Source organism: Dipteris shenzhenensis, chromosome 2 (assembly GCF_047967505.1).
Source record: "Dipteris shenzhenensis isolate YYH24624 ecotype China chromosome 2, Dip_SZ_1.0, whole genome shotgun sequence".
Taxonomy (NCBI): domain Eukaryota; kingdom Viridiplantae; phylum Streptophyta; class Polypodiopsida; order Gleicheniales; family Dipteridaceae; genus Dipteris; species Dipteris shenzhenensis.
In genome coordinates this window covers 20,890,859-20,962,947 of record NC_141597.1, presented here as the reverse complement: position 1 = coordinate 20,962,947, position 72,089 = coordinate 20,890,859, and the positions used below count along the sequence as shown (strand labels likewise).

Below are 72,089 nucleotides of genomic sequence, written 5' to 3'. Positions count from 1 at the left end.
CTCTCTCTCTCTCTCTCTCTCTCTCTCTCTCTCACACACACACACACACACATGCGTGCCTATGTCCATACGTGCGCACATGCGTTCATTCGTGTGTGTGTGTGTGTGTGTGTGTGTGTATGTGTGTGTGCATGCGTGTGTGCATGCGTGTGTGTGTGTGCGCGTGCGAGTGTGTGTGTGTGTGCGCACTTGTGTGTTTATATTTTATATTTATATATATACATCTAAATATAGTTATAGACATAAAAAATCATTGTGTGGACTTACTCACTCATGGTGCCATGGCTATATCAATAGCCAACAAACTCCCATGTGCATTACAAAAGACAAATAAGACAATGAGAAGATGTGGAATGCGCATCAAGTACATATAGTAAATCTATGCCACAATACCTACTCTTGATGGTATGCCATAAAAAAACTCAGTTTAAGTTTAGTCCCCTAAACCATGGACATACATCCACCAAAGAATATCCCATGAAGTAAGAACTACCAAAACTAGCGAATTGAGTTGATATAATTGATTTTGAATCTCCAATGATAGTTTTGACCTGACCAAACTACATAACAAAAGTACATTGCTATACCATCTTTCTGGGGGAAATAAAACATTAGAACCAAGGGGTGAACAAGGGCATAGAACACCTTAGAACAACTAAGGTAACTTTATTGTTTCCTTCTCTATGTACAATCCAAGAGAATCTAAATCTCATTCATGACTTGTAAGGTTATTTCACATGAAAAGAGGTGCCAAGAAATTGCAAAGTTTGCACATTTGAACAATGCATGTTTAAATGGTTTCTTGATTCAAAAGCAATGCTATGTTTTTAGCATTTACACCCCTTTTTATGTTATGACATGTGTCTCAACAATGAGTGACCAATGTCAAATTGGTGATCTTAACTTTTTGCTTCACAATTCTAAATTCTTTTCAAATTTATGTTAGATTACATGACCAAAACCATGATTTTTTCAAATATAAACCTTAGGAGGTAAAATGCATGTGCAACAACAATGTAAAAAACACAAAGCCAAATCCCAAAGCATATCGATCACCTAGTTCTTGGTAGCCTCTTGTAAACAAATATAAATCTCACAAAGATCTAGAATGGGAGCTTTGGAACACCAGATTACATTTGTTTCATCATCTTGTGGATACAAGTTGATGACACGGTGAATCACCCAAAGAAGGTGATGTGGCTACGATTTTTAGCCCAAATTTCTCCCTATACGTTTTATTTGCCCCAAATTTTTTGAATCACAAATTCGACTTTTTCTACTTAGCCCTGAGATGGTGTCCTCATAAGACTACATACATCATTGCATATGAGCTGCAATTTTTGAACAACCCTAGTTGATTCATCTTTTGGGAATAATGCCCAATGCATTCTCCCCAAGATACACTGCTCGCAAATATTATAGATAGGAGCATGTATTTGTGGCATCTTGGACACCATATCATGCCCATGCAAATGAAGCAAGCTGTGAAAATTTAGATGGCCAAATTTTGCATGCCAAAGATCTACATATGCCATCTTTGAAGTAGCATCAATTGTCGAAGCATCATGTACAGCTCTCTCAGGGCTCTCTCATACTAATCCATCCTACATAGTCCATGGCATAAAGTACTTCAGGTAACATTATTGTCTGAATCATAGTTACCAAGGAACGAGAGCATTCCAAAAACTCTGGTGTTGGAATGGGACCGTTTTGAGAAGGGGGATGGGGATCAAAACACCATGTCATAGGATACATCATTAAATCATATGGAAATGTACCAAATTATGAAAATTTTAGGAGCTCTAAACTTTCCATTAGACTTTTAAAGACACTCTTAGAAAACTCAAAACTGAAATGTACATATTTGTAATGTGCATAAAGCCATAGAAGTGTAGCCTACACTATAGATCCAATAGCATATAATCTGCAAAATACAAGAAAAGGGGGCCATGAGTTCTTGGATGATCGAATTACATTGTTTATCTCTACACCTTCATGGAGTTTGGACTAAAGTCTTTGGGTTGATTGCCTTTCTCCGAAGTCCGAATCATTGACTTTTTTTAAAAAAGCTTCTTTTTCAAGACATCTTCTTAGCTACTCCTTGATCTCTAGAAGATGAGGCATGTTGACGGTCTTTTCCCCTCACCCCTCAGTTGACCTATGAGTACTCGATGCTTAGCGAGATCACGGTTACACAGGTGAAGATCATGAAGATGTCGTCTCTTGCACTCCTTGGTTTTCTGGGCACTTTGTATGCTAACGGTGCTTGGATGCAGGGAACTATTTGCAGCAAGTGTGGACAAAATCACATGGAGATGTCAAGAAAATGAACATATCAAGAAAATGTGTAAGGAAAAATCAACTCATATTACTATAAGAAAAGGGCTCGCCACTTTTTACAAATAACTTAGCTGCAAAGTGCGGGCTCATGCAATAAGGTGTTGGTGCAACAATCCTCACATACTTGCCTCAGTTCAAGGCAGAAACCTATCTCAACCTTGAGCAACACTCAGTCAAGAGTATGATTAGGACTCTAACTCTTAGACACAACTAATCAAAACTCATTCTACACAAGATTCATACACAAATAATATAAAGAAACCTCTAGACTCAAGTGCTCCTATTAAACGCCTTCCAAAATCTATTTGCCATTGCTGATTGTCCTTGCCTATGTGGTTTCCACCTACTCGTTCGTGCCAATTAGTGACTTTCCACTTGGATGCTTGGTTGGCAATGCCATTGGTACCTAGTTGCTTTGCTATCGGGTTGGGCAATCAAGGAACTATGGTTTAACACTTTGCCTTGGTGAAATATTGGTTGTGTCCTCATGATTGCAGAATACAATTAAGGATGGATGGGAATGATCCATGCTTCAAAACTAGGTGGCTAGACTAAACTTAGGCGATGGGGACTGGCAAGGTGCCGTAGTAGTAGGGGACCTCTTACGCTTGGGAGCTAGTCATCGACGGATGAAGGGAGATGGGAGATGGGAGATGCTTGGTAGGGCACGTCATTTTGGGTCACACAAAACGTAAGGACCAATGGGGTTCTCGTCCTTAGTGCCACTCGTGGAGACCAAGGATAAAGGGCATTGATGCCCATAGGGACTTCGTCTAGGTGCAAATGCCAATCCTCCTTCCATTACTCGTATACCACCTTAATGTCTAATGACAAGTGCGTGAATTTGTACTAACAAGCCAAATTTTAAAAAACATGGTGACTTCTATGTGAGAGGGCAAAGCTAAAGCTCTATACCTAATTCTTACTTGATGCCAACTTTAATGGCCTTCAGGTTATGGCCTTTTAGATATGGTCATTTTGTCAAGGTTGCGCATGATACCCAAGTCACAAGGTGACCCTTGGACATTTAATAAATTTTCTTGGGTTGCCTAGGAAACGATATGACATTTGATATATTCCATAAGTCATCTAGCCCATGTTGACATATTGTGAAGAGCCAAGTGGTAAGGGTGCCCAATCACTCACCTTGCCACCTTGCTAGAGGATCCAACCATAAAAGATGGATCTTGGATATCATGCTTCCTCCATGTTCTAGTTATTCTCTGGCTAGCCCTCTTCAACACACTTGTAAATGGGATATGTTGAGAGAACATGTTATGCCCCATGAGCTTGAATTCCCCTTGAACCTTATCTTAAGTTCCAATTATATTCCCATCAACCATTACATACTTGACTCTTGATTGGATAGATAGCCCATTTAGTTCTTGATCTAATGTTGATTCAAAAATGTATTAAGGGGAGGTGTAAAGGGAAGACTGATTAACCAGAACATGTCCTTTATTTATGAGGTGGAGAACCCTATCTCCTCTTATTTATGAGGATAAAAATTTAAAACTCGTATACTCTACTTCTTTCTCACAATAGGAATATTTTTATGTAGTTTAGTGGTAAGACCTCTTGAGAGGATAGTGAATGTTATGAGTTAAAGTTCCTCTCTTTGCATGAAATTTTGAAGCTATCCCTTTGACCTAAGAAATACAATGAACTTTTCAATTAAAAAATAAAGGCTTGTCAATTACATTTCTCCTTACATGTAAGGAATAAATTGAAGCTATCCCTTTGACCTTATTGTAATTAGGTACTCACTTAAGAAATAAATGCACTTTTCAACTAAAAAATAAATGCCTTGTCAATTAAGTTTCTCCTTACATATATGGAATAATTTGAAGGGCTTTGCATGAAATTTTGAAGCTATCCCTTTTACCTTAGCTTAATTGGGTACTCCGTTTTTTCACCGACAAATAAGGCAAAACTTTCAATTAGAAATTAAAGGCCTTTCCAATTGCCTTTCTCTTTTAGGCTAACTTATATATATGGAATAATTTTAAGGGCCTTTAGAATAGGTAGATGGGAAGTGTAGATGATCAAACTAATCGAGGCATTAGGTGAGCCCTTAGGGAGGTACACAATCCTTTCTAGCTAATATGCTACATGATATATCATTGTAGTAGCCCCCAAAATGATACTCCCCTGGTTAAAAATTAGAAATTGAAGGCCTTCCCAATTGCCTTTCTCTTTTAGGTTAAAAAAGATGTATGGAATAATTTGAAGGGCCTTTAGAATAGGTGGATGGGAAGTGTAGATGATCAAACTAATGGAGGCATTACGTGAGCCATTAGGGAGGTACACAATCCTCTCTAGCTAATATGCTACATGATATATCATTATAGGTGCCCCCAGTCTTTCACATAAGGAATTCTAACTAATGTGCTACATGATAGATCATTATAGTAGCCCCCAGTCTTTCACATAAGGAAGTCTAAAGGTATGCTTCATGATATATCATTATAGTAGCCCCCAATCTTTCACATAAGGAATTCTAACTAATATGCTACATCATAGATCATTATAGTTAGCCCCCAGTCTTTCACATAAGGAATTCTAATTAATGTGCTACATGATAGATCATCATAGTAGGCCCGAGTCTTTCACATAAGGAACTCTAAAGGTATGCTACGTGATATATCATTATAGTAGGTAGCCCCCAATCTTTCACATAAGGAATTGCAACTTATATGCTACATGAGGGATCATTGTAGTAGCCCCCACTCTTTCACACAAGGAATTCTAAAAAGGATTTTAATTTTAATGGGTCGCACGATTTCAAAAATTGGAAGCTACCAAACGGCCAAAATCCATTTAAACTCCAATCAATTGGAATTGCTCCTAATTTCTTTTAGTTCTTTGCATGCTTGATTAAGCTTAAACGCAAGCATTTGTCAATTGTAATTATTCTGTTTAATTCGTCATTTGAGCAGAGAGCGAGAGCCTGGACCAAGCAGATGAAGGAGAGAGAGAGAGAGAGTGTGTGTGTGTGTGTGTGTGTGTGAGAGAGAGAGAGAGAGAGAGCGCGGGTGAGAGCAAGACAACCTGGAGCACCTTGAGGCAGCGATCAAGGGAATTAGCTGCTTGTGCGCAGTTTCCCTCTCCCTCCTCCCCTCTCACCTCACGCCTTCAGTCTCACGTTCGAGCAGAGCTTCTGGGACCAGTCCTCGCCCTCAATTCCTCTTTTCCTACTTGCAATCTACACTCACTGTTCCTATATGACAGCACAATACTTGGTACCTGTGCCCTGGTCGTGGAAAGCATCGTGCGTGAAGCCTGCATGCAACGATGGGAGAAGAGCAAGGAGGGGCAAACCCTCCTTGCGAGACGGGCTTGCATTGCATTGGATGCCTATTTGGGAAAGCTCTCTTCAGGTACAGGTTGGTCGCTCCTCAATCCATTGCCTAAATGAGTCTTGAACCTCAATGTGCGTCAAGATGCCATTGATTGCTGTGACTGTGAGGGGATAGGAAGGCAGGGTGGAGAGGGCTTAGGTTAGCCTAAACTTGGTTAGATGAGGTTAGATGAGGTTGGGTTAGTACTTTAGGGTTAGATTATGTTAGGCTTACATTTATGAAGTATTGGCCTTATTTTAAGGAAGGTGTACATAATTAATGTAATGTCATATGAATTCATGAAATGAGACTTGAAAGGGTTTTTGGGCATGTGAATTTTATACTCAAAGAATAAAAAATATTGGTGTTGGAATCATGGTTATATCATTTGTATCTTGAAAGTTATGAATTTTTTAGCAAGCCGTACATGATATATCGTTATAGTAGCCCCCATTATGCGCTGTCACCAAAATTCAAGATTGATCAAAGGTCGGTGACTTCAAGCTGTCCAAAAATTGAAAGGCCGCAAGCAAAAAGCTAATATTGTAACCAATTTGAAGAGAGAGAGAGAGTGGGGTATGCAATCCTTTCTAGCTGTATAAGAGGGCTTTCCCACAGTTCTCCGAACTGGCAAATATGCCAGCACCTTGGCATAGCCTAGCATGCATTTCCGCGAGAGCCATGGAACAAAAAACTGCCTTTGGCTTAAGTAGAACCTTGCTATTGTTGTTACTTTGGAGTTGGAAGTGATGTATCGACTTGCCAATATGAGCTGCAGTGCATCATGTTTTGAGCTAACCTCGTAATGCTCGGGTGGAGAGGGTTTTTTCCCATCTCCACCGCGGCATTGCAGGTGCTCCTATATTCTTGGTGGCATTCGTGGGAACGGATCAAAGCTCAGGCATTTCCAGCATTTTTGCTGGGTTTGCCAAGCGTGGGAACATACTCTAACATAGCATTATAGTAGTCCCCATTATGTGCTATCAACAATATTCATTGCTGATAGCACATAATGTAACTATTATGCGCTGTCACCAAAATTCATTGCATAAACTTCAATAGATTGATTAAAGGTCGGTGACTTCAAGCTGTCCAAAAATTGAAAGGCAAGCAAAAAGCTAATATTAGTAACCAATTTGAAGAGAGAGAGAGTGGGGTATGCAATCCTTTCTGGCTATATAACATAGCATTATAGTAGTTCCCATAATGTGCTATCAGCATTGCTGATAGCACATTATGGTACTATAATATAGCATTATAGTACATATCTCCATTATGTACTATAATACAGCATTACAGTAGTCCCCATTCTGTGCTATCAGCAATATTCATGACAGAAACTTCGATAAATTGATCAAGGGTCTGTGACTTCAAACTATCCAAAAACTGGAATGCAAGCAGAAAGCTAGAACATATTAAGTAACCATTTTGTAGAGCAGAAAAAGGGGAATGACTACTGTTTTTCTAGTCAACTTCGACTTTGGCACATCCCTTGTATTTCTGGGTAGGCTGGCTAAGGAATTTCTTGTAAATTTGAGACCAAAAACGAAAACTTGCAAAACAGACTGGTGGGTTTCCACCCTGAATTTTGGTGCTCCTCATCTGAACTGTTACTTCTGAACTCTGTCTCCAAGCCAGGAACAAAGGTCGTTGAATACAATATCCAAATTTTCTTTAGGCTCTCCAACGAGCTGGTGCCACATTCCTTCATACATCTTCAGTGTCTTGTCTGTGCTGCTGGCCTTCTCATACAATGAAATGACGCCTTGAGGGTCACAAACCAAATCAAGCTCCCCATGCAAGATCAATATTGGCAACTTCACCTCATGCGCACGAGACTCTATCTCTGCCACCACTCTCAGCAGCTCACGAGCTGTAGATGGCCTGGGCTTGAGGTTGATTCTGTAAGGGTTCTTCCTTACCAGCTCCAGCTTCCATGGCTCCTTGAAAGATGCAATGCCTATGTTCTTCGTGGGCACAATCGGCCAAGTGGGGATCAATGCAGCTGCAATTCCCAGCAGGTGTTCCATCGGCCATGGTGGCTTGAATTTCTGTGATATCCCACACATAGCTCCGTTCAGGATCAGGCCTTGCCATGCTTCTGGCTGGCGAAAATATGTAAGCAAAGCAATGGCACCGCCCAAGGACTCTCCAAAGAGAAACGCAGGAACATTGGCATTCTTCGTCTGCCTCACTAGATCAATAAACTGTATGCAGTCATCCACCACTGAATTGATATCAGGTATGTGTGCCCGCATACCGTCTGATTTGCCGTGGCCTTGATGATCTAGCGCGTGCACCGAGAAGCCCAGCTCTGAAATTCCTATGGAGGTCAGCTGGATGCTCCAGCTGCTTTCGCCTGTGAAACCGTGCAAGACGAAAACCATGCCCTTGACCAGCTCGACATGCCGAGGTTCCCAAGACTGCGTGAAAATCCGCATCCCTCTCGAGTTGACGATGAATTCTTCCTCGTGTTTAACCCCATGTTTCTCATAGAACTGCTCCGCCGATAGGTCTCCAAAGATGCTGCTGGTATTTGATTCTTCGATAGGATGATGAGGCGGCATCTTTCCGATGGACAATGTGCAAGATCTTTCCCTCCCTCCCTCTCTCTCTCTCTCTCTCTCTCAGCCGGCGTCGCCCCCTCTTCGTCTTTCCTTTACCGCCTTCTCCGCCTGTCTCTCTCTCACCTCTCGCTATTCTCTGAAGTATTCTAGTCTCTCTCTGTCTCAGACACACACACAGTCTCAGGAAACTCCGATATCATCGCTGAGTGGTTCTCAAGGCAAACAGTCCCTCATTTTCTTTCCCACTCTCTCATTTTATGTGGCCAACCGTTCACTGTCTGAAACACTTAGTACATGACTCATAATACCACCTAGACTCTACACGAGGAAAACATGGAAGGAGCGGCATTGATTATGTGAGTCCAACGTTGAACGCGCATCTCGGCTTACTGTCTACAGCAAATCTTTTTATTGTTTTGAGCAGCAGCTCGACTCCTGCTGGATCTCAGCGAGGGCTCCTCGGGGTACTCAAGACCGTCATCATTTGCATTCATTCCAGCTTTAGTAAAGCGCACAGATGAATTCAAAGAGTGACGTTTGAATCCACCAGTAGTTGAAGTAGGCAAATCAACTCACCTGCAAACAGTACTGTGTATCCTATCTTGAATGGAGGCGTCGAACAACATTGTCAACTCTTGGTTGTTGGAGCTTGGAACTTGGAAAAGCCAAGGTGGCAACATATGCCAACTTTTAAATGCTCTATCTCTTAGGGGAGAGAATTTAAAACTTATTCAATAGAGCATGGGCGGTAGAGGAGAGTGATTAATGAGAACTTCCCTCTGTGTATCATATTCGGGGGCGAGGACACTCCATCAATAGCACTAGAGTAGTTGAAATCGGCAAATCAACTAAGTACCCTATCATGAATGCACTTGCTGAACAACTTTGCCAACTCTTAACCTTTATGAGATCGGGAATTTAAGAATGTTGCACGGTCGTTACCTTTGAAAGAAAATGAGAAGAGCAGCATTTAAGCTTGAATATGCAAAAGAAGTGCCAAGGAAGGTTTTTATGTTTTCATTATACCAAATCGGTCTAATTATGAATTGGATATACTGTTCTTTATCGGAATTAGACTTGGGTTGTTACCTGCATAAACTCCAAAAAAGCTAGAGTCTGCAAGGTTGAAGAAAAGATCACAATTGTGACATGCCCAACTTGTAGGTGCAATCAAAGATGGGAGCCAATTGGTTCACAAATTTCTTGGATTGGGTGGTACCATGGACGAATTTGGGAACATTGGAGGCTTCACTCCTTGCACTAGTGAACTTCCAGTGGAAGCACTATTAATAAAAGAAGCACCCTATTTAGTCAGTAACAATGGAGGGTGTCTACATGTACTCTACACTAGAGCACTACGAGGTTGGACGAGGGAGAGTCCGTGTGGGTAGAGAGGGTGGTTGCCCATGAGGACATATCAAAGCTTGAATAAAAGGTTGCCACATGGGTAGCATGCAGGCTACCATTTGGGCGAGATATGTGACTATATGAATGAAGCTTTTGAAAATGCAATAGTGACAACCCAAAGCTCTATCATCCTATCATTTTTTAAAGCTAAAAGATACTCCCTACTCAACCATGATACACTTGAGTAGAGAGGTTGTGTTTATTAATTCTTTATCTAACACAAAAATTACGTTACTATATTTTAAAGTCGAAGGTAATCTTCTTTGTGGAAAGTGAGACTTGGAAGCTTATGATGAACAAGCTTAAGCCATCTGGTTGGCTAATGAAATGGCTTGTTATCCTACAAGAGTTTGATCATGAGGTGAGGATTGAAGCCCTCGACTACATTCTATCTTGAATTGTTGGACAATAGGAGATTATCTATTAGACATTCAAGACAATCAAGAGGAATTTGGTAAGTTTGGTGAGGATGAACCCAAATGGCCTAGTGAAGATCTCTTCTAAATCGATATGATCCCTAAGTGTTATGTGGTTATCGATAAATATCTTAGAACTAAGGAAGTCCTTTAAGACTTTGATCAAAAGCAAAGATGTAAATTGGTGATCCAATATCTAAGAACACTCTATTTAGAATTTTTGGACTTTTTCTCTTGTTTTGAAATTTTTGTGGACGTGCATGAAGAGGTGCTCCCTGTGTTTGCACTCGGTTTCTTGCGTGTGTCTGAAGAACTTATTCTCATCGCACTCAATTGAGTAGAAATTTCTTCAGCATCGTAAAATGTGGAGTCCAGCTTCATGCATTCTGGACCACAGTGTCTCCCGCCTCAACTAGGTTTTGAAAACCACACTTCCATTTGCAGAAAAGCACCCAAAATAAGTGTTCATCAATCGAGCAATGACAACATAATTCAAAAGCAAATCAGCCTATTCATCGTGGGTTTAGGGTGTGTTGAAGCTTATGCTCAAGAACGCCCATCATGACATGCATCCCCTTGTCGTTGCTTGCCAAAGCTTCCACAAACCTTACTTTATTGTCCTCGGTCAACCCTGACGTTGCAAGGCTATACAGCCTCTCCTCATTGATCGCCCCCGGGGGCTTCATCCCCCAGTCCAAAGTGGTAACAATCTTGCAAACCAAAAGTGGTTTCAATAAACAATCACTTTGTGTGCAAGCTTGTCATCTAATCATTGTTGTCGTTCCATGTGTAATCCCCACAATTCACTTACTTGTACCATCTTTCCCCTAGTGCAGGGTCAAACAACTTCAGGAGTTAATGCGTACGCTTCAAGAGATTGTCATTCACATTGTAGTATGCTTTGCTCCATTTCTTTCAAAAGTTGGCATCTGACAACTCGCTACGGTTGTGCATGATTGGATGCAGGTGTTTGTTATACATGTCATGCACATGCATTCATTAAACATATTATGAAAACTAGAGAAGGAAAGGAAAAAGTGTCCCATTATTGAATCTTACCTTCCACATCACTTGTGCGATGACTAGAAGAGGGTTTTTGCACCAATGCTCTTTCATAGCTGCCTTCTTCCTGTGGGCATCCAGCCAATCTTTCTTCTTGGTTGACAATATTCAGTGCATTGCACCCTCTAATGCAACACCCAACACTCTAGCCTAAAAAATGAGGGCCAAAAAAGTGGTGGTGACAACCCCCTTTTGCGCTAGCCTGGCATCGAAAGCAACATATTAAACGATCTTTCAGCGAGAGCGAGGCAACAAAGGACACAGTGTGCTCATAAGGAATCATCAAACTCACCTTTTCATCCTTGATAATGCAGACAACAGCTCTCCTTCATCTTCCAAGGGCACCTCGACTAAATGGAATTGGACGCATATATGCCGGCACTCGTCATTAGGAAAGGTTGCCACTCAAAAGAAAAAACAGAATTCATGAGTTGAAAACAAATGAAATGTGGCTACTAATGTTGAATCACCCAAATCAATGGACTACAATACTTACATGTCCTTATCTCGGTCATCCACCCTGTGTGGCGATGGTTCCCATTCCAAATATAAAACAAGGAATTGGACAAGAACGCCCACTCTGTGTTCCTAATTTCTTCTTTGAATTCTTTGTGCTTCCAAAGCCAGTGTGCATTCCACTCCCTTTTCACATCCTCGTTCACATCTCTCTTTTGCATCTTTGGTGTGGCGGTGGACATGATAAAGGCACCCAAACCCGACAAGTACCCACTTGAGAAGAATGTTTCTTGCATCTCTTGGGTGCGGGATGTGATCTGGTGGGATAGTGGGCATTGGGAGCAATCAACACAAGAGGATCGGGGGTAGAGGGATATTTTTTTCCACCAAAGGAAAAATTATTATTTAGCCCAAGCATTCATTCTCACTCCATGCCTTGAGATTATAGATCTTCAAAAGACCGAACTACTCACAGCGAATGATTGTAGCTAGTCCTTGATGCACTCTTGCACAATTGTCTTATCGTCGTAGGAGGAGCTCATTGCCATCTCCCCAAGCACACCCTCCTTATCATTGTCCTTGGACTCCTCTTTGGCCGGTCACTTTGGTGCACACCAACCTCTGCCTTTGCATCACAAGTTTCCTCTTTCCTTTGGAATCCCACTTAGAAGCGCTAGCACTAGCCCCAATAGATATCGCAAAGGCTCCATAGGGTTCCGAGTATAGGCCTCCCATTAATGATGCACCGATAAGAGCCTACACATCTGAGGGATCAAGCCGAATTGTCCTTCTTTGTCTACCTCCCCCTTGCATTGCAATAGCACCCCTCGGACCATGCAGTCTTCATCTCACAAAAGTTGCACCTCCCGTTAAAGGCATGCCCTCATCATCGGGCTGGGCTATATCATCAAGTCTCTGTTCACATAAATTGGTAAAATGGGTTTAGGAAAATCCACAAAGCCATTCTAAGCTGATGCAAAGGAAGAAGGATATGATAGAAGAGCTCAACCCTTGTTCAACAGGGCACACGAGTAACGTATTCTCTTTGAGGTCCACTTTAGCCCCATCCTTGTTGATTCCTTTCAATGATACATGCTAGAAATGATGACACCAACATCGCCGGATTGAATGCCTTCCGACTCATGTGTCTGACGAATGCATGCTTGAGCCATGCGATTGTGTTTGACATCATATAAGATGACTCTCGCTTGAATACAGGTAATGCCATTCTTGCTAAGGTGCACATTGAGGATACGGTACAAAGTTAGAGTTTGCAAGACCTACATTCATGGCACAAAAACCCTCATTACAAGACAAAAAAGGGAAAGATAGAGGCCTTTTTCAGGCATGCACATGTGCACACACACACACACATATGGGGAGGGGGAGAGAGAGAGAGAGAGAGAGAGAGAGAGCCTGAGAGAGAGAGAGAGAGAGAGAGAGAGAGAGAGAGAGAGAGAGGGGAGAGAAAGGGGGTACCTTGATAGCTCACTCACAAAGTGAGCTATCATGGGGGGGGGGGGAGGTAGCTTTTCCCAAAAGCTTATTTTTTAATTTAAAAAATCCTTTATTTTTTTTGAAAATAAAAATAAAAATAAGGGCCATGTTTGGTGCCTAGAGGCATGTGCTCTTTTTTTATTTTTATTTTTAAAAAAGAAATAGGATTTTTTTATTTTTAATACCCCCTTAAAAGTGCAAAGTTGGCGCCGAGTAGAGGGCATCGGTGACCTCCTCTAGGCACCAACTTCACCCTTCTTTTGGGGATTCTTTTGCTCCAAAAAAAAAAACACTTTTTTAATTTAAAAAATTTAACAAAAATTAAAAAAATGGGCAAATACCCATAGGAATTCTATATAATTTTAACTAGTTCTCATGTTTTTCTCAAGGCTTGCTTGCCTTTCACATGAATCACCTACACTTTCTAATTATTGCATAATTGCAATTGCTATGTGAAGAGCCAGGGGGGGGTTTTTTTAAGCTTTTTTTTTTTTTTTGGTGGAGGTGGGGGATATAGCTATTTTTTTCAATATTTGACAACAAACAAATTACAAAAAATGGCATCTTCACCCTTACACCTATGCTTGCATTAAATACTCATTAAATGCTATTTGTGAGACATCAACAATATAAAGACCACCTAACCCCCCCCCCCGCATCTCTCTCAAGCTCTCGTTCTCTCTCAACTCCTCCTCTATACCATTGCTCTTTGTCCGTCTACCCCCCCCCCCCCCCTCTCTCTCTCTCTCTCTCTCTCTCTCTCTCTCTCTCTCAGATCCCTCTTGAAATGGTCGGCCCAACTAGTGGAGGGTCTAGCAACCTCAATGAAGTGCGGATCTATTTGAACTCCCTCTCGTCGGAGCCAATGATATGATATGCAAATGGCGGAACTGTTGTGCTAAGTGAGGATGACCCTGTGATAGGCAAGGGCATTCGTGTGATGGCCATCACACATATAAATGGCTACCTATAGACTATGCAAGTGGAAGCCATTCAGGCGAGTGGATTGGGGCAGTTGTACATGCTGGACATGGAGTTGTTGCATGACTATGTGCTAGAGAGAGGAAAGAGAGCACCTGCCCAAGCTTCACCCACAATAGATCTCATGCGAAACCTGAGCTCGAGGCCGAGTTCAAGCCATGTTGAACAACCATTAGGAGGCCATGACACGGTACTGGTCGATGATGATAATGATACAATAGCCGCGATGGAGTGTCCTCAAGCAGTCATTAGCATGCCTTCGTACATCATGTCTTCTAGGGGACGTCATCGATTGGTTCATCAGTATTGCACAATTCAACCACAATGGAGACATTGATGGAAGTTTTGACAATGTACAATAGGAACATTACATTCGACCTATTGCCCATTCCACATGGAGCGAGTGCAATGAACGGCATGGAGCAAAAGTATGACAGCCATTGCTAGACGAAACCAATGTCGACAACAATGACATTTCCTAGCAAAGTTCGTCCACAATAGGTGTGTGGGGGAACTAGAGTGTACAAACCCCCCTTGCTTGAGCAGGTCGATTAATGGATTGCAGAACCGCACTGCATGGATAGCTTGGTCCATAGCACACCCATTGCCGAGAATTGAGTTAAAGAATGTATGTCTCTTTGATTGCACGTTATAATCTTCTCTCATGTGGTGTAGGAAAAATGAACAACATTCCGGCTGTTGGAATGTCTGCTGCTACTTCTGGCTTGGGAACCTTGGCCTCTTTCTTTTGCAAAAGGTCCACCATTCTTATGAAGCAATGCAAATGTATGGCGTACTACATGATAGTGGGGCTCGAAATGTTGAGACTCTTTTTCCACATGGGCACGCACAATCACAAGGTGCAAAGAGGTACCTGTAGAGCCCACATAAAAGACCTTAAGTGCACGATCAAAGAGATGGTGAAGAACTTTAGTGCAGTAGGTCCAAGACACCTATAAATGGTAGTCACAAAAAAATAGTCTCAAGCTCCCTCACCCATGACCCAAGCATCTCCCTTACAGATAATGAGTCGACGGCAATGCTTTAGGAGTTGGATCCTCTTGTCCAAAGGCATAGGTAAACCATACAGGGCCAATCCAATGGCAAGTACACACAAATGTGTTTTCTTTTCATCCCAGAACCCCAAATATGTAGCAAAACTATTTATTTTCTTTTTTCCTTGAAACATGATTCAAGGCACAATTATGTATCATACATCAATATCGTGGTGGAGAAATTTGGAGTATTGTGTCCCTTGTAATGTTGGGTTTGATTCACCCAAAAAATGTGTGATTAGCATGGACTTGAATGTGGTGTTTGTTCTTCTTTCATAAAAGTATTATTATTCTGAATGCTTTCTTCTTCTTACACAGAACTGGAGCACAAACCCTAAACCATCATTATTAATTGGCCAATGATTGCAGAATCCATCATGCAAAAATATAATGCAAGGCTTTTGAGTTTAGAAACCACATGCAATGTACAATTGCTAACAACCAATGAGAGAGAGAGAGAGAGAGAGAGAGAGAGAGAGAGAGAAGGGGGGGAGAGCTACACACACACACACACACACACACACACACACACACACGCACGCACGCACGCACGCACGCACGCACACATGCATGCATGCACATAAGCACACAACAAGATAACCTCATTTGCAAAAATCATACATTCCTTTGATCTACATGAAGTAGCATATAATAAATGTCAATCAATTAGCTCAATTTTTATCATGCCTTAGACTTTCAGTTATCTAATTTTTGTGTTCTAATTTGGATCCTATCCAAGGGTCAAGGGTATGGTGCACATGTCCTAGGCCAATGCAAAAACTGATGGAACATTCATAGATCATACATAATATGTTGCTTTATATTTACTTCTTTAATCATGGTGGTTCTCCTCGAAGCGGAGTCCTAATGTTGAGGCCATTTCGAGTGGTGACCTTCAAGATGTTGTTTTTGTTGTTATCTATGTGTGTATGTGCCCTCTCTTCTTGTCCCTACTCTTACCTATTGATTTTTTGGACTTATTTTTTACCTATTAATGTTTTTAAATTATTTTTTTTCTCTTAGGTATTCAGTCATAGTTATGGGAGTCCCTAACTCCTTGGCTTCACCAAACCTAGGGTTACTCACAAGGTGTGAGATATTTGATGGATTAGAGAGAGAGAGAGAGAGAGAGAGAGAGAGAGAGCTACACACACACTCACTTATTTACTTAGCACTTTTTTTCAACATACATACACACACACAATGGAACCCCCCTTTTTTAAACTAATATATTTTGTTGGTGGGATGCATCTTACCTAGAGGACATGGTTTCAATAAGCATCTTTGTGCTATCGTCGATGGAGCACACACTTGCACAATGACTTTTTGAAATTGCTTTAATAGCACTTTGTAATCTTTGGAAGTTGAAATAATTTTTACGTGACCTTTTAAGCTATTGCTATTTGGCCTCATCGTGTGGATAAGCTTCTAATCAATACGTTGTTTATAATAGAATCATACCCACCTTTGGCGTGCATTTAATAATGATGCTATCCTCTCCCTATTTAACTATCCTCACTGTATATCCCTACACGACCTCCTCTACTCTAGCCTTAACTCTCTATACTCCAATCTATTCCACCCGCAACCCCTTGCTATCCTGCTCTCCTCCATGGTGACTCCTCAGGTCAGATTACTTGCCTATGCTCGCCACTACACTACTGCTCCCTCCCTACTCTCTTACGCCCTTGCTCTTTCACTACTCTCATGCTCATATTTCCGTCAACTCCTATGTTATTCTCCCATGTAGCTGCCCGTAACAGTCACTCTACGTGATCATTTTATGATCTTCTCCAAATGGTCCACACTCTCTACCCAGCTTGCGAAATACTTGACCCGCATCTATGAACTGTTCGGCTTCTATAGGCTCCCTCACCTTTGTCTCGCAGCTTCGCTTGGTTTCGCTTCCTCTTAATATAATCCATCGTGAAAGCAGTCCATTCCTCCACTTACACAATGCCTCTCCACTATACGTTGTTACACTCTCCTTACCTTGCATATCCTACCTGCGAGCTACGTGACCAACCTTTATGACAATGCATGATCTCTCGTCTCTATTGTCTGCGCTTTTGTTCTTACCAAGTAGTTGTATTTAGTTGCTCGTAGTTCAGATGTGGCGGTATACGTCTCGTTGCTTTGTTTGGTAAGTTATACATTTGTGATAGGTTTACTATGGAATGGCGACTATGTGGTTGTATGTTGTTGTATGTTTGTTTGATATAATGATTGATTGTTTGTGAGGTGTCCGTATGGTGTTTGTGTGGTATGCCATTGTTTGTGTGCTAGTTGTTCGGTGCTGTCTAAGCATATTATTAGTGTAGGATGATGTCCTTGGTTCCTGGCTCCATGTGCTTGCACGCTTGCATACTATCCCTACACTCATTATACTCAATTATTTTCTTACTACACCCACTAACCTGATGCTAACCTTTTTTATGTAATGCTAACCTTACATTAGTTACTAATTATATGCTTTATGTACCCCATTTATTTCTATCTATGTTAAGCCCCTTATGTCTTTTGGATCTTTATGTATATAAAGGCTCGTATGCTTCTTAGTCCTTCAATACTTTAATGTAGGAGATCTTATTTATTCCAATCAAAAAAGTGGCCTTATAACCTTTTTTCCTATAGTTGATATAGATTATTTTCTTATTCTTGTAACCCTGGATGTATATGATGATTGACAGACAAAGTTGGAACCGAACAACCCTACATATAAAAGGACCACTAGAATGTCAGCTATCTTGGACCCTATCAAAATATCCCTCATCAACCAAAAGATGGAGAATGGTCGAAAAGAATATGAGAAAATTGGAGAAATTATTAGGACTAGACCTTACCTCCCTAAAAATGCCAAAACATTTGAAATAATGGTAGATGTGCAGTTATAAGCTCTTCTCCAAAAAAAATTTGGACAATTGTAAATTTGTTTTTTAGGGACTGCAATAACACGCATGGGGCAATGCTTGGTCACTAACTTTGATTATTATCTTGTTTAATACACACACACATACACAATTATCTTGTTTGATTATTATTAACATCTTATGTTACTTCATTTTAGTGTTAACTATTTTTGCCCCTAGACTAGTTATCTATTACTTTTAAAGAATTTATTGTGCCTCCTTAACAGAAGGCTAGTAAATTAATTTCTCCAACTTTTTTCTAACTTGCCTCCTTTATGGAAGGCCTAGTAATTATTTCCCTTAATCAGTAATGCCTCCTTTATGGTAGGCTAGGCAATTATTTCACTAACCTATATTTTATTGTGCCTCCTATATGGTAGGCTTTTAAAAAATTTTACGTTTATCATGCCTCCTTTATGGAAGGCTAGGAAATTAATGTATTTCGATAAATAAATTGACCTCTATCTTTTTGCACCTTATATGTTCTAACCCATTCCTTTAAACCTTTTTTTAACTTGTTCCTTATGTATGACATTTATTAGCCTAGGTATTTGTAGTTTTGATGAATATTATTCATGACAACAATAACAAGCGAGGGAAGAATGCTTTGATACCTAGCACCCATTCAATAATCACTCAAGCTCTAACTTTGGTTATTGTCTGGTTGGTTGGTAGGTATATTTCTTTCCTCCTCAAATAATTGGCATCAAGGATAGAACTACCCCGGCTACACTATTGTTATCCCTTTGTTATCACCTTGATTATTCTATGTATCTTTTCTTTTTTTGTAAGCAAATGTTGATTTCCTTTTTTAATCAAATATTGATTTGAATGTACCACTTTTTTTGTCTTTAATTATACTACTTTGAATTAAATGTATGGTTCATATGTGTGATGGGATATTGAATTGTCTACACACATACACACACACACACACATACACACACAGAGTTTCACACACACAGGGTTGGGGGGACTATGAGAGAGAGAGAGAGAGAGAGAGAGAGAGAGAGAGGATGGAGAGGATGGAGAGAGAGAGAGAGAGAGCAGTTTTAATGTAGTAGGAACAATCCCAAGATAGGCCTCTTATATAGAGAGTGCCCTTAGAATAGTCAACACTTGTGTGATCCTCTCATCCACATCTCTACTTGTGGATATCCTCAATCCACATCTCTACATCTTGTAGTCCACATCCTAGGGTGGCTACTTTAATTCTTTCCTTAGCACATAACTTAGCGTTTAATCTATGTGCTCATGGCACCATATCTCAACACCTCCCCTTGGTGCCATGATCCTTTGGCTATTGTAAGGTGGTCAGATGTGAGTTACAAATCCATCACCTCCCCTTAGTACATGCATTGCTACTTAAGGTGGTCAATACCTCCTCTGGGTGCTTTCATCGCTACTTTCAGGTGGTCAGGTTTGATTACAAACATATGGGCTGAAGGTGGCAAGGTTTTTGCTTCTTAACACATGTTGTTGATGGCATTGTCTTCTTCACTTGATGTAGCTTGATGCATGATGCTTTGTTCTTCCATGTGTCTTGATGCTTTATGTGTGGATGCCATGTTCTGTGCTATGGTCATCTCATGCACTTGTGCTTTTGGCATGCCTTGTGCATTCATGCATTGCTTTTCAATTTGCAAAGGTCTTACCAATTGATTTCTTCCAATATTGGTAGTGTCTAATTGCGTACAATGATTTTGATTTGACAGGTGAGTAGAGCTCGAAAAGATGATGACTTTTCCTTCTTGGAGCGTGTGCAAATTCCTCCTGGATTGCAAGTTACGTTTTGTCGAAGCTTTTGTTAAAGAAGAGGGGGCCTTGATGATGTGGCATAGGGATTCACATGCTGAATTCCAAACTATGCTTGGTAGGGGCTATGTGCTTAGGTGGCACTTGGTGATGAGGCACAACTTTGACCAAACTGAAACTCAACCATTGTGTTAACCAAGGGTAGAATCTATCTTCCACATGGCAAGAAACTGAACAAGCCTATGAACCATGGGTTAACATCACCTAACCTTGGTTAGAGCCTATCTGGCCACGTCGCCTAATGCTGGAACCTTAGGAGAAAGAAATGGAAGTTTTGCTTCTCTTCATATGACAGCGAAAGGAGAGAGCTCAGAACCTGCATTCGTTGTGGAGCGGATTCGTTGGTGCTGGCTCGGTGGCTAAGCAGGTTGAATGAGATATAGGGTGTTGCTTGCCTTGGCTAGAGCGTGGCCCGCCGGTGAAGAAGCTATGGCATAGTGCTGGAGTCGATCGTTGTGATTAAGTAGTTGGAGGCACTAGGAGCGTGGAGCTTGGGTGCTGTAGTTCTGGCCCATTGGAGAGCTTTTCGCATTACAAGGATCTGTAGGACTTTGCTGAAGAGAGCCGATCGTCGGGCTATCGTTTGTGATCCGAATGATCATTGATGACAGATTTGCATAGAGTTATTCTCGCTGAATTCATTGTAGGGCGCTGCAGTGGAAGCTATTGGCCGATTGACGAGGTTGCTCTACCATTTGGTTGGAGGTTGGGTCGCTAGAGGCTGCTGGCACTACGGGTGAGCTCGCTTCGTTGACTATATTCCCAGAGGAAGCTTGCGATGAGTTGGAGGGCGAGTTTTGCGAGCCTGAATATCAATTAGAGGTATTTCTAGAGAAGACCATCGCAAAGTAGGCTGTCGATGAAGGCAGCCCGTTTGCTCGTCGAGGAAATTTGGGAGTCTTCTATGCTTCTAGAGGTCCTTGCCACCCAAAGTTCGTTTTGCTAGAGCGGGTTGGCTGTTGTGGAGGCCACTCACTAGTCGTGAGGGGCTTTGAGGAAGCTAGCTGAGAGCCAGTGGTGAAGAGAGCCCGCTGAAGGAGTCGCCTTGCAAGTTGGACAGTAAGGAGCCGGTTGCTCGTTGGGTGGAGCAGCTTCTGTTGAAGGCGTAGAAGCTTGGAGCTTGTGAGGAGAGAGCTACTGGCTTCTGCTATGTCAATGCAGTAGGAGGGAAGCTCGTATGGCTGGGAAGAGTCGCTGATTAGGCTATGGCAGCTCTATGTTGCCTTTGCTGCAGTCAGCTGCCTTAGATTTGAGGTAGAAGAAACGTTGCCTCGGCTGGCTGTAGATAGAGTTGTAGAAACTCTTTCTCTCTCACACACAAGAAGACTTGTAGGTATTCTTTGTGAATCAGACTCTCACCAAATCTCTGAGGCATGAACGAAAATCTATTCTTCCTCTCAGCAAAAAAATCTCTCAAAGAATGCTCTCAAATATGAATGGACACTCAACTCATGAATCTCTCATGAAATGGATGGACAGAAAATTTCTCTTTCAAGGGACTAAAATTTGCTCTGAATCTAAAACTAAAACTAACCTAGGAGAAAACATGTGCTCCTAAGACAAGACTACAACTAATCTAGGAGACTATACCTATGCTTTGATACCATGAGAAAACATGTGTGCCTCAGGATCTATGGAGCATTCTAAGGTGGATGGAACCTATGTGGAGACATGATGAAGAGAATGCTCATGACATGTACCTCAAGTCAATTAGGTTCCAAGATAAATTAGCTTGGACTCACAAACAGAATCTTGAGTGAATGTGCATTTCTCTCTTATATTCAACAATACATGATAAACCTCTTATATAGAGAGTGCCCTTAGAATAGTCAACACTTGTGTGATCCTCTCATCCACATCTCTCCTTGTGGAGATCCTCAATCCACATCTCTACATCTTATAGTCCACATCCTAGGGTGGCTACTTTAATTCTTTCCTTAGCACATACCTTAGCCTTTAATCTATGTGCTCATGGCACCATATCTCAACAAGAGAGAGAGGACTAACTGGAATAGGTGGAACAAGAAATAATGAGTTGCCAAAAAAACTCACTCCTCGCACACACTCAAATTAAGGCATCTACAAAGTCTCATAGCCATCAAACATGCATACGTATTGTAAGATCCAATTGATGCAAATTTCTTTACGCATGCATAATGCACCATTGGGATGACATTTTCATACTAAAAAAAGATCATTTTTGGGATCCGCTTGGATAGATCTAGTATCCTCAATAACCATCTTGGCTATACAACCTTACATGCACATTAGCTAAGAGATTTCATCATAAATATGTATCTTGAAACATAGGTTCACTTCCTCAGTCACAACATCAAAAAACCCAACAAGCTATGGGACTATGTACCATCTATGTCTTGGGTATCTTTGAGAGATGATAGGTAAGTATTTGCTTTTTATTGAGATGTTTAAACTTTGTTTCACCCCATTCCAATGGTGAACACATAATGTCACCATAAATTGTCTCACATAACCTACTACTACATAGCAAATATATGACGATGTCAAAGTCATTATCTAGATCAATCACAATGGCTAGTTACATTCTTTGTTAATGACTTTGTATTTATGTCCTTGTACAATAAATCTATATTTTTTATAAGAATGGACTACAACAAAAATAATGGTATTTTTTCCGACATGGATAACTATATAATGTGAGCTATCCTATCGGAGATACTCTGAGGTATAAAGATCCAAATTCTTTTGACATAATAATTTAATAAAGCCTTTTACTTAAATTATTGTTAACTAATACTCCTATCAACTTGCCAACATTGTCTAGGTTCTGAGAATGGAGGACTCTCCTATGTAGTAGAACTTGTGAGCTAGTTTATGGCAAAGACATTGTCCATGATTGGAATGGTGTGAAGCAAATTTTTAAATATCCAGTGGAGAAACAGACCATAAGTTATATCTAAAAGAGAGCCAATTATAGAAACACACCTCATAGGGTTGTTATCTAGATTGAGGATTGGCCCCACACATGATTTTATTTTGGGATACACATTTATGTTGAATTCTCAGTGTGTATCATGGTCCAGTAAGAAGCAAGCAATATCCATAACAACAGCTAATCATATCTCATGTGTTCGGTGTTGTGCATGCAAGACCATTTAGCTTTGATGGCTCTTAAAGGATCTTAGTATAATCCAAGATAGTGCTACTATGATCTTCTATGTACAGTCAGAGTGCAATTGCATTGGCTTAGAATCCCAAGGATCACGAAAGGTCAAGCACATTGATATCCACCACATTTTATCTATCATCAAACGGAAGAAGGATTTCTCCCATGAGTTCATTGTTTCTCCAAGGATCATGCTATAAACTTGTTTATAATGGTTTTCTATGGTGCAAGGTTCCTATGTGGACCAACCATCCTATGGACCAAATTTGTTAGAACATGTATTATTGCATTTCTATGGCTCAAGGGTCCTACATGGACCAACCTATGGACTGGCATAGGTGGCCTAAGAGGATCAACTCTATCCACATATTATATAAAGAGCCCCATCTCTCATTTTTTACGTAGTGTATAACAATGAGCATGTGGTATGCACAAGAATCTCTCTCTCTCTCTCTCTCTCTCTCTCTCTCTCCCTCGTATCTTCTAACATGGCATCAAAATTCCAAGTCCTTGCAAAATTAAGATAGTACCCCCTTCTGCGTTGAGGCAGTCATCATGGTCATGTCATTTTTGTTACAAGAGTTATTTTCTTAGTTTTGCCTCAAAAAGCTCTTCATTTTAAGCTATTTAGCTTGAGTAATGGTTGTCTAAGTATTGGTTTAGTCTTCATTTTGAGCCATTCAGGTCAACTTATGGTTGTTTGAGCTTTGTAATGTACTTCTTAAAGGGTTTGTAAGGTTTGAGTGATGATTGAGAGATCTAACAATAATGTCACAATTTTGAAATTCAAGAAGACATGACGATTGTCAGTTTGTCTGTGCATGCCCATAGTGGAGTGTGTAGGCTATAGGTTATGCCTTGTCTATTGGGTTAACTTTATTGTAGTTGGCATTAAGCTAGAAGTATGTGCATTGTGTGGTAGCTCCTACAGCTATAGAGCTTCGTGTGGGAGCTCTCTACTCCAAGTACCACGGCAATGAGCCTTGAGGATGACTTGGGGGGGGGGGGGGGCATGCTAGTCATACCCATAGGCTATGATGAGTACCAAAGCTCCATGAGAGTGCATGGGTTAATGGCGGCTTCTGTTGACCTATTGTGAGCTCTCTCAATTACCATGGAGACTTGGAAAACCTACTACAGTGAGGCATGGGAGGTCGTGGAATCTCCAAATGTGTATAGAAGCCTCCGCACAACAACCAAGGGATGCATTCATTCTCCTCCAACCTCTAGCTTTCCCATCAACACAAAGCCCAAAGTGTTCATCACAACCCTATGTAGCTACCTAACAGCTTCCAATAGCTCTTCTCACAAAATTAAGGTCAAATTGATTCCATTAGCCTAGCCAAACCTGCTATGCTTAGTTAGAGCTAGGAGCCTAGAGCCTAGAGTATATCCATGCTAGACACATGTCCTAGACTCCATTATTGGACCCAGCCTATACCTAGTGCGCACACTTCAAGTGTCAAAGAACAACACTTTGGGCATATTTGCCTTGATAAATAAGATCTCACGAACCAAAATAAAAGAACAAAGAATAGGAGCTATACATGCTCCAAATGTTTAAGATGAAACTAAGAGAGCTTTAAATCACCTTCAGACTACTCTAATTCAGAGACAAAAGAACTCCATTTTTATTAGAGCTAATGGCATCTTAGGTATACAATAGAGAGTGAGGGGTTCTTTGTGGTTCTGCCCACCCTCGATGAGGTTACGTTTAGGCCTGGCCACAAGGCCTAGGGATTGTCTAGGTTGGGGTCAAGTTAGGGCACCCAAACCTGGTCAATCAACCAACCTGTTTGGTTAGGTCAACCTGACCAGACCCGAACCTGGCTGGGCCAGGTCAGCCAACCAGGCTAGTCGTCCAACGTGGTTAGCCAGTGCCTATATAAGGCCCCACTCTCACACTTATGGTCATCTTCTCAAGCAACCATCTCTTGACATTTCCCCTCAAGGCTGAGCAAGATTCCTTGCAATAATAGAGCTATCATTGCCTCTCGCATCAATTCTCTCTCCTTTCTACTTGCTTCCACTCTGCTCCACTCTCACATGAACGTTAAGGTCACCCACAAGGCATTGTGACATCTTTACTTACGAAGATTAGCGAAGCTCAGGAGCAATTGCAGCAACCTAGTAGGGGTGATCTGCAGTTCAAGTGATAGGTCTCTCTTCAGACGGCTTTGTCCTGTGGCGTGGATATCTCCCCTACGGGCAAGCATTCAATAGGACAGTTTTGTTTGAGGCGTGGATATCTCCCCTTGGAGCAAGCATTCACTCGGACAGCTTTGTTCGAGGCATCACCAACACCTAAGGGAGCTATTTGCCAATGATTCACTTGGGTGCAGATAGTTCTGAATAGAAACAATCTAAGGCTGAGGTGCTCGGCGATTCTGAGCAGCAGGCCCACGCAATTGGAGGGAGCACTTCGACAATGCTTCTTGGCCGAAGTACAGAGCAACCAACTCGCAGTTCCTTAGTACAATGCTTTTTGGCCGAAGTACGGAGCAACCAACTCGCAGTTCCTAAGTAGTTCGATGGCTTGCCCATGCACAAGCAAAGAGGACAAGCTCGATGCCGCCAATGGAGGGTACAACTCAAGGTCTGGCTCATTCGCAAGAGACTCTGGGAGCTAGTTCAAGGGTCCAAAAGGAAACCTGGGTGCCCTACGAACTCAAAGCAGTGGACATAAGATCGAGAGGATGCTTTTCTCAAGGAGTTAGCGCATTGGGAAGATCGCGACTCAAAGGCACACTCAGTGTTGGTACGCACAATCACACGAGCTCTCTCTGGTTGTCCAAACAGTGACCAGTGTATATGAGGTCTAGTCCAAATTGGAGGATCTCTATGCGAGGGACTTTGTGAAGCTAGCTGTTAACTCTTCAGGGACAACTTTACAATCTCAAGTTCCCGAAAGGGAGTTTGATGCAGCCCTTCCGGATGAAGGCTAAGGTCATACTTTTGTCCACGAGTACTGCTCTAACATCACTTGAGTTAGCAACCCTCATCCTCTCCAAGCTCCCCCCCAAGTATGATATGGTCTCCTAAGCATTCGGGTCACAACAAATCACTTGGATTTTGATGACCTATGCTCCCTTTTGCTTGAGGAGGAGATGGTTCTTTTGTCCCAGGGTAAGTTGCAAGTCACTCTAGGTGACGGTAAGGCCCTTTCATTAATGCACAAGACAACAAGGAGCTACAAAGTGGAAGAAGAGAGGGCACAAGACAAGGAGCACGTGCTACAAGTGCAAGAGGATTGTAGGTCCAAGGCTAAATCTAAGGACCAAGACACGTCATCCAGATCCTCTTCTGAACAATCAAGAATTTCTCCAGCAGCAATAGTTAAGATTGCCCAAGAACACCAGATAGCACCAACCAGTAAGGTAGAGTTTCCCAGTGTGTCACAACTAGAGAGGGCATCCGAGCAAGAAAGAGGGCATCTGAGCAAGAGAGAGGGCTATTGTAGCTTCGATTAGTGGAAAGTCTGGCAGGCAAGGTATCATTGTCCAATTATGGACCATGTGTTCAATTCATTGCTCGAGGTACAGAGACTACGGATTTGGTGTGTACCGGAGTTTGCTAATCAAGGTTCCTATATGTGATGTGATGATATTTGCCGTGGTCTGTTTCCACATTCCATATTACTCCATTGGGAACTCACAACAGACTACTTTGGGAAATCAAAGCCGGAGGGGGTCTCTTCTTTGCCATTCAAGGTGGCATTTTGCTACCAAGTGGTTTCACCAAGGTTAATCCAATATTCACGGTGCTTTATCGACTTGCTTCTTCAGATCCTTCTGTACACCATGAGCTGCAAACAGGGTGTTAAATTAATGTCCTCTCAAGTGAGGGCCTCTTTGTGGATGAGCCCACCCCCGGTGGAGCTAGGTTTACGTCTAGCCATGAGGCCCACGGATTGGCCAAGTTGAGGCAAAGCTAGGGCACTCAAACCTGATCGGCTCAGCCCGAACAGACCTGACCCTGCTTGGGTCAAGACAAGTGACCCTGTAGTCAGGTCAACCAACCAGGCTGGTCGGACAGTTCTCCAGGGACGTGAGGCCTATATAAGGGCCCCTCTTGCACTTGTTGGTCATCTTTTGGAACAGCCATTTTTACTCTTTCCTCCTCTCATGGATTCCCAGCAGTAATACAGTTATCAATGCCTCTAATTGTGTCACTTTTCTGATTGCTTCCGCACTGCACAACTGTCACACACTTAATGGTGGGCACACAGCAAACCTTTCATCGAAAAGGTTCCAACAACTAGCCCAATCAGACACACCTTGAATCCTTCAGCACACTTTTCATGCAAGGACTGTTCATGGAGCACTATATCAATTGTCACTTGCCGTTAGGGTGTTCAAAGCTTCTCAGTTTTCTAATTATGGTTAACATCCATCATTCATGCAGCCCAACTCTCTGTAATAAAAAATCTCCATGCACCAACTCTTCTACAAAGGCTTGCCATTATATCCATGTGATCCCAAGTGTCACTTGCCATAAGGGCAACAACTTGAGTTCAAACCTTCTCGGTTTTCTAGATAATGATTAACATCCATCATTCATGCAGCCCAACTCTCTGTAATAAAAAATCTCCATCCACCAACTCTTCTACAAGGCTTGCCATGTGATCCCAAAGCGTCCCAAGGATACGCCATATACTAGTCAAGTTAAAAGCTGCTAAAGCATCATGAATGAAAATTGTTAGCACTCCAACTCTCCCAAATCGTCACAATGATACGCTGTAACCTAGTTCGTAGTTCAAGACTTCTGCATCACACATGTTATAAATTCTACAAAAAAAAATATGCATTATTCATCCTTGTAAGGGAGAAAATAAAAATGTATGTGCAAATCAGATCCTTTTACTCTGCTGTTCTATTCATTTTTCATGCCAGCCACATAAAAGTTCTACTAGCCATCCCTAAAAGACATCATCCTCACTAAATGTTCTTTTTAGACCCTAGAAGCCTACGAGCGAGACATTTGAAAGACACTAGGCATGAATGGATAGCCTCCAAGCCAAAAAGAAAAGAAGAAGAAAATTTCACATCTACAGACTCCAAAACAATGACATACGAAGGCAACCCATGAGCATAGAAACTATAATCAAGTTGTGAATCAATTTGTTTGTATGAACATTCTAATATACAGCAGATGCCGTAGCCTTTTGGGGCCAACATGGCAACCATCAGGACACAACCAAGTATTTCAGGCATTCCTTCAGCCACCACCCTGGATGAGAGACTTGTTGAATAAACCGCTTATCACATTACCATGTGCCTTGTACATCTCCACTAATAAATAGGTACTCACTCCTGCTACCTTTCCTTCGATTGTCAAAATACTAAACTGAGTTTTATCTTACTTCAACACAACTTGAGCATTGCGCATTGCAAGGTAGCCCTGAACATATTCGTTGGGAAGGGATCTAATCTGCTGGAAGATCTCAGTATTTGCAAAGTGTAACTTTGTTCTTGGATCCGTGTATGGTGCCTGCAATTCACCAAGAATTAAATAGGCGTTTAAAAATTGAATTGCCAAGGTTGACATTACAAGTATACTATTTGATGCCTATTTAATTCTTGATGCCTGGAATTCATCAGAATTAAATAGGCGTTTGAAAATACAATGCCATAGTTGACATTACAAGTATACTATATTCCCCGAAGGACTGAAGGGAAAACTTTAATGATTGCATTGCACTAGCGAGTAGCGCCGCAGTCATTCCAAGGTAGTTCCACCAGACAAAAAGTTACAAAAGAAGCGTCATTATATTATTCAGCTGGGATGCCAACCCTCCAATGCTGCAAGGCTCATAATCCCAAGTTGGGCGAATAAATAATAACTGGAAGCTGTTTCGGTATGACGTAGTGGGGTAAATAATAGAAACAATATAAATCACTTCGCAATGATCATAAGAAGCACGTGCCTGATGTCCTGAATGAAAGCCGCAATCCTGGACGAGAATATATTACTCACCTCAAGACCTGTAATGTCACAATATTTCTTGGCTGGATACATGGACGGGGGAGCTTCAATATTCATATCTTGAGCAAGAAAAACGTCAAAGTAAGTGTCATGATATAGAAAAGAGGCTTTACGCCTTTCAATCAAGAGAAGACTCCAATTTATAAAAGGGTAATCTGTACTCACAGTTAGGTTCTCCAGCAGGATAAAGATGATAGTTCTCCGTTTGAAGCATTTGCTTCAGATGTTTCCAATGCCTTCCTCGAGCTTGTCCTTTGGGATACCTTTCCGACAATTGTATTCGCTTAAAGGCAAAAGTTGAAGGCAGAACAATGTCTGACTCTTCCAGGTCTAGAGTCGTTGCCATGTAGCTTGAAGAGGGAGTTCCATCCTTTGCCGAAAGTGGACTACCTTTCTGCAGCAAGCGGTAATTGCATAGCATATAAGCAGATTTCCTAACAAACTCTTTCCACAAAAGATAAGGTAACTCAGAAAACACAATTTCACAAAGAAGAAGAGCGCGCACCAAATAGTTATCAGAGGCAGAAGCTGAAAACTCTGTCGAGATGTTCTTACGCTTCATACCGGACTTCATCAAGAAAAGGCGAGAGGTTGTGAAAACATGCAGAAACCTTGGAAGAAAAGAGAAAAACTTAGAAGGGTTTTAAGGAAAACAATTTCTTGTTGTTAAGCACTGAGAAACTTGCCCTTTTAGGTAACCTCAAACAAGAAGTTTGGATATTGTGAATGTCCTCCCCCTTTTCAGACATTATGAGAGTTTTTGGCCTGCCCTTGGCTTGGCCTTATTAATGGTGTTACGGTTAAGAAGCGAATTCGGAACGCAAGCCCACCAACTTTCACTTTTATTCAAGGCAGTCAGCTTTTCCTTTCATGTACAGTTCCTTTTTCTTATAATACAATTTTGAATGTCCCCCGAAAAAAAAAAAAAAAAAAACTTTCACTTATTATTCTTTCACTTACTATTTTTAACCCTAGAATATATCTCTCTCCCACACTCTCCCTCCCCCCCCCCTTCTCTCTCTCTCTCTCTCTCTCTCTCTCTCTCTCTCTCTCTCTTTGCGTTCACCTTCAGCCCTCTTTTCCATGCTGTGCATCCAATTCGTTTTCTTTTTCGATCTCGGGCAAGCCTTATGAATGATTCTCATCATTCAACTTGTTTTTTTTCTTTGGGGGGAGGGAAAGAGGGAAAAAGGAAATTTTTATTATAAAGTGAAATTAAAAGTTAATACAACTCAAAGAAAGCAGAGCCTACAAAACTATAACTATGTTGCCACTATAAAGCAAAACCATATTGAGTTCCTGTACCAAATCGGAGACCCAGGCTCGAGGAATAGGCATGTGATCAAACATCACTGCATTGCAAGCCCTCCAAATGTTCCTAATGACAATTGCTTGCGCGAGATGCCAAAGCTGGATCTGCAGATCGTACATGCGGCCACGATCTCCGAGCAAGGCATCTTCTAGCGTACCTCTAAAGAGAGACTCCTTTGCTTCAACCACGAACTATAAATCACCAAAGTGGGCGGACAAGAATGGAACTCCAGAAAAGGTGGTGGTGAGACTCAACAAAAAGTCAAATGGGCACAATGGAGAAATGTCGGGGCGCCACTTACCCAAGCGTTCACGGGTGGGGAATTTACCAGTAAGAAGGCGCCACAGAAGAAAATTCAAACTTTGGGAGAATGTGGAAAACTAGACTCGACAAAGGCGCCTGTCCCAAATATGTATGTCTCTTGGAGCAACAGCCCGCCAGGAGAGACACACATCCTGGGTAATAGAATCATCAACGGGAATGAAGTAATCATGCAACTTAAAACAATGGATCTGCGTGCCACGTCATTCACCCAAACTGGAGATCTGTCGAATGCAGATAGGTGAAACTAGTAGGCCAATCATAACGGACAACAGCCAAGAAGGAGAGCATAAAATTCAACTCATGATTAAAAAGGTGAAAATGTTGCACAAGTGAGTCAATAGAGAGCTAGTTCCTAGTGGATCCATCCCAAAGATCATCCCAAGTCGTCAAACCACGCTGATAAAGCCTCCTGGAAAGATTAGGGCTAACAGTCACAGCAAAGATGAAAGGGAATTGATGAATCCATAAATTTAGAGACAAAGATGGGTTTCTGTCAAGCCGTGTAGCATCCTTCCAGAATCAGTTGTGTAAGCCGTGCTTCCATACTGAAATCATAGCAGTTAGAAAGCTCAAGCAGGAGATTTTAACTTGAAATAGGCAAAGAAGGATTTCCTGCCAATGTCCTGTAAAACCAAGCACCCCAGTGGTCTGCAAAAAGTGGCTCACTAAACTAGCCCATGGTTGATTAGAGTGTAAACGAAGAATCCACTTGCAGCAAAGACGCTGACATTGATTGATTGCTGGCAGTAAACCAAGGCCCCCAAGGGCTCTAGGGAAACAAGAAAAGGACCACGAGAAGGCATGCCAGCGATCCGTCCAAAGAAAGTCCTCGTCAAACGATCGAGCTGTGCAAGGCAGGAATCTAAAAAGGGCATCATCGAACAAACAAAGACCAGAGTTGGAGAAGCAGGTGCTTTAACACTGTAGCACGGCCTAACAAGGACAAACGTTTATCCCTCCTCTTATGGAATTTCCTTGAGACCTTAAGGAAAAGCCAATCAAAACGTTGCTTGAGGGAGATACCGAAACCAATTGGGCACCCTAGATACCAAGTGGCCATAGCTGGAGGCACAATTGGAAACCAAAGGCAGACAACCAACGCGGCAGAGGATCCCAAGAGAGCCACAGCACTGTTGTTTTGGCCACATTCACTCGAGAATCAGAAAGGACAGAAAATTGAGCATATATCTCAAAAAACTGAGAGATGTTTTGTTCATCAGCCTCAAGAAAATTTGCATTATCGTCGGCAAACATCTGTGAAGAGAAGCCCATTTGATCCAGTAGAGGAAGACCACTGATTGTACCAGCAGCGACCGAAATGAGTGTCAAGTTGGTGAAATAAGGGTTTCGTGACTATTGCAAATAGTAAAGGAACTAACGGGCAACCCTGACAGATTGAGCACTTCACATGGAAGCAATGATGAAAATATCCGTTGATGGAAATAGTCGCTGAGGCATTGGAGAGGAGAACCTTGGTCATCCGATAGAAACCATCACCAAACCCAGCTTAGACATTTCTTGAAGCATGAAGTGCCAACTGACCTAGTCATAAGCTTTCTCCAAATCCATGTTAAGAAGCACAAATTGAGACTTTTGACAGATAGAATAGTCAATGCCCAGCAGCACATTGAGAATTGCCTCTGGATACTCGTTCCATGCAAAAAACGCTCCAGAGGTGCCAATTAGAGGGCAACATCCTCTTTACAGACTTAGGAATTAGCTTGATAACCCCTAGGTTCAGCGAGGCCGGTAGAGAACCTAGTGCACAACAATGATTCAAGAAAGCCGTCAGATCCTTACCAACCAAAGACCAAAAGTACTGATAAAAATCAATTGGAATTCCATCTCGGACCAGGAGCTTTCCCTCGTGCCATGGTGGAAACCACGTATCTCAATTCAAATTCGGTGAAGGGGCGTTGAAGCAAATCTCATTCATACAACTCGACCACAGTAGAAGTCGGTTCTAGAAATATTCACAAAACCGATCATCATAATCTTGCACTGGAGGAGGATCAGAGCCAACAATTGAATAAAGGTATTGCTTCATGAGAGTAGCAATCGCCAGAGACTTCATTGCCTTAAGATCAAGAATGACAGAAACACATTCACGAGCCCGCTTATCTCGTATGCGATCATAGAAGAAAGAAGACAGTCGATTGCCTAGCTCCATCCAACGCAGTCCAGCTTGCAAGTGTGCTGAGGGGCTAATCATGCATGAGTGCGGGATCGAAGATGCAATTCACTAAGAAAGGGGTGCAAAAAAGGGTCATGGGGAGAGTCCTGAATATCTAATAAAGTCGAGCCTCCTGCAATCGCCTAAATGATGCACATTGACATGACCATATACTTTGCAAGCTTGAGTGACATTAGAGATGGTCTATTCCCATCACTGGATTGGGGAGGATACGTGACAAGCAGCTAACCAAGCATCTTGTACGTGGGAATCGAAAGTCAGGTTACCAAAGTGAGATGTGTTCATTTTAAAGGGAGGAGGACCCCGAAGTGTCTGCGTTCGATGAGGCAAACTAAATCAAAAAAACATGGGAAGACGATCAAAAGCAGTGACCGAATCCAAGACTTGACCCTGCATCTGCACATCCAACCACCAGCCTTTACCAGACAAATACAAGCAATCGAGGTGAGCGCCACGCCAAGTTGAATCACCATGGCGGTTATGCCAAGTGAAATGCCGTAAAGGAGCTAATGCTGAGAAATCGCTCCAGTCAACCAAACCGCAGGCAGACTGAAAAGCAGACCAAGCGGACTCCTCTTCATCGGTGAGATCACTGGTCTCATGGGAAACGTCAGAGGCTGCAGCAGCTATAATATTCCAATCTCCCACAAAAATGGTGTTCGGTCCACGAAAGTTGAGATGCAGAAACTCCCAAAGATTTTTGCCCGCTGAGAGGAATTATTTGGTGCATAAACAGAGACAATCCTAAACACCGAAGAATCCAATGAAACAGGAACTGGGTACCCTAGACTGTACTATGCGAGAAGGTAAGGATTAAGATCGGAATGAACCGATAGAGCTACACTCCACGCCCTCGAATTGGACAGGTCAAAAAGACAAGGTCTTTAGTTGTTGCAACTTACAGATCTGAGGGCGAATCTAACGAATAAGTGAAGAAACAACCGCAAGTGTCTACTGCACAAAGACTTCACGGACGTTCCAGCTTAGCAAACCAGGTACCATCCTTCGATCTCACATGAAATCAGTGATCATACATCGTGTCACCACCCTCATCCTCTGAGAGCTAAAGAAGCAAAGCATCTGAGTTATGAGGAGTCTTTGCACAATTGGATCCTCCCCTGTTCACGGGGAACCTTTCATGTTTATGACACTTTTATTTTTCCTTGGGTTCATTCACAACAGGCACAACATAAGAAATTAATATTAATTCGCTCCATTGTAGTCACCAATCCTATGTGGCATGGTAGTAGGGTCTCTCGAGTTTGGAAGTAATGACATGATTTTGAATCCCATTTGCACCCAATCTTTTATTTCTTACGGTCGACAAACTCACGGGCGGCGTTGCGAGGCCGCCCATGAATATATCATTTTCTGTCCATAGGGCATAGTCCACATCGGATTGTGTGTGACACGTTGCTCTTGAATTTTATTGGGTGGAGATACTTTTTTGGTTCATGTCCATGGCCAAGTGTGAATCCTACCTAAAGTCAACTTCCTAAAGTGAATTAAACATTGGAAAAGCAAAGTTTCCATATATAAAAAAAGTGATTGGGCCTTGCTTCCCTCAGCTCAGCCTCCCCCTTGTCTCCCTCTCCTCTCTCCCTTTGCCGAGTCCTGCCTCCCTCTCCTCTCCCTTCTAGTTCCTCCCACCATGTCTCCCTCGAGAGAGAAATGTGAGCAAGAAAACCTATTTCCTGGCCTGCCCCTATGGGGTAGGTCTCATTGTGAAGGTTCGCTTCTCTAAGCCACTAAATCCAGAATTTTAGTTTGTGAAATTCCTAAATTATTATGATTGGTCCAAGTTCCTACTTGCTATTTCTTTCCCTTGAGATATTCTTTGTGTGTGTGTGGGCGCACGTGCATGTGCGCACGCTTCCCCTTTGCTTTCACTTCATTACCTCCCCAATCTCCATCCCCTTTACTTTCACTTCATCATCTCCCCCAACCGAGAGCGATCACTCAAATGCCTAGGGCATTCGCTAGCCTCAATAGCTCTGCACTAGGGCATTCGCTAGCCTCAATAGCTCTGCACTTACTTTCCCATGAGTTTTGCTATGTAGAGGGCTATGTCCACCCGTATCCTTGTGTGTGAATTTGGTTGCGTGAAGGCAAAGGTTAAAAAAACATAGAACCATCAAGATGTCAATTGTAGTCCTTTTGTTACCTTGTTTGTGATGGTTAGAGATTAGCACTTACCATGACTAAATTTTTACTAGCAACCATCTCATTAGTGTAGACTCTTGCACCATATACTTCAACATCTATTGTGTAGTGGCCATGTGCTACATGACTTGGAGGCTATATATATAGTTAACCTACTACAACTACCATGCTGGTTCTTGACATTTAGCATGTGCACTGTACACAGCCATGGATGGCGAGCAACCATGAACATGACTAGTCACGCCAACCACCGCAAGGCTGGAATACAATTGTAGTGACCCTAGTCAAACACCACAATGGCCACGTCAACTGAAGGGCAAATTGATGTATATGTGTGTGTGTGCCTATGGGCTTGGAGTCCTATGCAAGGAGTGTGTGAGTGTAGGTGTGCTAGAAGGTTCTAGTGACTTGGCAGTTAAGTATATCAGGTTGGTGTGATGTGTGGATTTGGAGTGATCATAGGAGGTGACTGATTGAGATAATCATGGAGATAATTGTGGATCTGGGATCTACCAATATGGAGGCAGTTGCCTATATATGTAACCACTCATGAATAAAGTTTTGTTCATTATGCTTCATTGCTCCATCTATGAACCAACATGTGGTATCAGAGCTTGCTGAGAATCCTAGTGCCTAGAAAGAGAATCCACGAGATTCTTTGAAGATTCCCTCTTCCTCCCCAAATGGAGTTTTCTTCCACCTTTCTTCCATGAAATGCCTTAAGCCTATTCTCCACCTACAAGCTACCATTGCTCCTGCCCTTTCAGCTGTAGATTCCCCTAGTTAGGGCGCACTTCCACCTGGGAGGAATTGAAGAAATAGTGCTTCTACAGCCCATGCTGATACTCGCTTCATCCCGTGCCATTTTTGTCAATTCAGCTTGCTAGAGCCACCATTCCCAAAATGGTCTGAGCAGTACTTAGGCAACCCTATGGGCTACCTACTGGTGAAATCTGAGGGCAAATGGTCAAGGGAATGAGGAGAAACTAAAGAAAAACCAGTCGGGTTTTGAAGAAGACATGGCTTTTATAGTTGAAGAAGATGTTGCTGCCCCGGGTGGTGTGACGCGTCATTTTGTCTGAGACTTGCACTGAGTCTTCTCTTACTAGGTACCTTTTATTGCATAGCAAATGCCTCCTACTTGATGCTATGTGGAGTGAGGTAGCAATCCTCCAATGTTCCTCTATTTTTTGCAAGCATTTCTAGACTATTTTTGAAATTTGATGCTACACCAAATGCTAAGGTGATGCTTGAGGAGTTAAAATACAAATCAGAGATTCAGAGATTCCTTTTTCAGTTCAGAGAATGTTAGTCAATGCTCTTCCAATGCTAAGCACTTGAAGAAGACTACAAGGACAAAGTACAATGTAAAGAAGACCCCAGTTAAGAGGTTGTCGGAGAAGCCAACTGGTTATGCATATGCCAAACAACTAGGATTTTTTGAATTCTTATCTAGCAATTTGCATCTATATGGTGAAGGTGGTTTCTTTGTTCAGAAAGATTGATCTTTTGTAAAGGGATTTAACACTACCATTAAATTGGTAAGACCTTCCCAAATGGCCTCCAAACTTAAGATAGATAAGTTTGAGGGAGAGGGGTTTCACACTTGACAAACCAAACTGAAATTTATTCTCATGAAAAAGGGAATATGGAAGGTGGCTAATGGAAAAGAAACTAAACCTACAACTAGGGAAGGAGAATCTTCATGGCTTCCTAAAGATGAAAAAGCACTAGCCAAAATTGCTCTTGGATTGAGTGATTCTTTCATCCACCACATTGATGGATGTGACACTACTCATGCTACATGGACTCATCTTGAGCATGTTTTTGGAGCACAGGGGGGATGTTCTAAGTTTAGCTTGCTCATCAAGTTCTTTGATTTAAAATTGGATAGAGGAGAATCCATCTCTTCACATCTAAATTCAATGAAGAGAATATTGACACAGTTATCTAGCATCAAGTTTAATCTTGATGAAGATATTGTAATTGCCATCTTACTTAGAAGTCTAACTAAAGAATATGGAAGAATATGGCACTATTGTCACCACACTCACCAATATACCAGAGATTAGTCTGGTGGAAATTGAAGCATCCCTCTTGGAAGAGGAAAGGAAGATCAAACAAAGAAGTGACTACAACAAACATGGGGCATATTTGGCCAAAAGCAACTTCAAGGGAAAGAGCAAAATGAAGTGCAACTTTTGTGGAAAACCTAGACACTTTGAAAAAGAATGTTATGCCAAGAAGAGATGTTTAGAAAACCTTGTTGAAGAAGCAGAGACAAAAGTGGAAGAAGAACCAGAGGAACCCAAGTCAATTCTGACAAGGGTGAGGACCCATATGTTTTCTAAGTTATGTGTGTGTGAGGTCAATAATGGTTCTCTGCCATGGATAGTCCATCCTTAAATGATTTTTAGTCTTTTGAGATTTTCCCTTGTTGGACTCATGGGTATTCCCATACATAGTCATTGTCTATCTCCCAGTTGTAAACCAAGAATCCTAGGAGTGAGTCACAGGTTGGGGCCATGTCTGTTGCCACATGATGGTGGGCAAGCCATGGAGCATCCCATGTACTAGTGATGAGGGATGAGGTCATCAATTTGTGGGGGGAATGAAGGGCAAATTGATGTGTGTGTGTGTGTGTGTGTGTGTGTGTGTGTGTGTGCCTATGGGCTTGAAGTCCTATGCAAGGAGTGTGTGAGTGTAGGTGTGCTAGAAGGTTATAGTGACTTGGCAGTTAGGTAGTGTCATGCAACCTAAGGCATTGTTGCTCGTGTAAATTGGCAAGGCAGCATTCAATATCAATGGAGTCAACCAACATCAGCCAATATTGCAACTAGTACCGATGGGACATGTGGAACTACATGCAGTCTTGGTGCAGAAAGTGGCATACAACAAGGGCTAAAATTACAGTGGTTCATGGCAACCACCATGATGGTCAAAACTAGCCATGTCCACAACCACTAATGACTATAACCAGCTAGTTAAAACCAACCACGTCAACCCCTATACAGCCACTATAGGCAGGTGATTGCATTGCCGCCTTATGTAGTGGTAAGTACAGAGCCTTCACAGTAGGAAAAAATATATGAGTGTTGGGCTATTAAACGACAGTTTGAACATGACCATCATTGGGTATTTCAGTTTTGTTGCCTTGCTAAATTCTTCAGGCTCACCGTCATGATGGGGTTTGAATATCGTAATTTTATCCATGCCATTTATCTAAAATGCGACATAATTTTGTTGCCCTACTAAAATCTTAAATGGTAGTTTCAACCTAAAAGAAAAAGCATCATAGAATGATATCCATAAAAATAAGCCCAATTCAATTAAGTAGCCCAATGTTGGAATATGGTTGGTCACCTCCCCACTTGTGAGCCCCCAAAAATGGGAAGAGCAAAGGGGGGGTGAACCATAGGGTGACAAGGCTACCACATGGGTAGGATCTAGACTGCCATGTGGGCAGCATATATACACAAGAGGAACACAAGGTTGGGCTTGGAAGAGGTGCTATAGTACAAGTAGGGATGGTGGCCTTAGATGGCTAGCCACTTGCCCAAAGAAGTACCCAAGGGTCGCGCCCAATATGGGCTATCCTAGGGGCCTAGCAAGAGTTCAAGAGGGTTAAGTAAGGGCCCTTATATAGGGTAGGAGATGTAGCCAACTAGGCCGACCAATAAGTCATCTGGTTAGGGCTGCTAGTCAGCTAGGCAGCCTACAAGAGTCAATCAAGGGGGTTGGTTCATATCCCCCTGTTGGGCAGTATTTTTGGAGGGCCTAGAGCCCTATTAAAAGGAGGCCCCTTGGCCTCATTTAACATCACTTGGAGAAGCCAATCCACAACAAATAGGAGTAGTAGTAGGGCAGTAGCTATACTCAGGAGAAGAAGGTGACCCTAAGGGAGCTGCCGACTAAGCTAGAGCGGCAGCCACCTAGGCTAACTTTTTGGACAACGAGGTGGAAAAGGTCCTTTGGATAGAGTGTCTACATAAGCTCAATGGAGCACGCGAGAGGCACAGCACAAGATCTATCAAAGGCTTTAATCTAAACCATTGGACCGAATGTTTTCCTTCATCGTAATCTGCCTCCTCTGCTTGAGCTGCCCAAAGTTTCCTCCCAAAGACTTTAATGGTTGAGAAAGACGGGGGAACCCTCCTTTCTTCTCATGAAATGGCTTGCGATGACCACTCACCATTTACTAAAGGGCAAAGGACTCCTCCCCCCCTTTTCCTACTCCATCAAGACTCTGATGATAATAGCAACTCTGATGTGCTATGCGGAAACCAAGTGCGATCACTCAAATGCCAAGGGTGTTTGCTAGCCTAAGAGGTGCTGCATTTAATTTCCCATGAGCTTTTCTATGTAGAGGGCTATGTCCACCCGTATCCTTATGTGTGAGTTTCGTTGCATCGTGAAGGCAAAGGGGGAAAAAATGTAGAACCGTCAAGATGTCAAGTGTAGTCCTTTTGTTACTTGTTAGTGATGGTTAGAGATTAGCATTTACCATGACTAAATATTTTCTAGCCACCATCTCGTTGTTGTAGACTCCTACACCATATACTACTACATCTATTTGTAGTGGCGATATGCTACATGACTTGGAGGCTATATATAGTTAATCTACTACAACTACCATGCTGGTTCTTGACATGTAGCATGTGACACTATACGTAGCCATGGATAGGGAACAGCCATGAACAGGTCTAGTCATGCCAACCATTGCAAGGCTGGAATACAATTGTAGTGGCCCTAGTCAAACACCACAATCGGCACATCAACCAATACTACAACTTGTACCAATGGAACATGTGGCACTACATGCACTCTTGGTGGAGAAAGTGGCAAACAACAATGGCTAAAATTACAGTGGCTCATGGCAACCATGATGATGGTCAAAACTAGCCATGTCCACCACTGCTAATGACTATAACTAGCTAGTTAAAACCAACCACATCAACCCCTATGCAACCACTATAGGCATGTTGTTGCATTGCCTCCTTATGTAGTGGTAAGCACTACTAAGCGGCATGCAAAGAGGCTTCAAAGCAACAAAAAAAAAGGGGTGTTGGGCTATTAAATCACAATTTGAGCGTGACCATCGTTGGGTCTTTTAGTTTTGTTGCCTTGTTAAAATCTTCAACTAAAGCAAGACTCACCATCATGATGGGGCTTGGATGTCATTATTTTATCCCATCCACTTATCTAAAATGAGGCATAAGTTTATTGCCTTGTTAAAATCTTAAATGGTAGTTTCAGCCTAAAAGAAAATGCGTCATAGAATGATATCCATACAAATAATCCCAATTCAATTAAGTAGCCCAATGTTGGAACATGGCCACTTGTGAGCCCCCAAATGGGAAGAACGAAGGGGGGTGACCCATAGGGTGACAAGGCTCCTACCATATGGGCAAGATCTAAACTACCATGTGGGCAACATATAGACATAAGAGTGGCTACATCATGGCAACATAAGGTGGGGCCTGAAACAGGTGCTATATGACAAGCAGAGATGGTGGCCTTGGATGGCCAGCTACTTGGCCGAAGAAATACCCAAGGATGGGGCCCAATATGGGATATCCTTGGGGCCTGATAGGAGCTCAAGAGGGCCAAGTAAGGGCCCTTATATAGGGTGGGAGAGGCAACCAACTAGGCCGACCAATAGGTCGACTGGTTAGGCTACTAGTTGGGCGAGGAGCCTGCTAGTGTCAATCGGGGGGGTCGGTTCATGTCCCCCTATTGGTCAGTATTTTTGGAGGGCCTAGAGCCCTATAAAAGGGATTCCCCTTGGCCTCATTCAACATCACTTGGAGCAGCCAATCCATAGCAGACAGGAGCAAAAGAAGGGGTAGCCTTGGGCCTATAATCAAGATGTGAAGGTGGCCCTAAAGGAGTTGCAGATTGAGGTAGAGTGGTAGCCCATCTAGGCTAGCTTTCTAGACAACAAGGTGGAAGAGATCCTTTGGATAGTCTACATAAGCTCAATGGAGCACGTGGGCTCAAAGATCTAGAGGTTCTAGGCATATCATAGGGGAACCTTTTGGTATTGTCTCAATATTGTATCTTGTCTAGTTTATGGACAAATGGAAATATATAAGAGTTGCTACTATATTGTCTTTGAGCACATTTTATTTGCTAGTCTGTAGACACATGAATGGTTTTGAAGTTCACACATGTTGATGAAGCTTGATTCCATAGTGAAACACTTCTGCATGTAATTCTTGAGCTATCTATCAGTCTTTCACTATGGGATACCTTCTGGTGGGATTTCATTTTCTAACACGGTATCAGAGCCCTAATGGAAGTTCTTGAGAAGTGGAGCTTGAAGGCATGGACCTTGCTAAAGGATGACCTTGATTCATTGCTCGAAGGAATTAGATTCAATGCCTGAAGGATTGTACCTAGGTAGGAGGCTCAAGTTCACGCAAGTGCCTGTACCTAGGTAGGAGGCTCACGTTCAAATAGGTGTATGACACTCTAAACCTCTTTACCTCTTTCAGTTCATTATCATGGCCAATAGATACCTGGTCCCAAATTTTGGTGAGATAGCAATCTCAATAGAACCAACTACCTGTGGAAAATGAAGGTTTGGAGCCACTTACAGTTGAGGGAATTGTGGGGGATTGCGAGACAAGGACAAAGCTTACCTGAGGATACCATAACTACTCTATTCACATCATCATTGATGGTAATGAAGATGCCAACGGATGCTATATTAGAGTGAGAGCATGGTAGAACCAGGGATGTGGATGGCTATCATCATGGGAATGATGGTGAATATGGTGTTGCCTCATATTCAAATGGCGAACACTTCTTTCAAGACCTTGATGACATTGAGGGATATGTATGAGCTCAATACTGAGGCAAGAATCTTGGACCTCGAGACTGAGCTATACGCATGAGGATGGATGAAGGGGAATTGATATGAGAACACATCACCAAGTTGTTGTGCGGGATCAGCTTGTGCAGTTGGTCAAAGGATGAGCATGACCAAGATGGCAAGGCTGGCAAGGGATGAGCACAACCAGGATGGCAAGGCTATTGTTGGGAATGTGAGAGTAGTTTTGTGATGATAATGATTGTAGGGCAAAGGGCAGCACCGATGACTTTCAAGGAGCTGGTTCCATTACTACTATAGCAAGAAGCTCGAGAAAATAACTATGATGGTACAGATAAGGATGACAAGGCCTTGATAGCTCAAGATAGGAGCAAAGGCAAGAGCAAGGGTAAGCCTAGCAAAGGCAAGGCCAAATCGAACGATGGAGAGGACTCTTCAGATGAAGACAACAAGAAAAAGCTAAAAAAAAGAGGGGAGATGTTTCTACAGTGATGAGCTAGGATATTTTGTGAAATATTGCAAAAAGAAGGCTAATTAGAAGAAGAGGGGTGCTAGCTCAGAGTTAGAGGAGTCAGCTCAGTTGATGCTAGCAGAACTTTTCTTGGTGGCAACTTTGAGTACTATTGAGATTAGATATGTGGACCTTAGTGTGACTATCACAATGTCAAACATTGAGGATTGGTCTGAAGAGGAGTCAGGATCCTTTGTGAAGTCATGGATAGTGACAAGTGCCTAGAATCATCTCGGTGCTTGGCTAGTGGTACTAAAGTAGAGTGGGATCCTTTGATAGAACCTAAAGGCTCACAGTCAGATGGTGGTTGTAACATAGAGGGGGACAACAATATGGAGCATAGTTGGAGATTGGCGGTCCAGATAATCTGGATTTGTGCTTGGGATATGATGTCTCAGGTATGTTGTTTGGTTGTTGCAGGCCTAGCTAGAAGGAGAATGGGTTGAAACAGACCCTGAGAGCTTGGTGCCTGGGGGGACAGTTGGAGGATCTTGGTATTAGGAAAGCTCAAGTTCAAAGAAGGCAGGTTCATGACTAAAGGTGGTAGTGCCATTAGGTGCTGCCAAAGATGGACATGTGTACCAAACTAGTGTCCGAAAGTGGAACTGGGGCAGTAGGAGGCACTGGTTGAAAAGCTAGGAGAAGACTATGACAATTCCAAAGTGTTCCAAAGGGCTACAATAAGGGAGCTATTGGAGCATCTGCATCGATGGACTGGGATAGGGCCAAAATGGGTCGCTGAGAGGGGCTGTTGGTCACCTCTACACTTGTGAGCCCCCAAATGAGGAGAGCAAAGGTGGGTGAACTATAGGGTGACAAGGCTACAACATGTGCAAGATTTAGACTGCCGTGTGGGCAGCATATACACACATAGTGGCTACATCATGGCAACATAATGCGGGGCTTGGAAGGGGCACTGTAGGACAGGTAGGGATGATGGCCTTGGGATGGCTAGCCACCTGGCCAAAGAAGTACCCACCAAGGGTGGGGCCCAATATGGGTTTTCCTTGGGGCCTGATAGTAGCTCAAGGGGGCCAATAGGTAAGTGCCCTTATATAGGGTAGGGGAGGTAACCAACCAGGCCAACCAATAGGTAAGGGCTCTTATATAGAGCAGGGGAGGTAGCCAACCAAGCCAACCAATAGGTTGCTAGTTGGTTGAGAAGCCTACAATAGTCAACCAGGGGGGTCGGTTCATATCCCCCTATTGGTCAGTATTATTGGAGGGCCTACAGCCCTATAAAAGGGGGGGCCCTTGGCCTCATTCAACATCACTACACAGTAGACATGAGAAATAGAAGGGGAAGCCTTGGGTCTATACTCAGGGGGTAAAGTGATTGTGTAGTCTCCAGTGGTGACTCACATGTCGTTGGGATCTTGCAGGAACGCCAATGCAGTTTTCCTCCAAGCTACTCTGGGTTGAGAGCAACACATGCAAATGCCATCCACTAGTGTCACTCTAGCGACTTCTGACTTGTTGCAATCATGAATCCATAAGGAGAAGAAGAGGGAAGGGAGAAGGGAGTGGAGCGGGAAAGGAGGAGATGAAGAAGAAGGGAAGAGTAGAAGAGAACATGGCATTCACGAAAGGCACTTTGAAGGAACAAGAGACAACTCCAAGAGGAGGAGGAGAGCTTATATTCCAATGTGTGCAACCAACAAGTGAAGACTAAAGTCAACCATTTGTCCTTTTATACATGCCACCTTTTTAATGGAGGGCCAACCCTAATCTGTTTATAACACTCTCTTTCCTCATTCTTTCCAATCTGCTTGGGCCCATTTGGCTTCAAGGCACAATCCTAGCTCTACGGCCTTGCCACTATCCATTAATGACATTGCCAACTAATTTATTTAACATGCTCCCCTTCCTATTCTCAATCCAATCCCCTAGATCGTGTAAAGGTCATGGTTGTTGGAGCATTGTCGATGATGAAGATCATTCCTAGTGTGCACCCATGGGAACTTTTGCCATTTGCAGTGCTTCATAGGTTTCCTTGATCTTTTGTTACAGAATTGTTGCTTGCTAAGAAGCATCTAATAGCATTGGATTCCAGTGTAATTGGCATGGCATGGCATTGCATGAGTGATTGCAATGGTGGAGGGATCGGGGTTGAGTACTTGTGACCTTTCAAAGGAAGAAAAATAGAAAGAAGAATATAAGGTGTAAGTTAGTAGGGATTGATGTAAGATCCTAGTGGTGTTAGTGTTAGGAGAGTAAGTAAAGTGCATTTTGATGCTCCTCCTTAAGTCCCATATTTGATTTGATTAGGACTTTCATTGGATTCTCATCAGACTATGTCTTTGACATGCCATGTTTGAACATTCACAGTTGTGCATGAAATTTTGTCTTGCTTCTCTGCATTGAAGTTCCTTTGAAATCCATTTTATGGGATCAATCTTCCCACTCTACAGGATACCCTTTGGTGGGATTTCATTTTCTATAGCACCCACCTTCGTCAACTTTTAAAAAAAAATTACACGTGCAAATTCTCATAGGATAACTACATCACTACCCCTATGGAGGTAATGCTAATAAACATCTTATGCTTAACATCATAAAAGAGAAAAGTGTTTATATGTTAACAATTATATTATGACTATCCAAAGGACTCATGAAAGAGATTCACCATTTGGCATTTGGCAAGACAAAAAACCATTTGACATTTGACAAGACAAAAAAGAGCTCAACTACCTACTCAACTTTTTTATAATCAACTATGAGGCCTATAAATGCAATTCATAGAAACTCCTCCATGAAAACATCCGATCCTGGGCAAGTACATGAGGCCCAAAAAAACTATCAAAAAAATCTCGTTTGAGAGGGTTTTGATAACAATGCAGATCTTGCTTTGTAAGGCAGACTATCCCACCATGATACATCTTGGACGTCCGACATACTCTTGTCATGGCTAAACAAGGCCACTATTTTGTAAGAAGCTAAGGATAAGAAGAGGATTACCTGGACTTGAGGTATAGTTGTTTGGCATGGTGGTGGAGCAAGAGGGTGGAGATGAGGGACGAGTAGGAGCAAGCAGGGGAGTGGAGAGGAGGCTGAAGCAAGAGGATGATAACTTGTTGATGACTGGGTGCATGGCACTTAAATAGCCAAGGCTCACCACACTGGTAGGCCAGCCTACTATCAAAGTATATCATTGTAATCTGGTGGAAATATCTTGGCCATCAGGGAATTTCTTAGCTATTGAAGCCGAATCAATGTGAGATCCCACCGCACAATCAATTTAGAGCACGATGGTGTCCATCATGCAAGCCAAGTGGTTGTAATTGCATGCAAGCCCAATGGTGTAATTTCCCAGATTTTTTGAGCTACTAAATTAAGTCACTAGAAATGGGTGTCACATCTATAGAGTTGGTTAAACACCTTTTTTAGAGATTTGACTTGTCTGATACATTTGAGAAGGGTGGTTGAACAACCCTTTTTGAACCGAACATTGAACTTTTGATTGAACTAGGAAACCAGGATAGCAAGAAAGGGAAAAAGAAAGAGGCAAGCAATAAATCACTAAAATGAACTCATTGCATCAAGCATCCCCTCTTGTAGTTCTTGTGATGATGGGAGTGATTTACATCTTGTCATAGTTCAAGATACCAAGCATGTCACAAAATATGTGCCGCCACATTCGAGAAACCAAGTGTCAAATCCACAACCTTGAGGAGATTGGATAGGGTGAGACATCCCGTGAATAGATTGACATATATATGACGACGCACTATGTGTATCTGGTTAGTAAAGTGCAACATGTTAAGCCATCATGCTTTGAGGAAGCTATCAAAATTTTAGATTGGAGAGATGCTATGGATGAGGACATCGATGCCTTGGATAAAAACAAAATATGGAGTCTTGTCAAGCTTCCTAAAGGTAAAAAGGCTATTGGCTATAAATGGGTCTGTCAAGTCAAATGCAAATCATATGGAGTGTTGAAAGGTACAAGGCAAGGTTAGTAGCAAAGTGTTATGCCCAAACATATGGGGTGGATTATGATGAGGCTTTCAGCCTAGTAGCAAAGATGACTACCATTAGGGCGGTTATTGCATTGGCGAGCATGTTTGGATGGAATGTATGGCAAATGGATGTCAAAAATGCCTTTCTAAATGGTACTCTATAAGAGGAGGTATATATGCTATAGCCAGAGCGGTATGTGCACCCTACGTTTCAAATGCATGTGTGCAAGCTGAGAAAATCTTTATATGGGCTGAAATAAGCACCAAGGACATGGTCTGACAAGATAAGTAAAGATTGCTGAGATTAAATTTTAGATAGTCCAAAGCTAATTATTCCTTGTACGTGCAACAAGAGGAGCCCAAAATGTTGATCATAATCATATACGTTGATGCCTCAATCATCACGGGAAACTATGATGCAAGTATTACAGCCACCATAAAGAAGCAATTGGCAAGGGAATTTGACATGAAAGACCTAGGATAGTTCAAGTACTTTCTAAGCATTGAGGTCCGTGAATAGATTGACATATATATGAGGACTTTCTAAGCATTGAGGTACATTCTAAGCATTGTGTTCGTAAATAGATTGACATATATATGAGGACGCACTATGCGTATCTGGTTAGTAAAGTGCAACATGTTAAGCCATCATGCTTTGAAGAAGCTATCAAAATTTTAGATTGGAGAGATGTTATGGACAAGGAGATGGATGCCTTGGATAAAAACAAAACATGGACTCTCGTCAAGCTTCCTAAAGGCAAAAAGGCTATTGGCTATAAATGGGTTTGTAAAGTCAAATGCAAATCAAATGGGAGTATTGAAAGTTACAAGGCAAGGTTAATAGCAAAGTGTTATGGCCAAACATATGGTGTGGATTATGATGAGACTTTTAGCCTAGTAGCAAACATGACTACCATTAGGGCGGTTATTGCATTGGCTAGCATGCTTGGCTGGAATGTATGGCAAATGGATGTCAAAAATGCCTTTCTAAATGGTGCTCTACAAGAGGAGGTATATATGCTATAGCCATAGGAGTATGCACACCCTACGTTTCAAATGCATGTGTGCAAGCTGAGAAAATCTTTATATGGGCTGAAATAAGCACCAAGGGTATGGTCTGGCAAGATAAGCAAAGCTTGCTGAGATTAAATTTTAGACAGTCCAAAGCTTATTATTCCTTGTAGGTGCAACAAGAGGAGTCCAAAATGTTGATCATAATCATATATGTTGATGACTTGATCATCACGAGCAGCTATGATGCAAGAATTAAGCCACCATAAAGAAGCAATTGGCAAGGGAATTTGACATGAAAGACCTAGGACAATTCAGGTACTTTCTAAGCATTGAGGTCCGTGAATAGATTGACATATATATGAGGACATTGCAAGCATTGAGGTACTTTCTAAACATTGAGGTCGGTGAATAGATTGACATATATATGAGCAAACACTATGTGTATCTGGTTAGTAAAGTGCAACATGTTAAGCCATCATGCTTTGAAGAAGCTCTCAAAATTTTAGATTGGAGAGATGCTATGGACAAGCAGATGGATGCCTTGGATGAAAACAAAACATGGACTCTTGTCAAGCTTCCTAAAGGCAAAAAGGCTATTGGCTATAAATGGGTCTGTCAAACAAATGCAAATCAGATGGGAGTGTTGAAAGGTACAAGGCAAGGTTAGTAGCAAAGTGTTATGCCCAAACATATGGTGTGGATTATGATGAGACTTTCAGCCTAGTAGCAAAGATGACTACCATTAGGGCGGTTATTGCATTGGCTAGCATGTTTGGCTGGAATGTATGACAAATGGGTGTAAAAAATGCCTTTCTAAATGGTGCTCTACAAGAGGAGGTATATATGCTATAGCTAGAGGGGTATGTAAATCCCACTTTTCAAATGCATGTGTGCAAGCTGAAAAAATCTTTATATGGGCTGAAACAAGCACCAAGGGCATGGTCTGATAAGATAAGAAAAGCTTGCTGAGATTGAATTTCCAAAATTGATTATTCCTTGTACGTGCAACAACAGGAATCCAAAATGTTGATCATAATCATATATCTTGATGACTTGATCATCATGGGCAACTATGATATGCAGGAATTACAATCACCATAAAGAAGCAATTGGCAAGGGAATTTTACATGAAACACCTAGGACATTTCAGTTACTTTCTTAGCATTGAGTTTTGTGAATAGATTGACATATATTTGAGGACTATCTAAGAATTGAGGTACTTTCTAAGCATTGAGGTGCGTGAATAGATTGACATATATATGAGGACACACTATGTGTATCTGGTTAGTAAAGTGCAACATGTTAAGCCATCATGCTTTGAAGAAGCTCTCAAAATTTTAGATTGGATAGATGGTATGGACGAGGAGACGAATGCCTTGGATTTTAAAAAAACATGTACTTTTATCAAGCTTCCGAAAGGCAAAAAGGCTATTGGCTATAAATGGGTTTTTAAAAGTCAAATGCAAATTAGATGAGAGTGTTGAAAGGTACAAGGAAAGGTTAATAGCAAAGTGTTATGCCCAAACATATGGTGTGGATTCTGATGAGACTTCCAACCTAGTAGCAAAGATGACTACCATTAGGGTGGTTATTGCATTGGCTAGCATGTTTGGCTAGAATGTATGGCAAATGGATGTCAAAATTCCTTTCTCAATGGTGCTCTACAAGAGGAGGTATATATGCTATAGCCAGAGTGGTATGTACACCCTACATTTCAAATGCATTGTGCAAGCTGAGAAAATCTTTATATGGGCTGAAATAAGCACCAAGGGCATGGTCTGACAAGATAAGCAAAGCTTGCTGAGATTAAATTTTAGACAGTCCAAAGCTTATTATTCCTTGTAGGTGCAACAAGAGGAGTCCAAAATGTTGATCATAATCATATATGTTGATGACTTGATCATCACAAGCAACTATGATGCAGGAATTACAGCCACCATAAAGAAGCAATTGGCAAGGGAATTTGACATGAAAGACCTAGGACAATTCAGGTACTTTCTAAGCATTGAGGTCTGTGAATAGATTGACGTATATATGAGGACTTTCTAAGCATTGAGGTCTGTGAATAAATTAACAAATATATGAAGACGCACTATGTGTATTTGGTTAGTAAAGTGCAACATGTTAAGCCATCATGCTTTGAAGAAGCTCTCAAAATTTTAGATTGGAGAGATGCTATGGACGAGGAGATGGATGCCTTGGATAAAAACAAAACATGGACTCTTGTCAAGCCTCCTAAAGGCAAAGAGGCTATTGGCTATAAATGGGTCTGTCAAGTCAAATGCAAATCAGACGGAAGTGTGAAAAGTACAAGGCAAGGCTAGTAGCAAAGTGTTTTGCCCAAACATATGGTGTGGATTATGATGAGACTTTCAACCTAGTAGCAAAGATGACTACCATTAGGGCGGTTATTGCATATGCTAGCATGCTTGGCTGGAATGTATGGCAAATGGATGTCAAAAATGCCTTTCTAAATGGTGCTCTACAAGAGGAGGTATATATGCTATAGCCAAATGGGTATGTACACCCTATGTTTCAAATGCATGTTTGCAAGCTGAGAAAATCTTTATATGGGCGGTTGAAACAAGCACCAAGGGCATGGTCCCAAGATAAGCAAAGCTTGCTAAGATTAAATTTTAGATAGTCCAAAGTTGATTATTCCTTGTACGTGCAACAAGGGGAGTCCAAATGTTGATCATAATCATATATGTTGATGACTTGATCATCATGGGCAACTATGATGCAGGAATTACAGCCACCATAAAGAAGCAATTGGCAAGGGAATTTAACATGAAAGACCTAGGACAGTTCAGGTACTTTCTAAGCATTGAGGTCTTTGATACTCCTCATGGTATTTGGATGATTCAAACGTAATATGCCTTGTATATGCCGGAAAAAATGGTATGGCAACATGCAAACTGGCTGAAACTCCTCTTGAGCAAACTGGAAAGATGGTTTATGATGGTCACTACTTGTAGGATGTCACTATGTTCAGGAAGATGGTTGGAAGCCAAATATATCTCACCATCACTAGGCTAAAGACTTGAGCTAAGCATTAGTGTGGTGAGTCACTTCATGCAAAAGCCTTGCAAGAGTCACCTTGATGCAGTGAGGAGGATACTTAGATATGTGAAAGCCACAATCAATGTTGGCTTGTTCTATGCCAATGACAGAGGAATATGCTTGCATGGATATATATATATATATATGCTGATTGGGCTAGTAACATTGATGATAGGAGATTCACTAGTGGGTATGCATTCTCTCTTGGAAGTGGTGTGATTAGTTGGAGCAACCAAAATCAACCCTCATTTGCATTGTCTAGCATGGAAGCTAAAGTATAGAGGGGCTGCCATAATAGCATGTGAATAAACTTGGCTAAGATTGCTTCTTGATGAGCTAGATGTATGCATTGATGGTCCAATTGTGATATATTGTGACAACATAAGCACTATAATGTTAGCCAGAAATCCCATTCACCATGCAAGGACTAAGCACATAGAGGTTCAATATCGCTACATCAGAGAGAAGGCGATAAGTGGAGAGATTGACATGAGGTATGTCGACGTATGCATAGGTTGCATATATCTTTACCAAGGCATTGGGTAAAGAGAAGTTTTGTTTTTTTAGAGAGGCTTTAGGCCTAAGTGATGTACAATCTCATGCTGAGCTTGAGGGGGAGATTGTTGATGTATAAACACCATGGGTATATGGTTATAGAGAGGTATGGAATTGATGAGGTGAAATCTTCATAGTATGGGTGTAAAGGGACTTAGTGATATGTCCATAAGTGTGAGATTGAGTATGGAAGAAGGGAGTTGGTTGTAAGCTCTTTCTGCATCCCATAATACAATGGAATAGTTCATGAGCATTTTTCTCCCTCTTGCTTGTTCATCCTCTTTGGGGATTATGGTTACCCTTGCCCACTCCTCGACCACTTGTATTCCTTGTTCAATGGGGAGACCTGTCTCCTTGGAATTGGTTCCGACTGACAGATTTATGTATTATTGTGTTTGTGTTGGTTGCACACTGCTCATTAGTGGTTGGGTTTCTGCTCCCTTGACTCAGGCATTGGCTCCTTCTCTATCGAGGTTGGTCAATTTGCCATAGTACGGTCAATGGGTTAGGTTGGTTGGGCCACTACACTTGCCCTTTCATGAGTTTGTTTAGGACCACACATAATAGTGCTCCTAACTTGCAATGTGCCTACCCCCCACATGCATAGGCCTTGAGTGAGTCATGAAGTTATTAAAAGAATTTGTAGCCAATTGTATGTGCAAAATCCTCGTATGCAAGGATCGAATCAAGACAAACACTAGGGTCTCCAATGGGACATCATCACATGCACTAATATGAGGCGTTTCATCAAGCATTGCAAAGGCAAGAGGATGAAGGGAGAACCCATAAGATTGGCACTATGCTAAAAAATAGCGGTATATCTAGGAGTGAAAAGTGCATTGGAAGTGGGAGCTTGTGGGAGGAGGTACTCCCAAACCCAAAATTGAGAGGACCACAAAAACATTGTGGTATCCTTACTCACTCTCCATTTTGACCACAATAAATCTCACTATGAAGTAAGCTCTTGATACATACATTTTTCAACATATCGCCACCCTTTGATCTACCATATGAATTTTGAAAGGTAATAGCTTCAAGTAACCTCGATCCATGAGGGATTCCTTAGCCATGTCATTCTTCACCTTGACATCAATCATTGGCACTTCTTTATCCCAATGCCAAATCTAATGAAGATCAAGTATTTTCTTTTCCACCAAGTTCAATGTATGCCATGAACTTTATCTTTCCTGGGTACATTCAAATTTGCATCTATTTTGGTAATTGCTAGTATTTCCATCTTGCTCCTTCATCAATACTGAGGTTTCTTTGCCAGTATTGCAAACTCCATCCCACCATCTTTCATCATTGGCACATCTAGCGTAGACACTCCTTAACATGATTGCCAAAAATGTTGGCTACGAGTTGTGGCCAACACTATGATTTGTTTTGCTCAGAGAAGCATTCAAGTTGCCTATGCTCCGAGATTCGTGAAGGGAGTGATTGCTCATCGTGGGATGGATTCACTATGCTCACAAATCCTCGTGATGATTGCTTATTCGTATGGAAGACGAAACATGGATGGATGCAAATGTCATACACGAGTGCATAGTGCATAATGGATACAGGTCATACACGAGTGCATAGTGGATAGTGCATACATTGCCAAAGGCTTGGACTCAATTCGAAGAAAAAAGTAATTCCTTAATTGCTCATTCATCTACATGTAGTACAAACGGCACTGCCGCACTAGACACACCCATTATTCCCTTCTCTTCTCCCTACGCACCCATCATCTATCTCATCTCCACACTTGAACATGTAACGCCTTGCAATCCTCAAGAATCTATTCCCATATCCAAGAGTGACTTTTGGACTCTTCATGCATTTGTTAAAAGTACATTCTTTTGAAGCTCATGCACATCAACAATGCTCTTGAGTCTTTCACAATATCCAAGTAAACTAGAATGACAATTCCAACATATTTAACCATTGATGGCTTCTTTAAGAATGGAAGCATTGTATTCCACAGACATTCATAAGGATAGATCTCCCTACATCACTAAGCATCCAAGCATTTTCAAACTTTCATGCTCCATCTTTGATGTGCCCCTCTTTCTAGTTAAGCAATATAAAGAAGCATATTCCCTTGGCAATCCACCATATTTTTGTTTGCCTGAAGACGTGTTGAGAGGTTGCAGTTCACCCATACTACCCAAAAAAAAATGTTGCCACTTTCGTGGTTGGAACTACATCTGAAATACCTTGTTTGACTCATTAGCCTTGTTGAATCTTTGAAATTTTGAATTTGAGAGGTGCCGGAGAAATCTGAAATCTATATGGAAAAATTTCAAGAAGCTGTCTTCCATCACTAAGCATCCAAGAATCACACTCGAGGAAGTTTGTATTAGATGGACTTGTTGATAGTAAAGACAGAATTTTTTTAATATATGACCTCGCTCTACATTTCAGCTCATAGTCTGCAACCTTCAGGTACTTCTCATGCAACCTTGTGTTATATGAATATCTTCTGTAATTTTTGAAGATGTCCTATACGAAAAGAATCTCTCAAGCTCTCAAAAGCTGTATTTTTCTAGGGATGGTCTTTAACCACTCCTTCACACGATTCGATAAGGACGGTCTCTGTCTACCATTCCTTCATAAGGTCTTAGGATGGTCACTGTACCACTCCTCAACTGAAGAAAGCCTCTTCCAACATCAAACTATGGGCATCTATCCCTTTGGTACCAATGTGAGAGGGGACGACCTCACACAAAGTCCCACACAATAAACATGATAGTCCAATGATCAAAAAGCATCCCAAACCCTTCCGCCTTCACTTGGAGTGTGCATACAAGAGAATCTTATGAATGCTTCTCTTTCCTCTCAAAGCACCTAGAAGCTATATTTTACCTTTAGGACCTTCTAGATAAATTCTTTTAAAGTCTTTTCTTATACATCTCTTTCACAAATAACCCTCTCTACATGTTCTCAGGTATTACAAAATATTCCTCACCACAAATGCGCTCAAATAACTTCATCACTCGAGATTTTCCTATTTTTCAAACAAGGAGATTCAAGAATGAGGTCTATAATTCTGACAATGGGGTTCAAGAATCATCCAACCCAGCACTGTGAAAACTTCCTCGTTGCCAATGACTAAGTACCCAATATGTCCCTCCATCCAATACATTGAAAGAGTCCTTGAATCCATAAGCTTTGGATAAAAAATGACACAGAACTACAGCGAGTAGCTATTCATCGAGCCAGAAACAAGAAAAGGGACAATTTCAGGAATATACGTGGAGACTTGAGAGAATATTTCTAGTATGCTGATCTAGAGCCGTTTCATGCTTTTACTTTTTCCCAAGACCTACGCTCAATCACAGAAGCTGGATTATACTGTATGCCTACCAATCACACAAAGATCCCAAATTAATCCCCCTTACTGGATGAAGATGCAGGACATACGCATTAAAACCTGAAGTCCTTGCACATTTTACAAACTCGTCCAGCCACAGAAATTATGCACAACAAATAAATCTGCAAGAACTCTCAAAACTATCTTTCAGTCAACTAAGGAAAAACACAATCATTAAAGGTCGTCTGGCAAAACCATCAACTGAGCACAAAGACAAGTCAGGATGCAATTGAAAAGGAAAAGCTCACAGAGGTGTGCAACAAGAACTTGGAGGTATTCCAAAGAGTGAAGGAAAATACATTGGCCCAAAAAAAAATCAGATTCAGTTAACCCATGCCAATATTAAGCTGAGATGTTTTTCAACTGCTTACATTGAACAAGATGAGTCTTGACAGCAAGAACTTACAGCCTTCATAGCAAATACGATGACTTTCACTGACATCTGTCATGCATTACTTCAAATCACCTGTCACCATCATGCTCAATGGTGTCATGAACAGACTTTTTCCCCTTTTTTTTCGCTTTCTTGTCCTTGCCTCTTCGTTTCTTGGCATCCATACTTGTCCACACATAATCACTAGGGATGGCAAATGGATCAATAGCTTCCTCATGATGCTCTTCATTGCCTCCCGACATCCCTACAACCCTACTTGCAGAACCTTTAATCCAAGAGAACCATGAACTGGACAGTTGTTGAGAGGCATCACCATCTTTGCCTTTTGCATCATGTAGACGCCCTGGGCTACTTGGCGGCGTGGCAAATTCTTCACTTGATCGCAGCTCTTCGAACCTGGTGAAAGTAACCACCACTCTGATGGTAGGGACTACAGGTATGGCAACCTGAAAGCACCACGCTAAAATTAGAATTGCTGCATCTTAACTGCGCAAATTAGAAAAAGACTATCGAGATGCATGACACTGAAAGCAGAGTTCTTATAGATTTCAGTCCTTTCCATGTGTTACAAGAGTCATATATACCTTTGTAAGACTAGAATAAGTCCAATCATACAAATTTAGATTTTTTGTTGTTCCAAAGACCTTTCCATGTGTTACAAGAGTCATATATACCTTTGTAAGACTAGAATAAGTCCAATCATACAAATTTAGATTTTTTGTTGTTCTAAAGACCTTTCCATGTGTTACAAGAGTCATAGTTTGATCTATACTTAAAGAGGAGCAATAATAAACAAGCCAAGACAGTTCAAGTGACGGCAATAAACTCAGCCAACAAAAAAGTAGTTTTGATGGAGATTGCAACTGTAATTAAACAGATGGAAGTATGACTACTACACAATTGAAGAAAAGGAAAAACGAAACAAAAATCGCAAAAGAATGGATCCATGGAAACCCTGGTAATGGCTAGGGTTCAATAACTGGTGATCAGTTCTGTAGATATGAAACTCTCATCTGGGGCACACAAACCAACATCCGGCACTTGCAATGTAATAAGGGGGGGAGGGGAGGGACTAATGTAGGAGTACTCTAGTGAGAATCAGATGGGATTGTGGAGGAGAATATATACAATATAGCTTTGTAAGACTAGAATATATCCAATCGTACAAATTCAGATACTTGTATACAAACATCCAAACCACCATTCTTGTAGATACTTTTTGATGTGACCTTTAATCGCATCTCCCCCCCCCCTCCCCGGGCACAGAGACATGTCACAAATTTTTATGCATTTGAGTCAGCTCCAAGACACGTGCGGTGGAAAAGGAGGAGCTAGCTAATATGAGGGCAGTATGGATCAGCAGAGAGAACCGGCACGACGCTGCCAAGCGAGGGGCACAGAGACTGCACATGACACGGAGAGTGACCAGAGCACACACAATCGAGGTCCAGACTATCTCAGCTCTCCTCAGAGGGGACCGCCAGAGATCGAGGAGACCATGTCCTCCGCCACAGTGCGATACAGCTCTCGACAGACGCAGATCTTGGATATCCTCACAGCCGACCGGAGAGCCACCACAGTGCCCGGTTTCGCCTTTTGAGTCTCAGCTTTCAATTTTGTATTTGGGTTTTGTTAGAGCTCTTTAGCTTAGCATAGCACTCAGTAAGGGCCCTAGCGTGCCCTTTGCTTTAGCCCTTTGAGGCTTGTATGAGTTATTTTCGCTTGGTGTACTATGTCCCATAGGTCCGTGAGGCCTCTCGAGGACATCTCTCTCTCTCTCTCTCTCTCTCTCTCTCTCTCTCTCTCTCTCCACCATGGATCACCAGGCCTCGTTAGCAAGAGATTACAAACTTCTTTACAAACTTCTTTATAGGAGAAGATGTGACAAGGAGATGCCAAGATCGGCACCTGGACTTTCAAGTAAGCCGGGTAAGCACGTGTCACCACTCACAAGCACAATTGCCAGGCACAAGAGGCAGTGGCACACTCACCATCTTGCAGCACACCAACGCAAGGTTTTAAGGCCCCAAAGGGCAGCACCAAGTGTAGGAAGTGGGCTGGGAGAGGCACCTTTTATAGGCAGCCTCAACCCCCTACAAGTCGGCCCATAGGGCTGCATCCTACCAGCCAACCAACCAGACGACTGGCTGGTCGGCCAAGTTGGCTCGGAAAGTCAGCTGATTGCAGCCCCTATATAAGGGGTCCCTTGGCCCCTCCTTTGGCATTCAGTTTCCAGTCTCCACGCAGCTCTCAGCCTGCACCAGTCTGCACCGTACAGCAGCAGAGATCAGCCATACCAGTCGCGATCCAAGAAGAGGGTGACCAGAAGCACATTTCAGCCCGGGGTTCGCCAGGCTCCAGCATATGGTCGAGGTTTGGCGTTCTGTTTCAGCAGCATAGCTCCATCTCCCACTGTCGCAATTAGGAGAGTCCACAAGACAGTTGCTAAATTTGATGCCAAAGACGGCAAGTCAGACCACCACCTATTCTTGCGTTGTCCAATAATGAGGAATGAGGCCCTTGAGGAAAAATCCAGGCAGACAGTAAAAGTCTTCCATAATTGTGGGACTGCTGCGGTAGAAAGATCGAGAAAGGCTTCTGACTTCTCATTCAATCAAGTTAGATGACCTCCATTGATACATGAAGGATGTCAAAAGGAAGAAGAATGTATGGTTGAAGTGCCGCTGTGTGCAAGTATTTGATGAAACGTTTGAAGAGAACCAGAGTTAGGATAAGTCCATCAATTATATTCACCCTACTGTTGCAACAACAATTGCATCTTCATATAAGAATGTGAAATCTGGATCCTAAGTCAGGCTCCTAAGACGGGCAAGATCAACAGTGTAATAACTTCTTCCAGCTATGCAAAATGAACTGATTGCCTTCACATCCCTAGATGAAAATGCCTGCGGAAAGGACACTAGATGCCTGCAGTCAACTTGTATGCACTGTCCTCTGTGTAGCAGTAGTGTTAATCGCGCCAAATCGTTTTTTGATATAGCTCATTCACTTGGCCAAGAAAAACTCAAAAAATATGTACTTAAAGCCTTATAGGTCTGCTCTCACAAAATCTCAGTGAAAACTTGCAGACGTTAATCAGCTATGCAAAATGAACTGATTGCCGTCATATCCCTACATGTGGAAAGGACACTAGATGCCTGCAGTCAACTTGTGTGCACTGTCCTCTGTGTAACAGTAATATTAATCATGCCAAAACGCTTTTTTGATAGAGCTGATTCACTTAGCCAAGAAAAAGTTACGGACTGAAAAAATCTGTACTTAAAGCATTATAGGTGTCCTTTCATATCTGGCACAAAATCTAAGTAGATACAAGCCCATAGTCAACTTGATTCTTTGGCACAACAACACTGAAAACCAATTCAATATAGAGAACTAATTCCTTCCAAAGCATGCCTATGGACAACTGCCATCCTCCTAATTGAAGAAGATCAACAGCAAACAACTTTAGGCATTGCTTTATGGACCAACGAAACAGACCAAGCAGGGATCACGATAGCCTTTCCCGTGTTCCATATCACAAAAAATACATGAACATACACATGTTCAGCTAGCAACTGGAACAACAGACTGGGAGAAAAAGGTGCAAACCAGAAAAGATATGTCCCACAAAATTATTACCTTTACAGGAAACATATCTGGTGGCAGTTTCGTAGTAAGTAGCTCCCTGAGACGGCGGACAGCTTTGACTTTATTGGCAAGAATGTCTAACAATGGCAGCAACTCTTCAGTTTTAAGAGGGAAATTGGGTGTCAGCCAAAGTACAGGTCGCAGACCCTTCTTGTATTCACTTTCCCCACTTCCATCATTGCTTGGGGTGACTCTGCGCTTTCGAATCAGCTCCCTATTTGCAATCTTTTTGTTATCTTTATCCTTTCTGAGCATGTAGCTCTCATCTGCCCTGAAATCAGAAAACCGCCTATCAACAGATTTGCGACCCCTGTGAGGTTTGGCACCCTTTCTAACATGATCTCCATGGGGAGAAGAATCTCCTAGAAGGTCACTCACTTTCTCATCAATACACAGAGAACTCCTCGGGGGTGCCATTTTATTGATACCCTCCTGCTTGAAACTCCTCCTACCCCAACCAAACCATCCTTTTTTGTCATCCTTAAAATCAACACCATTTTGATCCAAGCCAGATGCAGAACTCAGACGAGCTGCAACGTCCTTATCTCTCGAGCCACCCCTATGTGAGTGCACCATTTTGGGATGTTCTAATGGTGGCCTTCCATCCCCAAAATTATCCTCATCCACTTCTACACTTTCCATCTTTAATGCCGTTTCTAGTTGTTTCTTCTCTTCCTCTGTGAGGAGCTCTGTAAGATCTTCTTCCATATCATCGTCTTCCCTATCCACTTCTGCTGTGCCAAAGAGCTCCTCATCAGTCATCGCACCAGGAACCCTCCTTGACTTGACACTGACCATCACATGATGCATGTCATATATCTTGCCTTTCCATGCACCAACCATCTCCGTTTTCTCCTGTCGTCTCCATGTCAGCTGGGGAAAAAGCTCTGCCTGTGTAACATCAATTCCAGGACGGTACATGTTGGTCTGTGACATGGCAGCAACTTCTTGCGCAATCTCGGCTTCTGTAGGTTGGGTGCCAGCTCCTTCCAAAGCATTCATAACTTCTTTGTCCTTATGATTGAGCATGCACAGGGACCCTGGCGACAATTTTCCATCATCACTACCCTCTCCAAGAAACACAAAACTCTGGTCTGACCTTTGTATCCTGAATCCATCAAATCCTGCGAGAGTCATGTCAGCCCGGAGATTTGAACCTCGCTTCCAGATTCTGTATGTGTCCGAGGGAGCAATTCTTCCAATGAAGGGGATGACTGAGCTCTCAAAGTGGAAGGTCAGCTCCATGTAAAAATCTCTCATTCGCTGCATGGTGGCAATGACTCTGGGCAACCGACGGCACCACTTTGCCCAAGCCATAGGTTGATAATATCTCATGATGACCATGGCTATGGCTTCCTCCCGGGCACAGATAGCCTCCTGCAAAGCACTCCATCCCTGTTCGTTCTGCAAGCTCCAGTCAGCCCCTGATGCCATCAAGATCTCAGAAGCAGTGGCGTCCCCCAAGCGGACAGCCAGATGTAGAGGGGTCTCTCTCCCCGGCACATCCCTCCTGTCAATCACTGCGCACAAGGCCTCAGCACGGTGCTCCTCCGCAATTGCATCGGTTTCGGTCCGAATCTCCCCTGCTTTCGCCAAGCGAGGCAATGCAGAGATGATTCTGCGCAAGGCTGCATAATCCCGGCGAGCAACAGCATAATGAACGGGGCTGTGAGCGTACGTGGCTACCTCCTCGGTCGACAATTGGGCCATCATAGCGAGGCCGCTTCTCACTTGCTGTGCGCGAATTATCGAGAGCGAAGCTTGCTCCCGCTGGAAAATCTCCTTACCTCAATGGCTATTGACTCCGCAGCTCCAGCTTTCTCTCATGGATGCCTGTTTGGATCTGCAGCTGACGTTTCGAACCGACCCATCTCTGGAACGTGGACACTCGCGGAGCTTCTATCACTTTGCAATCCTGAACTGCAGTCAGCTGCAAGCGCAACGATGGAGGGAATCCGGAAGCTGCCCAAGAAGCATACCTCCCCACTGTTGATGTCTAGTGGCAATGCACCAACGGAAAAGGAAAGATCTACAACAGCTCACACCTCTGAATGCGGATTTACCTCAGAGAGATTCAAACGGGTCGCTGGCGAGGGCTCAGGCCATGCTTCCAAGGTGTCTTTGGCCATCTGTGGTTGATTGAGCGGAGGGGTCAAACTCTGTGTAGAAGGGGGCTGGAGCGATGGCGACGCCCTGCCTCCGCATGTTTACTTCCCTGTACCTCGTCCTATCTCCGTCTATCTCCAGTACACTGATTTTTCGCTCGCTCGCTCGCGCTCACGCTCTCTGCCTCTCTCCCCGCGGCAAATGCGCTTTTCACTCCCGTCCCTTCTCCTCCCCTTCGCCCTTGACACACACCTCTCTCTCTCTCTCTCTCTCTCTCTCTCTCTCTCTCTCTCTGGCAACAAATGTGCTTTTCACTGCTCACAAATACACCTTCCCTTGTCCTCTCTCTCGGCGGCAAACTCAGACAACTGTGCTTTTTTCACTCTTCACAAACCTCTCCCTTCGCCCTTGACACCTGAAGACCTCTCTCTCTCTCTCTCTCTCTCTCTCTCTCTCTCTCTCTCTCTACATAAATACTCTTCTCTGATTCTCAACTCCGCCCTCTTGCCCCCCCTGCCTCCTGCATCGTCCCGCCAGTGCCTCCACCCTTACCCTCCCCCCTCCTCGCCCACCACCGCCATCAAGAACCCCGAAAAAAGCAAGCACCGCCCACCCACCTCAGCAGCAAGACCTTCGTGAGAGACAGAGAGAGAGAGAGAGAAGAACACGCCCGAAAGGAGGAGCACTCAACCACTCTCACTCACCCAACGCAAAGCGGGGGGGGGGGGGGGGAGACAGAGACGAACCGAGACGAAACGGGAGAAAAGAGAGAGAGAGAGAGAGAGAGAGAGAGAAATGATCCCAACAACGCCGCCACAAACGGGAAGCACCTTTTCGATAGAAAACTAGTTTTCCTTTACCGGGAATGGGGGTGGGGGAGAGGTTCGAAGGGAGATGATGCAGAGCTCGGCGCGTGCAGAAGCAGGAGCAGCAGCTCCCAAAGACATAGCTCAGAGCTCGAGATCTCTCAATTCCAGAGTGAAGAAGATGATGAGATTACCCCCCTCTCTTCTAACCCTTCTTAATTAACCTTAATCCTTCTTTCCCCTAGTCAGACTTGCACTTTGACTTCCCTTTAGGCTCATTGCCATCAATTAACCTAACCATCTTCACTTAATCACCTGCATTCATTGTTGGCTTTTCCAATTGGTTTAGGGCCAACGTCTCATAGAATACCCACATGAACCCTACCCACCCGAGCGCGCGCACTCAGGTTCACCCTTGAGAGCACACGCTCGAGTTCACCCTGAATTCCAAGGCCAACCATAGGCTCTTGCTAGAACTGTTGTGGAAGCCCTCAAGCTTTGTGCGTCCAAGTTTTGAACACCTGACCTAAGCATTGGAAATACCAATGCCCAAACCACTAGTCCAATAACTTACAAGCTCCATCTCGCATGTTGATCCGCCCATCTAGCTAGGCAGTGCAAACGTGAGACTAGCAAATCTAATCACATTTCGCCCTTGCTCGAATAGCCTCGATAAAAAGGGAAGAACATGGAGCACACCAGCAGGGTGGGCAAACAAGAGCTATGTTAACACTTAGTAGGGTCATGATGACGGCATCCATTCTGAAAATTTAGAGCTCTTTTAGTACCATGTTACCCTTACACTAATCTTGCTTTTAATCTTAACTAATTCAATTGAGCTTAAGAACTAACTCCTAGGTTTTCCTTGAGATGTTAGTCCAATTCTAACAAGCACTACACATCCCATGTGATATCACATGGACTTTGTTTCACCAACACTCGTTTGGAATCAATGATGTAGGTACTTGTCTCATGAAGGATTTGTCGCGCATCGAGTCGTGAAATCTATGGGTTGCCAAATTTGAGTTATTGTGCTTATATTCTATGCATGACAAAAGATCTCTTCTCCCAACCCAAGCATAGTGATGATGTTGAGGATAATGACCCTATTGTTATTGTTGAGAGTCCAATACCTTGTTTCATTTTAGTTTGTGACCTCCCCCCTGCCTATAAGGCATGCCTTAGTGTTCTCAGTGTGTATACTACTTAGCATTGGTGTTAGCTTAACATAAGCATAAAGTCATGACATTATAGGTGGTGCACATACAAAGCACTTAGAGGCCTTGTAAAGGGCATTGGTTTCCACATGAAACTGGATGAGGGTCAATGTCACTGCCATTCTCTGCATGATGGGTCTTCCTTGATGCTTACAGTTGCCATCCCACTATTTTATTCCTTTGCATGTTTTTTAAATCATTAAAAAGTGATTTTTTAAATATAGGTAACACTTTTTGTTCACTTGCACAACTAGATCAACCAGTAGAGAAACCCAAAAAAACGAATTCAAAGCAGAACCTTGGAGCTGGAACCCTGGATCCCATTTCCTAGAACCTGAAACCATGCATGTTGGTTATGATCTAATCCTTCACCTTAATGTTGACCAAATCCAAAACAACCGTGTGTAGTTGAGTGTACTCTGATATGAAGCCCACCATAATACATCTAATGCAAACATTAACCTTGGGAGAACACAATGCATCACATGAGAGTGGGCCAATAATGGTGATAGCATAGCCATTCCTTGACCATAAGGGTCTAGAGTTGAGGACCCTACTACCCTCACACGCTTATAGGGATTGTATATGCCTTCTCAAGGCCAATGGTTGCATTGCGCATGTGATGGGGTTGCATGTCCCTAACCCAAGTACCAATAGGAATGTTTAACCCAACTTACCCTAAGTACACCCATATGAGTGTTGAATAGAAAACAATTTACATTCATTTTTGTAAGCTTTCACTCCCTTGTTGATTAATATAAAAATACAAGATTGCACTATTGGCTTGAAAAAGAGCCATTTGCTACATAATTAGTTTGGATAAGTATATCCTAGTGAAAGTGGAAACGGTAAAGCGTTAATGTGTGTAGTAGTATGTGTAGGGTCAATCCTTATCACAGAGACATTTGAAGTCTTTTGACATTGACCATTCTCTCTCTCTCTCTCTCTCTCTCTCTCTCTCTCTCTCTCTCTCTCTCTCTCACACATGCACACGCACATGCACGCACACACATGAACACATAAAGCACAAAACACACACAAGTATAAGTGCAACACACACACACACACACACACACAAAGCACAAAACACACACAAGTATATGTGCAACACACACACACACACAGAGGCACACGCCTGCATGCATGCACACACAACATAACACATAACACATACACACATATGAGGTCTTCCTTGTCACCACATCCTCTCAATGCTTCGATATGACAATGATGTAGGTCCTCCAATTTTCTCCTTAATTCAATGTGTCATTTGCATAAGCCATAATGTATGGAAGGAGAGCACCCTTAGATTATGCCTTACATTGTATTGTTTTTTAAATTCCCAAATTTGTATTTGCACAAATAGATGTCAAATTCCCGAGTTCCCATCGAATCCGAGTTTCTGTAGCTAATATGGTCTCCTCCCCTTTAGGACCATTCAAATGAATTTATAGTATGAAATAGCTTTCTACTTACCTTTTTTGGTTCAAAATTCTAGATCCAAAGTTTCCTAAATGTTGTGGTTTTGAAGTGCTATAGATGTTTCAAACTTCCAAATATTTTCATACCTAGTTGTTCAAAAGTGTGAAGCTTCTTTCTTTTCTCATTGTGTAGTAGTATGAAAGAAGTGCATAACTTTATAGAATGAGATGCCATCTTCTCCTTCTTTTGTGAGTTCAATTTATATTGTTGACAAGTATTGTATATAAATATGGAAAGTGACTCCTTATCACATAGTTCCATATGAATATTCCTTTCTTGGAACATCGTTGTCACGAATCTCACTTACTTGATGTATGTAGCTCACGATCTCAAAGGGCGTGTCTTCCAAGAGTTTTAGATCTACACAAAAAAATGATTTGACAATTAAATGCTACAACTCTCCATATTGTGACAGCATCTTTAGCATATACACAAAACTATTATTCGACATCAAAAAATACAAATTGAAAACGACTTGTGAGTATGATTGAGCAAAGGATTCTAATGAATCATCTTTTATATTAGAGCTAACATTAGAACTAGCATGTGATCAAACTTCTTTCAAAATAAAGATTTGGGAGTTAGAAAATGTAAATGTGAGAGTGTAGATGTATCCAACACATTTTACACATTAGCGACAAAGGGTTCCTATTGACAAACAAGAGTAAAATAAGCCAATGCTAAAAATTACTTCTCATGTATCGCCACATTTAGTGATCCTAAAAGCATGTTTGAATATGAGTGGGTACTTATTTTTGAAAAAATAAATAAATGGAGCCTCATAAAGAGCCATTAAAGACCTACCTATGCTCGAGTGAAAGTCATATTAACCTTAGTAGTCCATGGCCTTCCTCTTTTCTCCTCGTCAAACACCTTCCCAACATTTATAGTAGAAAGATCAATAATAAATCAAATTTGATTAAGTGAAGTCTACTATACACTTTTTAAATACATGAAGGTCCAAGAAGTTGCTCCTTAGTAATGAAATGCAATTTTTCTATAGAATAAACAAAATTGAGAGGCAAAACAGGCCCTATGTAAAACAAAAGGAGAGGTTGGCATAGCCAGATTGAGTAAATGTAGTCCCCCATTTACTAAGAATGGCTACATAATGGCACATATTCCTTGTAAAATATGTAAGTTCCAATCTACATTTTGAGTAAATATTATCCCCCATTTACTCAAAATGGCTACATAATGGCACATGTTCCTTGTAAAATTTGTAAGTTCCAATCTACAGCTCTGATGAGCAAACTACTAAAAGCAACATTTTTTGTAAAGTGCATATAGAAATCACATGCTAAAAAACCAATTGAATGTAGAACTTGAAAATGTACATTAATCAGACATTCATTAAGGTAAGGCCTAAAAAATTAATGTTAGTTAATCTATGCTAAGTCCCCCCTTACCCTATCTCCTCCTTGCAAAGTCACCTCTCTCCCCTGCACCCTGATAACAACCTCTCTTGCCCCCTTGCCTTGCCTTTCCATTCCTCCCCTCGCCCTTGCCTTTCCATTCCTCCCCTCGCCCATCTGCCCTCCCTCTCACCTCCCTTCCAAATAGTTCCTCATCTTCTCCAGTATTTTTTCCCTCCTCCTTTCAAGTGCCTCATGCACTCATCTGGAGATAGTTAGCCTCAACACTTCTATGTCTACAATCATTGAAGGCACCAACAATAGAGATTTATCATGGGATTGCCTTAGTTTTTCTTCTCTCATTGCTTGCTTTACATTTTCCCATGCATTGAAACTGATGTCTCAAAGAAACAAGGGGTGGATAAACATGTACAATATAATACTGTAGATGTAGTTAACATGCCTAGTCAACTAGCAAAATCTTACAAAGAAATTTGACTATGCAACTAGGGCATGCCAAAGAGCCTATAAGCTTTAGTGCCATTGAGTTCATTGTGCCTAGCTTGAGGATTTCCTTTGAATACCAACTCAATGAGATCAACGGAAATAGTGTCAAACTTGTGTAGGGCAAAAGGTTGACAATCACAAAGTCCATGTGACATGTTCACAATAGGCAATTCTTTCCATTTGTGTTTTGGTAGCATAACAAGTTGAGAATTTGGAACAAAAAAAAATGACCCTTGAATATGTACTCATCAACAATAGTCCTAAAAAAATACTATAACATAGATAATGCATGCAACAATAGAATGAAATCACCAAAATATGCACTAGGTAAACAAGATTAAATACTAGATTGTGAAGTCATTCATGAAAATCCTATGGTTTTTTGTGTGGGCCCACTAGTAAGATGCTCATGAAGTTTGAAAATAGTTGGAGTCTGGAGAAAATGCTTTATAACATTCACAAGGATAGAAATAGGTACATAGATAGTTAGAAGAGTTGATGAATTTGTGAACACCTCCAATAGATCTAGAAAATGAGCTTAAGAAGAGGAAAATATTGGATATGGCTAAGTGTTCGATGACCAACTTGAATTACCCAAAAAAAAAAAGTCACATGTATTGAAAACAACAAATGATATGGGTGCTGATTCCAATGTCAACAAGTGCAAAGGTAAAGGACATAGTGCAAAAGGAGACATGAGGAAAAACAGGGCAAGGCAAAATAATCATTCTAAAAGCAATGCATGAAACAACTAGTTAGGTTAAGTATGTGCAATCTAATGCCCTCCATGCCACAACTAATGCAAATAGTACAAAAAAGTAATGCCCAAAATATATTCAAGAATGTGAGGATAAGATGTTTTCAAAAATGTGAGGATAAGATGTACAACCATAAACATGAAAATTCCTTATTTTTTGAAACATGCTCATTCATGTTATAGTGAACACATAGCTCACACTTTACACATACAATGAAGAGGGAGGAAAGAGTCACTAGCTCGTTGGCTATATAAATTTACTCTTCCTTGCTAATGTGTCTTGCCCTATGTCCATATGCAAAATTCACAACCGAACTTAGGTCCCTTGTAGAGTTCTTTGTATTCCTAACCATTTGCCCAGATGTATACCCATAAGTACATGGTTGATGACCATGCTAATGTTTTGACATTTCATGATTTTTTGTATTCTTTGCCAAGGCAATAGCACTCATAGTTGTCACAAAATATTATTGTGGCACTATTTTGGACTACACCAAGATCCTCCAAGGGCCTCCAAAATCCAACTGCTTCACATGCACCTCAAGAAAAAGAAATGTACTTAGCCTCTACTACAATAATACCATGATGGCTTGCTTCTTCAATAGTTTTTCTTTTTTGCAACTCTAACAACTTAGTATCGGTCAAAACTAAACCTTAATTTTCGTCCAATTGGGTTTTCGAGGTGAGATGAGTGAGGTGGATTGAGGGGATGCATATGTCTAATGATTTCGATGTGAGATGAGTGAGGTGGATTGAGGGGATGCATATGTCTAATGATTTTGAAGTGGGTTGATGTGAGAGGAGCCAAGGTGGATTGAGGGATGCATATGTCTTAAGATTTTGAAATGGGCTGGGAGGTTGCATATGTCCAAAAAGTTATATAACTAAATGTTTTAGGTTGAAAGATTCTAGCATTTTTTTGCCTATAGTTACACTAGTCCTAGGTGGATGATAGGTCTAGTGGCTTAATGTTTTCTAGACTCTAATCATTTTTTAGACCCAATCACACTAAGGATTTGATCTTTACCACCATAATTGAAAGGTTATAGTAATGGTTACACTAGTCCTGGGTGGATGATAGGTCTAATGTCAATGTTTTAAGCGCTAGTTATTCTAGACTCTAATTATTTCTGGAGCCAACTTTGCTAAGGATTTTTTGAAATTATTCTAGGCTTTAATGAGTTCTAGACCTAGTTGTGCTAAGTTTAGGGTTTAAGGCCTTTTGATAGGGCTTAGGGAAGGAAAATGTCAGCAAAGAATAGCGCACTAGGGATTGTGCTAGAGTAACAGGTGTTCCTATGGACTCTAAGGAATGGCCCTAATGTGATTTAGATGTGTTCTAGTTTTTTGATGCAATATGGGTAGATGGTGATGCTTTTGGTGTTGAATCTAGACAAATGGGGGTGTATATATATATATATTTGGCATCACTTGAGTGGAGGATTGATCAGACACTTTTAGAGTCTCCCATTGAAGAGTTTTCCACTATGTAGAATGGTTGGAAGTATTTGCTCTGTTACTCAAGCATGCCATGTTTCCCAACATGGTATCATAGCCTGATTGTTGAAAGTTCTTGTAGTCTACATGGACACTTAAATGAATGAATTTATCGCAGATTGAGGAAGCTCCATATTCCATTAACTACCAAAGTTGAGGTTGCTCCCTAGCTAGAGGTTCCAAAATTGTGATGCAAAGTTTCCATACAATAATTATCCATGCCCATAAGTCAACATGCCTAACAATGACATGTGCAATGGTGTAATATGGCTTAAAGATTTTGGTATAGGTTGCAATGGTCCATCTTGTCATGTATGCACACAAATTTTGGGATGGTATTAGCTCTATGTAAGTTCTATAAGACATTTTTTGTAAATTATATACCCTTTGTTTTAGTCGTAGATTCTCCCTCTCAATGTCAGATTCCCCCTCTTACTTGTACCTTTGTAGACTCACGTTTTATCTTGATTGTAGTATATATGTCGCACTTGAGAACATGCTTGTTTTTGAGAGATTGATTAGCTTAAAGATGATATTCCATAACCTGCTAAATCTAGACTATGACAAAGCAATAAGTTGAATTATGGAGAAAACACAAGATGGTGAAATGAAGTGTAGGACATGGGCCTGTCATACCACCTATGGGTTTCAAAAAACCTTTTAAAAACCCAAAAAAGACAAAAAAGAAAAATTTGGAAGGCTATCCCCATTGTAAAAAATAAAGGATCTAAATGGCAATATATACTCTCCTCCTCCCCATTCTCATCCTGTCATCTTATCCTCTCTTGCTCTCAAGCTACCTCTCCTCCTCTCAACCTCTTAGGTAACATTGCCTTCCTTCTTTTACCCCCACGCCCCCGTCTCTCTCTTTTGCCTCCTCCTACACTCAGGCTCCTCCTCCAGCTATGTTTTGCCTCCTCCTCCATCCCTCCTCCTCTTGTTGCATGTTGCCTCCTCTTCCATGCCCAATCCTCTGGCGCATTGGCTTCTCCTCCATGCCTCCTCCTCTTGCATGTTGCCTCCTCCCCCTGCTCCTTCTCATGTTGCTTTCTCCTCCTGGGTTCTACCTCCATCCCTCCTCCTCTTGTTGCATGTTGCCTCCTCTTCCATGCTCGATCCTCTTGCGCATTGCCTTCTCCTCCATGCCTCCTCCTGTTGCATGTTGCCTCCTCCTTCATTCCTCCCCTTGCTCCTTCTCATGTTGCTTTCTCCTCCTAGGTTCTACCTCGTACTACATGCCCCCTCCTACTACTATACATGGCGTTCTTGTGATGCCTATGTGATGTCTTGGATGCACAACAAGCTACCGCCCCCCCACTACTGGGGGTCTTCCAAATTGTTGCACACCCAAGAAGTTGTAGGCAAAAAGGCAAGGCGGGACGGTAGTAGGATGGGGGATTCAAGCATGAAGAAGTAGCACCTAGGCAACATGAAAAAGTCATGTATAGTAGTAGGAGTGGGAATGTCTAATACCTCTTGTTGCTCACATCCCCCATCTTACTACTCTCCTACCTTACTTGGTATCCCAACGTCTTGTGTGCACAAGAAGTTGGAAGGCTCCAACCCAACCCCAACCCCCCGTCGCGCACTTCTTATCCTTCCAAACTATTGCATTACTATGTGTAAGCAAGTGATAGTTAGCTTTTAAGCTTACACTAATGTGCTAATGCTATGTGTGTTCTTGTGCTAATGTGCTAAAATGAAAGATGCGATAATGGGAAAAAGTGCTCATGTGCTTCAAGTATGAATGCACCAACGTGCTTGTGTGGCAATATGATAACGTGCTTGTATTTTCTAAAGTGACAATGTGCGTATAGTGGTGATACATTTATTTTGTAATGTGCTTATGTGCTAATATAATAAAATAATGTGAATTTTCTAATTCATTCATTTGCTTATGTGCTAATGTTATGAAGGAAAAATATTATCTGAGTAATGAGGTGCTCGTTCTTATGCCAATGTGCTTATTTGCTAAAAAAATAATGGCTAAGACAATGTGTAAAAGTATTAATGTGCTCTTGTGAATCAATATTGTCTCGTGTACTTGCATATGTATATGCTTAGAACTTCTTCTTTCAAAATTGCAAAAAATGGGAATGGTCGAAACTATCATGAGTGAGAAATTTCTTGATCATGCATGGTACATGTTAGAGTGAAACAAAGTGTTTTGTTGATCATCCTGGGCAAATTAACAAGCCCTAGATTTAGCACTAAGTTTGTTAGAAATGTTGGCACAATCATGTGAATGAAAATGGGTTCACGACAACTATATCTGGAAAGAGCATTATGTAGACAACAAAGGTGATCAACATGTCAAGCTGCAAACAAATGGAAAAAAATTTATCGACAATTACCAAATTTAAATAGGGTTTCCACATATAGTTAATGCCTTAGATTTTTTGAGGGGAATATGGGATGGATTACCACATACTAAGAGTAGAGGTGCACTTGGAGCACCTCCCAAAGGTTCTATAGAAATTTCACCTTCTATCACACCTCCCCAAGCCTGTATAGAATATTTACCTTCTATTGCACCTCTCTAAGCACAAGTGCAAAGTCCATAGGGAAGGGTAAGAAAAGGACAACTTTAAAGCCAAATGCTCATTTGGAAGCCACAACTATACCTAGAAGACAAGACAATAGATTCCCACCTCAATAAGTAGACAAAGGAGGTGACAAAAGACCTACATCTCCATAAGGAGACTAAAGTGTGACCCTTTTTTTCCCCAAAGAAAAGAGCTTCTATTAAAGCCACCATAAAAATTAGCAAAACCAAAAGAAGCTGATCATGGAAAAGAAAACAAGAAATTGGTTGTCACAAAGAAATCAGCCCGTTTCTAAGAATCTAGCTCATTGCCTAGGGAGTCCCTAATATAGGGGCTAATAACCAAGGTGGTTGTTTATACATCCAACAAATACCTCTTGTGTATGCCAAGCCTTGTATAAAGGCTCTCGCCTTTTGACGGCCGCTCATAAAACCTGGAGTACCGGGCTCCCAAATGGCATACAAGGTGAATATGGTGTCCTGACATATGGTGATGAGGGTAGTCACAGGGAGACCCGATGACCTTCCATCATTTGACTACAAACGGGAAACCTGAATGCTCTAAGCAATGATGCTAGACACCGTCTCCCATACACTATCCTATGGTGAAGTCAGAGGGTGGACTTGTGAGGGTGGGTCATTCATCGTATGTCTCAATCCTAGAGACATGCTAGCCCTGGATGTTGTATGCTAGAGAGATTGGATCAATGGCAAGAGCGTGCCCCCCATCGATGAGCCACACCACCATCCCCGATGTGAAGTCCCATTGCATCACTACATGCTCGTCAAAATCATGAAAGATGTTTTTCCATATCCACTGTGCTACTGGACACCTCCAAAGGCAGTGTAGGATCATATATAAGACTCCGTCTGAACAGCAAAAAACCTATCATCCACCCGCATCTACTCCAATTCATGTGCCACCATCCAGAACAAAAAATATATATTCTGTGGCCTCCGATTAGTCTAAAGATTAGTCTAAAGATGAGACAAAAAACATGAAATAATCTTGCAAGGAACATCTTGATCAACCCAATGGCACTCCCTCAAGGGATTCAAGCTACTGCTTCTAGCTGAAAGCATCGGTCAATGCGGGTCATCTATGAGAAAAAGGACACCTCCTTCACCCTACCAGAGCGCCCTACTTGAGCACGCTAGTTTACTCACTTGGGTCCCACTAGATAGCCGAAAGAGGCTAGCCCTCCCAAATCCAAGGTGCCAATGTGCTCCCTCTCGACCTGATAAGACTGTGTTTGGGTCAATAGTCTAGCTTCTATCCAAACCTTTCACTATCTTGATCCTCTACCATTCTAGTCCATCCAAGATTGCCTCACCCCCTCAATCCCTCTCCATATTAGCCTCTAAGGGGCCTCTAGTCCCACTTTGTAATATATGGCGGTAATACCCATAGGACGGCTAGAGAAGTTGAATTGGGAGAGAAACCCCTTCCCTCGCAAACTATCCAAACCAATGGAGAGGGGATCCAAGTATTAATCAACCCCTTCCACCAT

General features: G+C 42.0%; 2 protein-coding genes and 1 pseudogene across 3 annotated transcripts; all 3 read right to left on the bottom strand.

The window, feature by feature from the left end:
• Window positions 1–6,918: 6,918 nt before the first annotated feature.
• Window positions 6,919–8,732, bottom strand: LOC147904470 (caffeoylshikimate esterase pseudogene; annotated as a pseudogene).
• Window positions 8,733–28,093: 19,361 nt separating this feature from the next.
• On the bottom strand, window positions 28,094–33,940 carry LOC147904469 (chromatin-remodeling complex subunit). 2 transcript variants are annotated; one of them, XM_087386708.1, is made up of 5 exons: window positions 33,727–33,940; window positions 29,482–29,589; window positions 29,142–29,370; window positions 28,968–29,035; window positions 28,094–28,481 (listed from the first exon to the last, which is right to left on the bottom strand). In XM_087386708.1, exons 2-5 carry the CDS (start codon window positions 29,548–29,550, stop codon window positions 28,350–28,352), a joined length of 498 nt encoding a protein of 165 aa, XP_087242834.1. In that variant the 5' UTR covers window positions 29,551–29,589; window positions 33,727–33,940; the 3' UTR covers window positions 28,094–28,349. The 2 variants fall into 2 exon arrangements, with proteins under 2 accessions (XP_087242834.1, XP_087242825.1); XM_087386699.1 differs by having other exon boundaries at window positions 28,095–28,481; window positions 29,482–29,587; window positions 33,709–33,940.
• A 20,592-nt stretch (window positions 33,941–54,532) lies between these two features.
• LOC147904468 (uncharacterized) lies at window positions 54,533–60,866 on the bottom strand. Its single transcript, XM_087386695.1, has 2 exons — window positions 58,298–60,866; window positions 54,533–55,104 (listed from the first exon to the last, which is right to left on the bottom strand). The coding sequence occupies exons 1-2, from the start codon at window positions 60,017–60,019 to the stop codon at window positions 54,727–54,729; spliced, it is 2,100 nt and encodes a 699-aa protein (XP_087242821.1). The 5' UTR covers window positions 60,020–60,866; the 3' UTR covers window positions 54,533–54,726.
• Between the last annotated feature and the right edge of the window lie 11,223 nt (window positions 60,867–72,089).

Excerpts from the sequence above, each read along its gene's own strand:
- LOC147904469 (XM_087386708.1), bottom strand. The coding sequence starts at position 29,550 with ATGAAGTCCGGTATGAAGCGTAAGAACATCTCGACAGAGTTTTCAGCT. Across the intron at positions 29,371-29,481 it reads CTGCCTCTGATAACTATTTG|AAAGGTAGTCCACTTTCGGC; the intron begins GTGCGCGCTCTT and ends CGCTTGCTGCAG. Across the intron at positions 29,036-29,141 it reads TCCTGCTGGAGAACCTAACT|ATATGAATATTGAAGCTCCC; the intron begins GTGAGTACAGAT and ends TTCTTGCTCAAG.
- LOC147904468 (XM_087386695.1), bottom strand. The coding sequence starts at position 60,019 with ATGATGGCCCAATTGTCGACCGAGGAGGTAGCCACGTACGCTCACAGC. Across the intron at positions 55,105-58,297 it reads CAGATATGTTTCCTGTAAAG|GTTGCCATACCTGTAGTCCC; the intron begins GTAATAATTTTG and ends TGGTGCTTTCAG.